The following is a 72,089-nucleotide window of genomic DNA, read 5'->3' on the forward strand; positions in this document are numbered from 1 at the left end:
CATAAATATGTATACAGTAATTTTTTTTGGGAAGGGGTGGTACTTTTAATACAGGATAACCGTGCCCCCTCCCCCAGACTTGAAAATTTTGAACACTTTGATCATATCTCCTCGACACCTGCGTTCATCCAATGTAAACATATTCGAAAAATGAAGTCTTTCTTCATAACTCAAGCCCCGTGTGCCAATAAGGACACGCGTAGCTCTTCTCTGCACCCCTTCAACCAAGTCTATGTCCCTCTGTAGGTATGGTCTCCAAAACCTTACTGCATACTCCAGTCCCGGACGAACTAAACCTCGAAAAAGCGGAAGAATGACTTTAGGGATGTCTACCAGATGCTTGGATTCACGGAGCACATTGAAGTAGTGCCCACTTGATGACGGTCATAAAATCAAAAACACTGAATGATTTTTACAATCATCTGGTGATTTTGCATCTTCTACACTCGACAATATTTTTCACGATCAGTCAATCGACTTGCTAATGGTTTCGCACAGTAGATGGCAGTACATGCGTTCGTTTTACACGAAATCAGTATACGCATTACCCTACTGAGCCTAAGAGGGCGGAGATCTGGGGGAATTTTTTCATTTTTACTTTTTGTCAACTTTGTAATGTTGGTGACTACCTGGCCGTTGTATTTGTTTTATTGGAGAGGACAGAACATGTAACAAAAAATACAAAAGAAAAACATACGACAAGACAAAAATGCATGAAAAATAAACAAAGATAAACAAAAATGGACTTACATATAAACCACTTTGTGACCCTCAAGGGTCTGCTTGTCTTTCCAGAAGGTCGAAATAATGAGATTAGAAGCAGGGCCGCAACTAGGTGGGAGCAGAAGTTTCTCGCGCCCCGGGCGCTGGACCAGAGAGGGCACAAATTTCATTCTCAAACCTACCTTCAACATTGTAAGGGGGCGCCAAAATGCTCACTTGCCCCAAATGACCAAGCATCTAGTTGCGGCCCTCATTAGAAGTAGTACTAGAATAATGAGATTAGAAGAAAGAGAGGAGAGTACTACTTATTTAGAAGTAGTTATAAAAATCATTAAAGAAATAAGTCGTATCTCAAAAAAAACTGTTAAAATCTGAGGAAATTGGAAGTATCTCCCACATCCTGGAGTAGGGTCCCTAGGCCAGAATCTTTTGCGGCCCCCCGGACTTTCACGGACCCCTTTATGATGGATTTATAGCGGGAAAAAACAAAAAAAATAATGAAAATCGTCCCGGACCTCAGGGCTGGAGCCTTGCCAGCCCACCCTTGGGGGAGGCCATGAGTATAGTACTTCTATATTAGTTAGAGAGAGTATGTGTGGTCTTTAACTGTTTTCCACCCGATTCATGTATGTATAGCCGCTGCATAATTTCAGATTTAAAATTATGAATAAGTAAATACCCTTTCTCTTTGTTAAAAATTAGCGGATAGAGGTTCTGGGAATTAAGATGTTTTTCTGCGGTTTTCCAGCTTCGAGGTGCCAATGCGAGCCGGTCTCCTATTTGAAAAAATCTTTCCGCAGAGAGCAGGCAGACGTACAACAGGGTACTGACGAAACATGAAAATTCAAACATTTCCATCTTTATACGTCAAAAAATGGAAGCCAGATGGCAGCAGGAACACGAAACAAGCGCAACTCGACAACATAAATGCGTTAGGGTCAAGCACTAAACTCAGAGCACACATTCCAGCATGTGCCGATTCGTTAGAAATTCCAAAGAGGAATGCGTACGAAGCGCATGTTCAGTAAAGTAGTAGTAGTAGTAGTAGTTAGTTCTGGGAATTATTCATTCCTTTTCCACTGATCCGTGAAATTGTTTTCATCGGTCCGCGGGTGAAAGACTACCATGAAGCTGGGCTGGAGCAGAACTCAGCAATGAGATTAGTCTGACGGCCTTCGTTGTAGGTGTAAAAAGGTTAAAGAAAACAGATGTAACCAACGAAAATGGCAAATAAAACTTTTCACCCCGACACACAATGGGCGCCGTCTTCAGTGCAAGAGATAGATAGCTATACTGACAATATTTTAATCCATTAACGATCAGGAACGAGATATCTCGGCCCTGTACCAATGGAAAAAAAGATATTCATGCTCGCTCTCCCTCTTTCTCTCTCCCTCCCCCCCCCCTCCTTCTGTAATATTAATTTTTGTATCCCTGTGAAAGAAACTTGTCTCTTTTTTTTCATTTTCATTACCTCATCAGCATTATCTTTTTTATCTTTCTATCTCCCTCGCTACAGTTTGACGATCGAAAGATATATTCTGCAGAGAATAACATACATTTTATAGGGAAAGGGAAGCTGGGAGAGAGAGAGAGAGAGAGAAAGAACGGAAACCACACGACTTTCCTCGCATCTGTTTTTCTTGAGATTTATCTGAGCTAGTTCAACTGCTCGTTATCCAAATTTGTTGGCAAAAGCCTATACGTTACCAGGTAAATTATTAATTTTTTTGAAGGGAAAAAAAGTTATCCCCCCCCCCCAGCTTCAAAGGTGGAGTCGACTGATCTAATGTATAAAGGTATATATGAATTGACATCATGATCATCGTGCTTCCCCCCCCCCCCAGACTTCCAAGTCTAACTCCACCTATGACTTCTGTTAATGATTTATTTATTTACAATAATCCCAGAAATCATGAACTGCACTTACACTGCAAAAGTAATAATAATATAAAATAATAAACAATAAAAAAATAATTACAAATAATAGTCAGAAGGGAAAGCACTTCCCATACGGAGCCAAGTCGAAATCCTTAATAGCGGAAGCAAATCTTGCGTAGTAGACGCATACGAGTTCTGATGGCAGGCTGTTACATTTTCTCGCCACACTGAATCTGAATAATCTTTCGGAGAATATTCTTGAGAATATTCTCCGAAAGATTATTCTCTAGTAAGACTACTATTATAAATAACTTGAGAGAGAATATTCTTACAAGTTCTTGATGAGAATATTCTTATAAGTTCTTGATGAGAATATTCTTATAAGTTCTTGATGAGAATATTCTCCTGTTATTTATATAGTTACATGTAATATCCTTGAGAATATTCCCTGGAAGGACTACTTTCATAAATTACTGGGGAATATTTTTATAGAAAATAATACGAATTATTCTGAAGTTATTAATAATAGTCCTTCCAGAGATTATTCTTGAATTTTTTCCTAGATGAGAATATTCTTCAGTTACCGCGAAATCTTTCCAAAGAGTATTATCAAGAATATGTGTAATAACATGTATTATATAAATAGGCTAATTTCGATAAATAACTTGAGAATAATTATTATTTTCGAAAAAGAATATTCTCTATTAATTTGTAATAGTAGTCCTTTGAAAGAATATTCTCTGTCCCCCGTCTCTCTTCCCGTCAAGAAGATGGGAACATTGAAGTTTGTAGACCTCAATATTAAAGTTTGAAAGCAAGAAAATTAAACCAACAGGGCTGAATTACACAACTTTTAAAGAAATGTGTGATACAGAATTTGAACGTATTTGCCTTGAAAAAAACAACAGTACCTTCTTATAATGAAAGTGATTTTATATATAAGAATAGCTTCCTTTATCAATCAACTTTGGTTTAATTTCTTTTGATGTGAACTTATTTCTGAAAATTTATCTAATTTTAAAATAATTTTTTAAGATTTTAATCCAAAGGTTTCTAAAATCTTAATAACCAAACTTTTAACCACTCACCATGACCTGCAGAATATTCTGAGAATATTCTCGAACTAAAAGTTGCCATTGGGGGTGATTATAATAAAAATTATTTTGTTGTAAATGTTTCAGGCAATGAAAACTGATTTATATTTCACAATATAAACAAAATTAGTAAAAAAAATTTAGATTATTTAAAAGAAAAATGAATATTCTCGATTATTCTCCAATTTTTACTTCCTCACCTCACATCTCTAGATAAACCATTTGGTGGATTAGTTTGTAGCACATCTTCAGATCTGCAGTGATTGTACGCATTGGCGTACGCAGGGGGGGGGGAAGAGGTTTGGGGGTTCTAATCCCCTTCAAGCCGAGATTATTGTGTTATTTTACAGGAAAAAACTTAAATCTCCCCTTGAGAAGGAAAAAAAATTGACCCCCCCCCCGAGAAAATTCTGCGTACGCCTCTATGATTGTACGCCATTTCAGTGAGTGCAAACCCAGAAATTGTTTGGTAAAGGATCTCTGCGGCTGTTCGGGGAGCTTTATATCCTTAATTTTGTAAGGACTCCCTACGAACCGTGAACAGAACTCCAGAGTCGGGCGAATATTTCTGTGTACACACAGAAAGCATATGACAACGTATGCGCATCACTTGCTGTATGCCGTACATAACATTTATGAAATTTTGTTAGCTTTGCAGACTATGCCATGATAATGATCGGTAAAATCCGGATGCGGCTCATTACAGCACCTAAACCCACTAACGAAATTGCTGTAATGTTTCATTGCCTAGTTGATAATATTCAGGATCGGTGCGTCTACCTAAATGCATTGATCCGTTTCTTGATCTTGAAATAGGGAGTTTATACTGACGACAACTGAAAAGTTGTATATAGTGTTGTATCCCCATATAATGTATGGGGTCATTTAAGTATTACGTCAGCATCGATGGGGGGAGAGGGTTTCGGATTTGCTGACTTTTTATGACGGGGGGGGGGGGGTGGAAGGTCGTTTACGTCATCAACCACCCCTTTTTGAAAATATGAAATATTCTAAGCTGCTGACGAAATTTTGCTGACGGGGGAGGAGGGGTCAGTGCTGACGTTTGCTGACAAGAGGGGGGGGGGGTCAAAAATGGCTGAAAATTGTGATTTTAACAAAACTTGGCAACATTGCTTACGTTTGGCGATATTAGCGATTTCCCGTATTTTTCCGTGTATGTGGGATCCCGATTTCCCGTACTTTTAATCGAGGTAGTATGCTAGAACAACGTACTTATAGGTGTCTATCACTCCGTTACCCATCAGTACCAGAGGCCCTTGTGCATAGAAATCTCCAAAAAATAGTGATTTGTGTTTATATCGGGAATAAATCTCTTTGAATGCTTTTTATCACAATTTATCAGAAGTGATATGAGCGCTCAACTCCGATGATTATAGTGATGAAGATCACATCACATTTCTCAGCTTCAGTCGCGACAACAGATCCTCTTGGCCGATGATGCCATCAAATGTTTTTATATCGAAATGGATCAAAACAACAATAATAATTAATCCATGCTTTGGAGGCCATTCGGAACAACGCAGATGCAGGAACAGAAAAAAACACCAGTATGATTATGGTCTGACCTCCACCTCGGTTCACAATGACCTTCACATTGTAAAATAGGCCAATTGAGCGGGTAAAAAAAACTAAAAATATTGTATGGAAAAGAAGCAAAAATTCGCCCGTGGGTCAAGGACAAAGGGGAGGAAGGTAGTCAGTCTGGTCACTTTCTTCTCGTGTTTCTCCAAACAACTTGTAGAACATCATATGCAGATGCAGTAGAAGTAGTGCGTTGTAACAGGCCATAATCATCGAACACACGTCCTGTTATCATGCTGCAGAGAAATCCATATTTCCAAGATGTCATTCAAAGGGAAGTCTCAGAAATCGTAAGTAATTTCATGAAATTTGTAGAAGGATTTAAAATATCATAATTGAGATCGTAGCATATACAGTATTTCCCGCTTATAACATTTCAACCTGGAACGTTTCCCGCTTGGTACGATTTATTTTCGTGGTCTATATTCTGATACTCATCGAATTTTCACGGTTAAAGCGTTTTCCTGCTCACAACGTTTTTTCCACGCCGGTTTTTTTGAAAATCGTTATAAGCAGGATCCATTATATACAGGGCCGAAACAAGGATTTTTACCGCTCGGAGAAAACTTGGTTCTGCTGCCTCCTACAACTTTAAAATTCGATAACTTTATAACGTTGTTCTTTATTTCTACCTAAAACTGCCGCCCGTGGCAGTTGCCTATCTGCAGTTCCGGCCCTGAATGTATGTACCGTATTTTAACATGTATACGCAACCCCATTTTGACAAAAATTGGGTCCTAAGGCAGCGACGTCGGAGCCGGGGGTGCAGTGGGTGCTCGAGCACCCACAGTATTTTGTAGCACCAGTCTGAGCACCCCCAAAATGAATTCAGAAGTCAAAATCTCTTTATTTTGTTATCAAATCGAGCATCCACATGTCTCAAAACACTTCCGACGCTTTTGTCCTGGGGGGGGGGGGTAAAATATGTATAGGAGGGATTTCTTATACATAGATGTAGTATTATAGATAGCCTACAGGGTGGTTATAAATAAACTGACACTATTCAGACGTATGTAGTGCCCAGCTCATGGAGGTACAGTATACGCTTGATTTAACGCCCCCTTTCGTCTCTTCGAGAACGGGTTATATTGGGAGAGTCGTAATATCAAAAGTAATATATATATATATATATATATATATATATATATATATATATATATATATATGCATGTATATGATAGTCGCTCCATGATGAAAACATTTGAGACCTATCCCAGCGGTCGCTGTAATGGAATGGTCGCTATAACGTGAGGCTGTTATAACGAGCACTGATTTTCTTTCTTTCTTTCTTTCAAACTGAGCACAACTCAGGTCTATCGTCATGGGCAATTTGCTGCCGAGTAAGTTGGCCCGGAAGTGTGTGTGTACCTAACAGTCTAAGCTCGCATCTAGTGTAGTGTCTGATTTTTTAGTTCTGCCATCTATATTTCAGAAGTGAAGTGTAATGATTAATTATTTGCATCGTTTGTAGGTCTGTTGCTCTCTGTGGCGAGACTTTTTAACGGGGAGATCGGCTTGCATTCGCGCCTCGAAGTTGGGAACCACAGAAAACCAACTTTAGACGACCACCACTGTGGCGCCAGTGGGGTTCGAACCCAGAAGCGTCGACTGTATTTTGATGAAACTTCGTAGCATAGAATATGCGTACCATGGCGAAAAGAAAGATTAAATTAAAAAAAAAAGTTCAATTTTGACCACCAGGTGAAAAAGTGGCACTTTTTTTTAAAATCTCTTTCCCATGGTCCAAATAACGTAGGTAAAGGCGCGTGTAGCAACGCACGACCCCCTGCAGCGGTTCGAATCCGCTTGTGGATGCATAAACTTCCTTTGTGTTCGTTGAAAAAACCGATTCCAGGTGGGTCCAGTTGAAAACAGCTTGGTTCCAGCATGGCCCAACCTCTCGGGGTAACTGGCTTATATCCCCTAAGGGACAGAGCCTGGGCCATGTCTGGTCTTAAAGTTGAAAACAGCTCAAGAATCGTTCGCAACACCGTACAAATTACTGAACAACCAATTGCGAACGCTTTCATTGCACGATCCGCGCGCTAATGTATACGCACCTTAACAAGTTTTGACAATGAAATGCGTCACCACGACGGGTGCTACATGGGTCGGAGTAGTGTCAGTTTAATTCAACCGACACTACTCAATTATACTGATACTACTCCGACCTATGAAACGCATTTCATTGAAACTTAGTAAAAACGTCATTTGGACCATGGGCAAAGATAACTGCGATAAAAAAAAAAAAAGCGCCACTTTTTCACCTTGTGCTCAAAATTGAATTTTTTTTAAAAAATTGAATCTTTCTTTTCCTCATGGTTCATATATTCTATACATATATAGCGAGTTTCATAAAAAATGCCTTCATCACAATGGGCACTACATACGTTCGAGTAGTGTCAGTTTACTTATAAGCACCCTCATATCTCTTCAGCATTTTTCCAAATTTTAAGCCCAAAAAATCACTGGGTTCCATAATTCACGTTAAAATATGGTAACTATTTATGTCTCATATGACTCAAATTACACGGTGTTTTTTTTCGTGAATTGGATTTCAATCCACACAACGACATGTATCACTGCGATTGCGCTTCATTTCCCGCCAGTTGCGTTATTTTTAGCGATAAATAACTGATTTGTTTACCTTCGACAACTTTTTTTGTCCCGTATTTTTCTACGGGGATTTCTTTTTCCCCCATTTCACGATTGTTATCGAGGAAATATGGTCAGCCTAAGTATACACAGGACCGTCTTAATAGCATCATGGGCCCCCGGGCCAAGTGGTTTTTCTGAGGCCCTACGGTAAATTCTAGAAAATGTTTACCAGATCTCATTTTTGTCAGGCCCCTTTACTCTGGAGGGGCCCCCTGGCCGTGCCCGGGCGGGCTCCATGCGTTAAGACAGCACTGAGTATACATCGTATTCCAGGGCTGGACAAATCCTAGGCATCAGGTCGCCACGGCGACTTAAAAATTAATACTGGCGCCTAAAATTTGCATTGTGTAGTTACTGAATTGCAGATTGTAAGGGATATTGTATAATATGCTTATAAGTTACATTCAAATCTGGTAATAAACGTGTGAATTTTTGGAAATTTCACTTCACGTCTCGTCTGTAAAACACTGTAATTAGACAAATGTGGTAGACATTCGATCTTGGTTCATAACCTCGGCAATATGAAGCAGTAAACTATGTTTCCCAAATGACGTTTTCAACGTAATCAGATACCTTAAGCGAGGAAATTTAACATTGTCTCTATGAGAGAAATTTTGGTGACGGAGGATTTTATCAGTTTAAGCACGGTTTCCGTTTATCCGTTATCCGATTAAGCGAGGCCCACTACATTTACCTTCATCCAAATTTCGTAGGGAAACGGCCTTTTAGTTGCCAATAGCCCTACACATATCTTAAGGTTGATATTGTTGGTTTTATTGCTTTCTGTCGAAAAAGTTACTTTCCTTCTGGAAAAACCTTCTAGTGGGCAGGTTGGAACCCCCTAGAGCGGTGTTTCTCAACCGCTGGGCCGCGAATGATCAACCGTTTCATTTTTCCTCATTGATTTTCCGTTAGTCTTGTTTTTGACCGGGCCTTCTACTCACAAAAATGAACGAAACCGGGCCGCGGGCTTGCCAAGGTTGAGAATCACTGCCTTAGAGGGCCTCATTCAACCCGTTTGCTGGGGGTTTCGTACCCATGTTTTATATATATATACCGTATATATCGTATCTATAACTTCTTTCCTTCCTCAGGTCCGCTTCAGCGCTCCCTAGTTGTCAACTAGAGAACACTATGCCAGGCTTTGCCTCGTTTTGTGGAGTTTAAAAAAATATATACATATATATCATCTTTAAAAATTTCTATACAGATAAATATGGAGAGCGGGAAATATTTCTATGTGTCGTAAAAGTTTTTTTGAAAAATTATGACTTATGAACTCATGATGACCTCTCATATACCTAATTTCTAATCAATATCCGGAAGTCCAATACTGTACCTGGATTTAGATCCATCGCACACCGTGTTAATGATTATAAGTATAATAATCATGATACTATAAATATTTTTCCCGTATTTAATAATGTTGTCCTTGTCATAACCGATTCGTACCGCGAAGCCAACGCATGTTAGTCTCTAGAACGTGACTGCAATGCCCAATCGAAAATATACATAAAAATTTCTTATATGAATATTCTAGTTGTAAGTCACTCTCTCTCTCTCTCCAAAAACATAGTTCGAAACTGGTTTTTCCTCTATGGAGGATTCTGGGTGTTTTTACATGATGATGATAATGATTTAAAAAAAAAAATTGTCGTTGGATTATTTTCCTCCAGAGGATCGTACGATTCGCTTAGCACTGGTCGTCCAACAGAGATTGACTAATTAATATCAACGGAAGAATTTTTCGGTGAGTATTTTTCACTAAGTTTTGCATGGGGACGGCTCTTCTGTGAGTGTTGTAGATACTGCCATGAAAATTCATTTCTATTTTGTCTTGTGCGCACAACCTTCACCCCCGGGTTACCTACAGCCCGGCTTCCATCACTACCTCCTATATACAGGAGGTAGTGCTTCCATCCGGCTGATGGAAGGTGTTCCGGTAAAAAAGTATCAATATACAACACGTTTTGACTAGGATTACCATATTTCCTTCATAAAAATACGGGAAATCGGGATCCATACGTGATATCGCCAATAATCACGAAAAAAAAATTCTCTTAAATAAACTTGTCAATTAAAGCCAAAAAAATTATCTAACGTAAGTAAAGCTGCCAATTAAAGCCAAAAAATTGTCAAATGCAAGTAAAGTCAGTAATTAAAGTCGAAAGAATTTCCAAAGGCAGGTAAAGTTGCAAATTATAGCCGAAAAATTGTCAAAGGTGTTGCATGAAAATGATTGAACTCTTGATTTCAAAAGATCAATTAAGCGTCGTGGAAAATGGGGCAAAAAAACGTGACATTTTATGGAAAAACTGTGGCAACTAAAATTAAAGGAATGTTTAGTAAAATACCGGTTATATATTCACCCTATAGACCAGGGGTGGCCAACAGCTGGCCCGTGAAATGATTTTGTGCGGCCCGCGACAAGACAAAAGCACCGTGAAAAAATTAAATTTGCGATCATTATTGGAATTATCAGTTCCAACAGCAGATTTCTTGATTAACAAACTTGTTATTTCTAGTGACGAAATCAATTTAATAACTAACTAATTAATTCAATTAATAATGGAAGCGGCTCATAAACCGAATTTGCACCACTGATGCGGCCCGCGACGCTGTACCTAACCATTATGTTGGCCCGCGAAGAGAAAGAAGTTGTCCACCCTTTGCTATAGATCTCTATAAAAACCAATCCGGCCGTAGACGGCTCTACATGCAAACAGCCAAACCGCTCGTAGCCGGCCGAGATGGGGGGTATGGGTATATAAGACATTTTTGTGAAAGGGCAGGGAGGGAAGATTGACAGCTGTCGTCAGAGGCGGGAACGAGAAAGACAAGCGTATACGCCCCATCAGTTGGATTCCGGAAGCTCCACTTCGATAAAGCTGACTGTTGTTTGCAACAATACAACAAAACGAGAGGTTACACTATCATGTTGTTACCCACGACGTTGGCGAAATAATTTTTGGAAAATAATTTTAAAATTATCAAGATGTGTTAAATTTTATTGCTTATAATAGATTATATTGTTTAGATATTTAGAATTTATGGTATCTTGTACTTTTGCGATTGTTGCGTTTTCCTGGAACTTGACTTACAATTAGAGCCAGCTTATGTGCAAAAAAAAGGACACGCAGCATCAAATAATTTTGTTTTATTAGTTGCGTACCAACACAATTTATTGAGCCTGTCATAACAGGTGTTCTATCCGAACAAAATCCTGGCAATTTATTAATTGGAACATTGCTAGATTTCCGAAAGTTCGGTGTCATTTGTGTAATGTTATCCGTACTGAACTTCTGAAAGCCTCCATCTTCTGAAATTTTCAGAAAATGTTTTATTCTTTTTTATTACAATTATGGCGATACTCTCATGAAAAGAACTTTCCTTTACCCAAAATTCGGGGAAGTATTTTACTCCTAATAAGATTTTTAGAAGTGAAAATGAATTTTAATGTACTATTGTGAAAATTATTGTTATGGGGATGATGCCCCTCGTATCGAATGAAAAACATGAAAAGATTCTCTACATAAGCTGAAATGAATTTTTACTGTGAAACTGGGAACGGTCCTGCTTGAAAACGTTCACAACCTTGAGACTCCTTTCCTAACGGCCATATGCTTCGCAAGTTCTGTTACTTTCTCTAATGGTTATATATTTGGATCATGAGTTAGGGAGGGACAGCTGCCCCGTACGGAAAATTGGAGGGGGATGGCAATTTTAGTGACAAAAATGTATAAAAGCACTTTGTTGTGATTCTGGGAGTTGGAAAATCAAGCCGAAAAAATTAGCGCCCACTTCTCCGGGGCACCATGTCCGCCTGTCCCCCCCCCCCCCTAGTTGCGGCCCTGGTCATCAATACGCATATTTTCAGTTCACACAAAGAAAACCTTCTATGTTTGGATAAACATGACTAATCGCCGACCGATATTATTTCCTAGGACTGTAAAAGCAATAAAGAAAAATTTGTAAAAAGCAAAAAAATTACGGTATGTTTTTTTGTGTAAAAAAACATAAGGGCATGTTGCAAAGGGACATGCCCTTGAACATGCACATGAACTGAGCCCGTGATAGTAGTACAATACTAAGTAGTATATTTCATTTTGTGCACAATTTTGCAAGTGTTGTTTTATTTCTTTAGCGTATTACTAAGGTTTTTGATTGTTAGTTGAGAGGTTAGTACACAAACCTCTAGCAATACGATTTGACTTCCTTCTGGGACGGCTGCCTTTAGGATTTGGCACCAGACTGCACAGGCTCAATTATGTCCATTTTCGTGCATAAAATGGCCGTGCAATGATAAAAAAAACCACCTAAATAAAGAATGTGGGGGGGGGAACACATTGTTACAGGGGGAGCCTAGCGAGCTATAGCAAAGGGCGGCAGGTTTGAGGAATGAGTGGCCGAGAAAATTAGTGGAATGTGAAAAGAGTGGCAAAATCATAAATCAGTTTCAGCCTAGAGAGTGAGTGACCTAGAGCAGGGCTTGACAAATCAAAAAATAATTTAAGCACCAACCAAAATTTCATAGGAGCCAAGCATTTTTTATTAAAATAATGGCTTTATTTTGAAAATAATGCTTTTTTTTTCAGCTTATCTAGGACTCAGCAACCCTTCTCCATGTTGGTAGACACACTGACATAATTACCAAAAACTTTGTTATCCTAACACTTCAATTTAGCAATCAAACATATAATATTTTAGGCACCAATGCCAAATTTCTATATTCGTCATAGTGACCTGGTGCCTGGGAATTGTGAAACCCTGACTTAGAGCGTGTGCAAGTACGTGGATGACCAAAAAAGAAAGCGAGTGACCCCAGGTCGGTGAACGATCAAAAGCGTGACCTAGAATTGTTGCAAGCGTGTTAATGACCAAGCAAAGAACTACAGAGCCAGGGACCTGGTTAATGAGCGATCAAAATCGTGACCTTGATCGGGTGCAAGCAATGACCAAAACGTATGATCAAATTTATGATCAAACAATGACCAAAATTACGATGACCAAAACGTAACCTAAAGAGCGACTATGCCAGGTCAGTGAGCGATCAAAATCGTGGCATAGAGCGTATGCTATCATGTGAGTGACCAAAAGGGGGGAACGTAGAGATTGTGTGAGCACGTGAATGACCGAAGCAGTATGCCAGCATGCGAGTGGCCCAAAGCGTGATTTACTGATTTACAGACACAGGCGTTTTCACAGGAGCGGGAGTCCAAGACGGGTATTTCCCAGGGTGGTGAATTCTAGGAATAAGTGGTCAAGAATATTAGAATAGAATGGAAGAAGGGAGGCAAAACAGTAAATACGCCTCTGATTGTTGCCCGATTGTAGTAGTATCTGAGCATGAGACTTCCTCATTTTCTACGGATCTAGCGTTTTGATAAACATCTGCTGTTACTACCAACTGGGGTTAGAATTATTGATAAGAAGACAGTCAACGTGAGCAAAGAAGGCACGGCTGTAATTTGTTCAGGGGATTTATGTCCTTTCATTGTCAAGTTTGAAAAACTCATTTTCGCAAAAGGGACACTTCCACATAGTGATTTTACCTCTCTTTTTCTTACGAAGCAGATAATACCTTATAAGTGGGCTGTTTTTATGGGAGTGTTCCAAATAAAGTACGCTGGCACCGGATTAGTACGTGAATACATTCAACAAAATTGTTTGTAAAGTTTTCGTATTGCTCCCAAATCGAGTTTTCTATCGCTTCTAGGTAGTGCATTCAGAAAATGGCCAGCCCCTTTTCTTCCCCACAGATACGATCTTATCCAAAGGTCAACGTTGGTTTTACTAATAGATATTTTTCTTCAAAACTCACATTCCATTTCTATCCAAACGTGAATAGGTTGACCTTTTTCCTTACTCTTGAGAGTTTTAAATATTTATCATTTCTATGTTTAAGTTGTCAATTATCGATTTGAAGCATCACTTTCGATTTGGAAAATGCCTAAAGAAAGTCTCGTGTATGAAGAAATTCGTCGTATTTTGTTTCATGAGGATTCAGGTGATTCCAATTGAAAGTTCCGACAGCGAGTATATAGTCACGAACAAGAGACCACAAGTACACGTATATCATAGCTATAAGGAGATAGGATAGTGGATAATATATCGTCATAAGCAGAGGCGTAAGCAGGGAGGTGCATAGAGGGTCCGTATCCCCTCCTCCAAGTCAACCAAAAATTAGAAAAAAATTATTTCGGTAAAAAAATGCTATATCGAAACTAAATACCTTTCGTATGTTATGTTAACCAATAAGAAGGGGATTCCCTCTTTGATTACTTTTTATCACAAGCATAAGCGTGGACAAAGATCATTGGCGAACGAGGGGGGGGGGGGGATATTGAGGTTCTAATCCCTCCCCTCAAACAGAGATTATAGTGTTATTTTGCAGGAAAAAACGTAACCTCCCCCCCAGAAGGAAAAAATTTTGAACCCCTACCCCCCTCGAGAAAATTCTGCAGACACCTATGACGGAGATATACTGAAAATGCAAGAGGGCCACAGTTGGGAGGAGGGAGGTTGAATTACGATTGAAGGTTTATCCGTATATTTGTGAATATCATGTCGCTTCTGTATGCATGGGTAAACATAATGCCCTTAAATATCACCCCCCCCCCCCCCAATCACAAGAAGAGTTGGAGGAAGTTCAATATGGCTGGAACTAGAGGCACAGTAGCAGGGTGAAGTTTTTCAAGGAGATATACTGTGCATAAGCACTTTTTGCAACTTTGAAAGCGGAAAAATTAAGTTTATCCCCTCACCTCCAATACGTTGCGATCATGTTCCTAGTTGTACGTATCACCAGCAACAAGTGTGCGAAAATATTTCGTTACATCTTCACTTTTTGTTTTCTAATGGAGGAGGCGAACCAGAGCCGTAACTAGGGGGGGGGGGGGGACAGACGAATCTCGTGCCCCGCGCGCTGGACCAGAGGGGGCGCAAATTTCATTCTCAAACCTTACCTTCAACATTACAAAGGGGTGCCAAAATGCGTACTTGCCCCAGGTGACCAAGCATCTGGTTGCGGCCCTGGGGAGAACGTCAGTTATTCGTAATTTCTCTGACAGAACCAAAAATAAATTAGATTCCTCTTTTGTCGGCAGAATTTTGCCAATATTTTTACTCCTCTGTCTTTGTCAAAAGTCGGCATAGCACAGACACTCCACTCAAAAAAATGACACCAGGCTAAACCCAATTTCATGTTTTTACAAGCTTCGTACTGTCGCCCTTCTCGTAATCAAAAATCAACGAATACACCCCCTCCCCCTCCTGATGCTAACGTAAAATTGGAATGGGGCCTGAATTTTTTTTGGTAAAGCTTATTTGTTTTCATATCGAGATACACGAAAGTTTATATCTGGACGCACTTGTCTTTTCTAATTTTTGAAGTTGTCTTTTGAATTAAAAATTCATATATTAATAGTTCACTTCTACAAAATTATAAAAATCGAGAAAAGGAAAAAATAATTGGCAAAGTTGGCGAGAATATCTTGAAGAGAAAGGGCGATATACCGCCGCTCACGATTAAATAACTAACCGGACCTTCAGCTGGACCCGTATACGCGTACAGGGATAAAATGAACTCGTATGCATATATACATGTCTTTCATGAAGAAAAAAGAGTTGGGTGCCTACTCCTTTACATAAAAGAAAAATGCTGTATAAAGAAGGGTGATTTCAGTTTACAATTTGTCTCCACAGGGTATCTTGAAACGAAAAAATGAACAGCAACGCTGTGGCCGGCATGAATAGGAACTGAATGGAAGGAAGGACGGGGGAATAGGTGAGAGGTGAAAGTTTGGACGAGTCCATTTCAGAAAGCAAAAATAGGTTATTTTCACGAACCTCCCAGTACCCTTCAAGAATCGGTAAAGGGATAGACAAGTTTCTGACCCGCGAACTCAAAAAACTGTGCCTCCCTGGTACAACCGCTTGCCTTGAAAAGACGAATTTCATCACTATTTTGGATTTTTTTATTTATCCTGTTCATTTGCAAAAATGCAGATATTCTAGAATCTAAAACCTTTTCATTTCCATCTTTATAATAACTAGAAGCGGATGTTATTATCAATTGAATAAAACGAATCCAATGATCTTTGATAATGAAATCTTTTGAATGCGTTTCTTGAAGTTTTGTGGGTTTTTTTACTTCACATAAAACTTGATTTCTCAAGCATTTTTCAAAATATCTCTACGAAACTTTCTCACTGCATTCACAAGACAAATCTTGCTGTACAATGGTTTAAAAAAAACTAAGCAATATGTTCGTCACTTTTTGATTTACATGATTTTGAATTAATAATGACAAGTATTTTTTGCAAAAAATGAGTATGTGTTTTCAATATACAATCATATTTCAAAAAGTTTTCACTGTATTCTAAACTTTTGATTCTACAATGTTATGGGAATAATCTGTATGGAAGAACATGTTGATACAAATAGTAGCTTTTAGTGTAGAAGGTCTACGGTTCTCAACCGGTGCTCCGCGGAGTCCTTGGGGCTCCGTGTGCGATTCCCAGGGGCTCCGCGGCGACTCGAGGAAAATAAAGTAAATCAGTAAATTTGGTAGATGAATAAAAAAAAAAAAAAAAAGAGATCTACAAGGGTCCGCCATAAAAATTACATGCAAAAAGGGCTCCTGGAGTCAAACAGGGCTCCGCCACAGAAATTATATACTGAAAAGGGCTCCGCGAGTCAAAAAAGGTTGAGAACCGCTGGTGTAGCTCAATCTTTACGAAAGTGCGTGCCACTTCGCTGATTTGAAAACGTCGCGGGCCACTTGGTTAAGCGATCTGGATCATCACCGCAAGTTACTTAAATGATCTGTAAACGTGTCGCGGGCCGCTTGTCTAATCTAGATCTGTGCCGCTAGTTACTTAAGTGATCTGTTAATGTGTCACGAGTCACTTTAGTGCTCTGGAACTGTGTCGCAGGTAGCGGAATTGATATGTAAATGTGCTGCGGGTCACTCAAATGATCTGTAAATGTGCTGCGGGTCACTCAAATGATCTGTAAATGTGTCGTCGGCCACTCAAGTGCTGTGGAATCACACCACGAGCCACTTAAATGATCTGGAAATGTGCCGCTTAGAACAGCAAACCTAATTTTGCAAAATTGGGTTTGAGGTTGTGGGCCACATCAGATGACTCGGTGGGCCATTGGTTGAGCACGTATGGTCTAGCTAGCAGAAGTACAGAAAATATGCTGATCTTACATATACAAAGTGCATAGCTAACAGCTGGCATCACAATTTTCTAGTGAACCGTTGATCCTAGTGGCATACTTCTAATTTGAAAACGTATCCAAATAAGGTGTAGTACTCAGATATATGCTCTGTTCAGGTTGCTAGAGGTTTTTATATAGTTATAAAAAGTTTTTGCTTTTATTTTATTTTAATATGAACACACTGTTATGGGCGCGGTAGCCCAGGTCGATAAGATACTCGCCTAAGGTACCGAAGGAAGTTTAGAGGTGTCGAGAGTTCGATACCTGGTTCGTCCTTGTCAGAAACTTTCCTGACACAGGAGTACAACAGAAACGGTGACATGACCACAGAAAAAATTGCTACCGCAGGGAGTCCCACATCGAGGGGTTAGCGCACCATCCTCTCGATGAGTATAAAAAAAAACAGGTTGCCGTTCGGAATCGGCAATAAATTGTAGGTCTCGGTCTAATTAGCCCTCGTGTGCAGTAAATGACCATGATGCGACAAAAATTATCGCACTGTTCTCGAAAGCCCAATTAAAAAGTTGTTGTCCTGATGCCTACAAAAAAAAAAAAAATTCCATGTTTCCAAGTACAATATTCGCGAGATATTTGAATTCGAACATCGGTGAAAAATTCGAAATGTAGAATTTCTTTTGTTGGCCTCAGGAGAGAGACAACAACTCTCTGACTGGGTTTTTGAGGACAGGGTGTCCGTGTAGAAAGTCACTTTTAAAAAAAAAAATCTTAATAACTATACAACCCCCTTGCGGCATGAATGGCGTGAGAGTTCTACACGTTATTTGGATACTGTTTGTAATTGAGTATGCCTCTATTATAAACGGTTCAACAGTAATTCGAAGTGCGTGCTGTTAGCTCTATGCACCTTATATACTATAATTGGCAATATGAACCTTTTTTGACAAAATATTCATTTCAATTTTTTCTCAATTCATTTCTGTAGAAATTAATAAAAAATAGAAATGAATATCTTTCAGGGACACGACAGTATCTGCAAGACTAAAATTATACAGAGCGAAGGTATTTATTTCTGCAATTGCCTGCCTTCGGACAAATTGTTTTTAAAAAAAGGTCATTTTGGATAAAACGCATGAGGTTTTGGTTTGGATATGGTAAAAAATGAAGAAAATAAATGTTTCACATGAATATTTTGTCAAAAAAGGTAGATATTGCCCATTATAGTATACAAGGTGCTTAGCTAACACAGCACGTACTTCGAATCAACTGTAGAAATGAAAAATTATGTATAACAAAACCAACCAGACCCATTGTCAGAGGGGCCCTGCACTCATCGTAATGGATATGAAAATAAAGAACATTTTTTTTTAATTTGTAATAAGTGAAGCAAGTGGTCTTGATAGATTCTAAATTCTCATCAATTTTAGAATTTCTTTCATTAATCCTCAGTTTTCATCAATATTTTAGAATTTCTTTCATTAATTTTGAATTTACATAATTGTACAGAATTAATGTACTCATTTAGGGGCCATTAAAGTATTACGTCAGCATCGGGGGGGGGGGAGGGGTTTCGGATTTGCTTGCTGACTTTTGTTGACAAGGGTAGGGGGGGGGGTTTGAAGGTTGCTTACGTCATCAACCACCCTTTTTGAAGATATGAAATATTCTAAGCTGTTGACGAAATTTTGCTGACAGGGGGGGGGGGGTCAAAAATGGCTAAAAATGTACTTACGTACTACTTGAATGGCCCCTTACTCTGAGTTTTCATCCATATCCGACCTGTAGCAATCGTGCATGCTGTGTCGCGCGTAACTAAGTTGCAGGATCATTTTTTTATTTACTAATACAAATCAGAGGCCCAACACAGTCAAATTACTCAATATTTAAAAACCCAATTTTAAAGACTTCTATCATATCTTCAAGACACCTGTTATGTTACAAAGAAAACATCCAATCAATCAGGTCTCTCTTCGTAGCTCGTACCCGATAGTGTTTTAGTTGCTCTTCTTTAGTTGCTTAGGAGAATCGGGGCAAACGCAAATTCTGTGCTCAGATGGCAAAATGCTGAAAGTTTACACTATTAGTCACTTTTTCAAAATTTCACAATGGAAAATTTGTGAACAATATTTTGCCAAAATGCAACATATGGGTTTTTTTTTTGAGTAATTACAATTTGCCTCCGTTGTTTCCCCATAAACCGCAAAGAGAGAAAGACGAAATTTTTCCACCTTCCAAAATTTTGACGCGTGAGACTCCGGAATGCGAACAACTACATTTTTTTGGGAAAAGTAACTTATGGCATTTGCCACCTGAGCACAGAATTTGCCTTCGTCCTCCCATGTGATATCCTATGATCTTTGATTTTATATCAATTTTTTTATATCTACTTATGCTTTTTTTGTTTCCTCCTAAAATCAAGTTTAGCGTGTCACTATGCGCAACAAGCAAGTGTTCATGTAAGGCAGATAGATATACCTTGGAGCACATTATTTTTCAAACTTTTGTTTTTCTCAGTCAATTTTTACCGCAAAATTTCACTAAATTCACGTACATTTTTAGTATCCGTATTCTGTCTGAAACATACCGTGTGGAATTTAAATTACCTACCTTTCTTACTGTAATCATGAGATACGAATTTTTGAAACGGCATAAATGTTACAAGGTACAGCAAGGGCTGTTTTACCACGAAAAATGCAATTTTGAACCTTGAAATTGTAATTTTATACTAAGACAAAAAAATACATGTATTACTGGAAAAATAATATAATGAGTATTTTTTAAATATAAATCATATATTGGAATAATAAAGAAATACCAAAATATAATCATAAATACGTACGAAGGGTGTCCTGTAAGTGCTAATGCGGTTTTTATCTCATCAACCATTCGCCGTAGAAGTATGATTCCAATTTAAAAAATGTGCAAAAAGCGTTCAAAAATGATCTCTTACCAGTTTTCAGACTGAGAATACAGTGTGTCACAAAATAAGAAATATATATGAGAGAAAGTAACAAAATAATGGAGGTAGAAAAAATTTATTTATGTAGATGAAATGCATAATTATTGAATATTTCACTTGTAGGAAGAAAATGTTTTATAAATCATTAGGTCTGGCAGTTCTTTGATGCCAGGTGACATCATTAGAGATACAATATCCGTGATGCCAACATCTGCTATATCTGGCGCGGATGATAAAATAATTTTTCGCCTCTCTCTCCATAGGAAATTCACTTTTTTGTTAAAAGTTTTTTTAGACGCATATCACACTGTATGTTTTTTCCAACAAATTTGAATACGGAATAACTGAAGGTGAATAGAGGAGAAGAAATGAGGGCTGCTGAAGTTTTTGTGGGAGAGTAGTCTCTAGAACTGAAATTTAAAACATGAATTGCATTTAAACGCAAAAGAAGAAGTATTAAAAATTGGCGAAAGTTGAATATTTCAAGGTAAACTAGGAAAACTTCAAGTTCTATAATGTTCCAAGGTACACGATATTCCAACATTTATAAAAAAAAAAAACATTAATAACTTTTCAAGTGCTTCAAGGTTTATTTTGTGGATCAAAATACAAAACTTCCAACCTACATAATAATGTTATTAGTATTCGTAGCTGTTTTAGAATAGAAAATTCTTAACATGATTGCGGTTTTCTTTTTATTTCACCATAGACTGACAAAAAGAGAGGAATGAAACCAACACACAAGGGGTTCATTTTGTGGCATGTGGCCGCCGTCATGTTGTACCTCTGCCAAAACATATGCGCAGGAGATGACATGATGGATCCCAGTGGACGGATGCTCGTCGACCTATCGCACGAATTCAATGAAGACACCATCTACTGGGTGACGACGAAACAGCTATCAATGGATGTTAAGCATAACGGCACTGCTGAAGGGAAAGACTATTGGTGAGATTTGTTGTGGATATGAAAGAATATATATAACAGTATTAATGCTTTTAAAAATATAAATTTTGGATCAAATCAGAAATTGAATGATTAGAGTTTGGATATTTCTATAATTACAGGTACCAAATCGAAGAGATATCAGCAGGAACGCACGGAGGAACGCATCTTGACGCACCTTGTCATTTCTACAAAGGGAAATGGTGCGTTTCCGACATCCCACTGGACCGACTTGTCGTTCCGGCCGTGGTCGTCGACATCAGCCACCACGTCGGTGACAATTCTTCGGTCCATCTAGAACCTAGTCACCTGATTTCCTGGGAAGAGCAGCACGGAAAGATCCCGGACGGATCCGTGCTGATGATCAGGACAGGATGGGCCAGATATTGGCCGGATCGGCTGACCTACACAGGAACGACGGAAAGAGACCCGAAGCTGTTGAAATTTCCATCAGTAAAGCCGGAGACAGCAAAATGGCTCGTAGAGAATAGAAAGATCGTCGGACTTGGCATTGACGCTATGTCGGTCGACGCACCACTCTCATCGACACCCAAAACTCACGTCACTCTGGAACAGATGAACATATACAATATCGAAAACGTCAACGATAACCTGCGACTGCTCCCACCAACGGGAACTCTACTCCACGTGATGCCAATGAAGCTGAAAGGTGCCAGTGGAGCTCCTTGCAGAGTCGTGGCGACCATCAACAATGGCGGCGGCGGCGGCAGTAATGGCGCTGTATGCAACCAGTCCACGTGCAGCATCACGGTGATATTGCTGACGTGTGCAGTGATATACGTGTTATGGCTGGAATCAGTCAGAGTGCTCTAAGTCTTAAAAGTCTTTATATATATCCAAATATATCCTCACGCAGATGGGCATGTGCCAACACAATCGTCTACATATCCTCCCATCATCTCACAGAGGTCATGCTACATGCAGATTTTTTCATCATTCAACAACTCATGACGTACCATATCAAGCGAGAGACATGTTTTAAATTCATGTGAAGCTCCAAGGACACTATGTAACACATGCTGCTGTGACCTATATTGAATATAAAGGACAGCAGTATCCTAGGTATATACATGGTTTTTATTGAGTTGCAAAAAATAATTTTTTCATTTATAAGAAAATTTCATTGGGTAGATACGTTACTGCTAAAGCTCGAAGTGGGGGACAATTCCCGAAATGGCCAGCCACTTCGCAAATTGTCCGAAAATTCTTGCCAGAGTCCGATTTGTAGACTTTGGCAGGCAAATTCATGAAGGGGCTGGAGATCCCTGACCAATACTCGATGTGCTGATGTACGGCAGTCGGTAGGTGCCAATTCCAATTTTTTTCATCGTGTGAATTTTTTTTCGCTAACGTGTGATACATGGCTATACAGGGTGTTCTGTAAGTCCCAATCGGCATTTAGCTCATCAATCGTTCGTCGTAGAGGTGTGGTTCTAATTTAAAAGATGCTCAAAATGGGTTCAGAAATCATTCCGACCAATTTCGAGAGTGAAAATACATGTGTCGTAAAATAAAAAAAAAGCTGAATTTTTGTACGGTACCCCTGTCTTCCGATCGGATAGTTGTTGCCTTGTCTCTTCTGAGGCCAATTAAAAAAAATCTATGCTCTAAGTTCAATATTCACCTTGAATTCACTTGATATTTGAATTAAAAAATTGGAGAAGAGCAGCATGAGGGGCCATTAAAGTATTACGTAAGCAGATTTTTAGCGATTTTTGACCCCCCACATCTTGTCAGCAAAATTTCGTCATCAGCTTAGAATATTTCATATCTTCAAAAATGGGTGGTTGATGACGTAAGCAACCTTCAAACCCCTTTCCCCCCTTGTCATCAAAAGTCAGCAAATCCGAACGAACCCCCCCCCCGACCCGATGCTGACGTAATACTCTATGACCCCTAACGGACAAAGCTTATTTCCCAACTTTTCTTAAATTTTTGACTCCTCATATCTCAGTAACTATTGCACTTAGAAACATTGAATTTTTTTTGTTGTTGGACTTAGAAAGTTTTTGCCCTGTCTCTCCTAATCAGATTTTTGGGGGGACAGGGAGACCGTATAAACATTTAGATATTTTTTTTTTATTTCGTGACACACTCTATTTTCACTCTCGAAACTGGTACCGGGTGATTCCTGAGCACATTATGAACATTTTTTAAACTGCAGGGTGATCAGCGAATAAGCCCTTATTTCAAAATTAAATATCTCTACAACAAAGATCAATAGAATTATGCGGTAAACGGTACGTTTATTAGCAAAACTGTAAGAATGTTGTACAGAAATTTCGAAAATTTAGTTTTTTTAAAAATTTTTCACAATTTAAAAAAAACAAAACAAAACTGGAGATTTTGGGGTTCCGAAAATCCTAATTTGTGTGAAGAGAAACCACTGCATTCGCCTAAAGTTACTGCATGGGCTGCGGTGCGCCATGTGTGCTGGCAAATTGTTCCAAAATTGTAACTTTCAGTAGTAATCGTTTCTCGCACGAAGAAGGGGCCGATAATGCCTCTGGCGCGTACCGCGGCCCATGCAGTAACTTTAGGCGAATGCAGTGGTTTCTCTGCACACAAATGAGGATTTTCGGAACCCCAAAATCTCCAGTTTTTTTTTTTTAATTTTAAAAAATTTTAAAAAAAAAATAAATTTTCGAAATTTCTGTTCAACATTTTTACAGTTTTGCTAATAAACGTACCGTTTACCGCATAATTCTATTGATCTTTGTTGTAGAGATATTTAATTTTGAAATAAGGGCTTATTCGCTGATCGCCCTGTACTTCTACGATGAAATAAAGGCCGCATTGGGACTTACAGGACACCTTGTATATTCTAATGTATTGGATTAGTTAAATTTCCGGATGCACCCATCCTCCGGGAATGATTCGATATCGAACTGAGATTAGGATTGGGGGGGGGGGTGGCTTAATTTAAAAGTTCGCAAAAAAAAGTTCGCCAACTGGCGACTAACCCGAATAATGCCTTTTCATTCCGAAGTTTGGCCAGGGATCTCCAGTCACTTCTCGAACTGGCTGGCCAAAGCTTGAAATCAGGGGCATTGGCCGATTCAATTTACAACTGAATTGGCCCGTTCTCAAACTGGCCAATTTCGGGCTTTGCAGTAACAGGGAATTTCATTATTATTGATGAGTAGAGTTCTTTTGATGATGGGTATAGACCAGTGTTTCCCAACCAGTGTGCCACGATATCAGCTAAGGGGGTGCTGGGAGATATTATGGAGATAAATCAAAAAATATTACAGTACACTTAAGGTCTTAAAATAAATCAAGTCGAATAAATTACTCTCGTGCATGACAGACATATCGGATAAGTCGCCATCTATGGTTGCAGTGTCAGCAATGTGAGCTTTTGCGAGTCTGGCTGTCCATGTACGATCCCGTTCAGAGCACACGAGCTCTAAGGAAAGATGATTCGTCGGCTTTGTAGTCTAGTGCGCTCACCCGGGCAGTGAAAGGACGTAGGTTCAATTTCCCTCAAAGACAGTTGGATTTTCTTTCTTGGTTTTATCTTCGCATCAGCCAGCTGTCGAAACCTTCGCAATAATAGCGGAGGGTGACATCATCTTCGGATAAGCTGAAAGACTTCATTTTTCAACACTTATCAAGATTGCAAGATACACACACACACGCAATAGATATGTACTTTCCATCTCTTTCCACTGAGAATCTCGACTGGGTTCTCACCCAGACAGTGCGGAGAACATAGATTCTAGAACATACACTGCTTGCCGAACCAGATGAATTTATTGGTCTTTGCGCTAATTTTTTTTTTTTTTTTTTAATAACGTGATCCTCACGTATTCCCAAGGGATCAGCATAATCCGTCCAGGGAATTTGTTAGTGTTAGTAAACATCCATGCCCAAACCGGGATTCGAACCCAGACCTGCACAGTGAGAAGCTAGTTTCCTAACCACTCGACTGCCAGGGGGCAATTCCACTCTCAAAGGTAAGTTCACCAAAAGTGAGGTGTCGGTGGCGGGTTTTTTGGCTTGGATTGAGAGAGTAGTAACTTAATCTAAATGAAGAAAGCAATTAACGCACTTTCCACCCTTTTCAACATCACATCATAATATGCGAGCAGGCCTTTTCTGGTTATAGAGACAATAGTTTTTACATTTCTCGTCATACAAAGCAATAAATACACTGCAAGGCCTTGAGGACGATATGGGTGTTTCGTTGCCAACTGTGAGGCCTGATTTCAAGTATCTGTTCTCTAAGCATCGATCACAAGTTTCATATTAATGATTAATCGAACAAAACTCTATTGATGTATTTTCACTCAGTGATTTTTGTTGCAGTAAACTCTGTATTCCCAAATTTTGACGTTATTCCCAAGGGTACCGCGAACTTCAAAAGGTTGGGAAACACTAGTATAGACAGTGCTCGCCACTACAAAAAAAAAGGTTGAGGGCCTCTCTGGCATACAAGTTCAAGGTGCTCTACCTGAACAGTTTGGTGCGTTTACATCATTCATTAAGATACACCTGTACTAGCAACGTCGAATGAAGATACCAATCCTTTAGATATAAAAAAATCTATCTCTATTTATATATAAAATAACATAGTCTCTCTCTCTATGACTGACTGATTCATCATCGCCGAGCTGAAACAGCACCTCCTAGAGATAGGTAGGTCATTCCGACTACCTAGCAAGTTTCCCACATTTGGAAACACAGCATCCTATTTCGTTTCTTCTTATTTTGGCGTAGAAACTTCCTGATTGGCTCACAAATACCGCATAGTGATTGGATGTGGGGGCATAGATATCGCCAATTCTGAGCCCGAGATAATTTCTTTTCCGCACAACGATGATACTGGCATGAGCAGGGAACTTTTTTTCCCTGAATATTCTGAGGGAAAATGGGCTATTTACTGACGTCACAAGCAGCGTGCGGCGACTTTCTATCTATAGGAGGTGCTGGCTGAAACCGCTGAAGCTATAATTATCAAATTTGGTCAAAATTTTTTTTCTATGACGTAAAGACTCACTTAGAAGGGTTTTTTCGAAATTCGACCCCTAAAGGGATCAAAAGGGGGATTCGAAGGTAACATAGATGAATCGAGCCAAGCTGAAACTGCTGAATCTATAGTCATGAAATTTGGTCAGAAGTTTCATTTCATGACGTAAAGACTAAGTCAGCGGAGCGCACAAGGATCCCCAACGGCTCCGCGGAGCACCAGTTGAGAACTTCTGCAGTAGTGTGTAAAAGTAATCCGTGGACAATTTTAAAGATGTCTGTTTGTTTGTGTTGATACTCGCGAATTTTTTTTTTTTAAACGGTGATGGATAACAGAAACTGACGGTTGAGCGAGTGACGGTTAATGAGAAATAAGAATAAGTGATGGAGTGCTGAGCTAGTGAGTGGAAAAATAAGTAGGTGAGTGAGTGAGAGTTGGTGGGTGGGTGAGTGAGAGTTGGTGGGTGGGTGAGCAAGTAAGTAAATAGATGAGCGTGTGAAAGAGTAGGTGAGCAAGTGTGTGGGCAGGTGAGCGAGTGAGTGAGCTGGTGAGCACATGAACACTTTAGTGACTTACTAGCTTGTTCACTGGCTGATTCACCAACTCTCATTCGGTCCCTCACTCGCTCACATATTCACTTACTTGCTCAATCACACATTCACTCGCTCGCTCAATCACTCACTCACTCGTGACGAACTGTTTGTCCGTGAAATTTTCATATTGGTGAATTGCGTGGCGAGATGAATTGCTGTCGGCGAATTTTCGCATGAATCGAGGATATAAGATATTCTTCAATAATGACTGATTTGCATAATTTTTCAATATTACTTCCAATATTTTCGCTCAATAAAAAATCAATGATGCGCTGATTGCTAATCTCTCACGTGATTAACTTTCGGCTTAGCAGTGTTGATAAGTTTCGGTTTTACTCCACGTTGGAGAGAATGTAGTTATGGTTAATATGTACAGGTCCTCTTCGTAAAACAGGTCCTCGGTTAACGAACGCTTCGACTTAAGAATTTTTCGGCTAACGAACATTTCTTTCCGACTTTTTTCCTACCTTGGCTAATACGCTGAAACCTCTCTTTCGCGGACGCCGATGGGACAAAAAAAAATTTGTCCGTAAAAGAAGGGTGATGAATCAGCTGTTTAAAAAGCATAGTTTTATTATACAAGGGGGAAATTATTATTTGGTCGTAAAAGAGGGCTGTCCGTTATAAGGGGTTTTACTGCAAATGCGGATTTGACTAACGAACATTCTAATGCAGGGGTGCACAACCGTGTATATATATATGTTACTGACAAAGCCTGAACCCGACCAGGTCGCGCGAAATGGCTAGAGATCCCTGGCCAAAGTCCGAAAAGATAAATGGTGATGACCCCGAATCACCTTAGCATATTTCTTCGTGATAATCATGTCCTCGTTCGCTAATAGCAATCCACCATATCACAGTCACAATGCGGTAATCTTTGTTTTTCTTCAAAATTTTAGTCAGATATGACCGCTGACAGGTTACTGCTGTCAAAATTTGACAGAAAACCATGTGTTTATATAATTATATATAGACACATAATAAATATAAAAGACACATAAGACAAATATAAAAAGACACATACACACAGGGCACTAATAATAAATTATAGAAAGTTGTGTAAAATCATATCACAGGAGCAATCAAAAGTTTGATCGATCAAGGATTACATGACAGAGGGGTGGAGCACCCCATTCCGCTCAGACGGTTCAAACGGTACTAGTGTTCTCTTGTCGAAACAGTCGACTGACGGTGTATTGATAACTCATGTAAATCTTATCCATCCCGATGAAAATTTTACGGGAACCACAGAAAACCAACTTCACCACCACTGTATAGTGACGGTAGAGTTCGAACCCGGGCTCTCGCATTCGACCACCACAGTGGTTTAGTGTACATACCTACGTTTGACTGCAGTAGTCTTGAATGAAACGGTTTCTGCTCAGCTCTGCGAACCCTTAGCCCACCACCTCAAAACCCGGCACCATTGGCACAGTGACTCGAAACAACGAGCCAGTGATACCATTGCCACGACGATGTTCAGTGTAAGTGGCTGAGCAACTGACCTCCAAATGCAGAGAGGACGAACGCAAAGGGTTCGCTCACTCAAACTGCCGGGGGTCACGATGCCCGGTACCTCTTCGGTCCACAGAGCTAAGCCAAACTAACAGGGGAAGAAAAAACAACGAACCACAAAAACATCAAACGAAAACATTGGGAACCCTTCCCAGAGTTACCTAACCGTGTCAATGCCCACGACCGAAGCCCTAAAAACTGATTCTTACCTGAATCTAGATTAAGCCTCATACAGAGGCCTCTTCCTTCGAGGTTAGACACAAACCACGTCTTACCGGGATGGAATCTCCAACACGAATGATTTTCAACAGACGTTTCAACACCTCCAAAATGTATTTTTAAGAGATTCCGTTGATCAATAATGAGCGAGAAAGTAATTCATTTGTTGAAACACATTGTTATTCAACTATGGTAAGACAGACCTATGGAAGCTATTTTCCTCTAAGATGTTTTGTAACGTGTGCTTCAAAAGGGATACACATCCGCGTTTGAGGAACAACTTAGATGGTATAGATCAGCGGTTCTTAACCATTTTTTGACTCGCGGAGCCCTTTTTAGTACATAACTTTTATATCGGAGCCCTGTTTGACTCGAGGAGCCCTTTTTGTATATAATTTTTATAGTGGAACCCTGTAGGCCTCTTTTTTTTCATTTTATATATATCTATCAAATTTACTTATTTATTTTATTTTCCTTAAGTCACCACGGGGCCCCTAAGAAGTGCACACGGAGCACCGGTTCAGAACCGCTGGACTAAGTAAAGCGGGTCTTTTCGAAACTCGACCCCTGGGGAGGGGAGTCGGTTCAAGGGCAATACGGAAACCACGCCGAGTCTAAACCACTGAAGTTGATATTCATGAAATTTATCAGCAGTTTTATTCCATGGACTCGAAGACCCTAAGGTGGTGTTTTTTTTCCAAATTCTACCCCCCATAAGGTGGTTCAAAAGTAACATTCATGAAATTTGGTCAGCAGTTCTATTTTATGGGATCGAAATTTTGTATTCATCGACTAAAAAAGATCGGGTTTTTCAAAATTCGGCCTTTAAGTGGATCAAAAGGGAGTTTCGATCCTCTTATAAGGGCCGTCACCGGGGGGGGGGGGTGACATTTGGGGAAATGACGCCGAGCCGAAACCACTGAAGCTATATTCACGAAGGTTGGTCAGAAATTTTGTTTCATGAAGAAAAGACTAATTAAGAACGTGTTTTTTTTCGAAATTCGACTCCTAAAGCCTCGTTTACGTAAGAAATATAATATTCCGGAAAGTTAACAGGGTAACGGGGATTAACAGGGATTTTTTTCGCTACAACATGGTGTTTGGTAAATATGCCGGTAATTCCCTCCCCCTCCCCCCCTTTCCGGAAGTCATCACTGGTCACGTGGGTTGAACGGAAGTGGGTGGCTCATGATGGCTGACGAAGGAGCTAGCAGTAGTTTCCGCGGCAGCTCATGATGGCTGACGAAGTTTTCGCGGCACAAAGGATTATGGGAGAGGAATATCGAGGTTAACCACCATTATTCCCCAAAAAAAAATATGGGATTATTTTGACAAATCTCCGTCCCTTTTTTCCCCCGACGAGGAAAAAAAGTTGTCGTGCAGGTAATAATCACGATGCAGTCCAGTCCAGTCACTGGAACTATCAACATATACGTTGGTGGTACTCCCCAGTAAATAGTTTTTTTTAATATGCTCCAGTAATTGATAGGTGTTGTGCGATATATCCGCGTATTTCTGAGTGCAAGCTGAACACATAGGGCGTTACTACGTGTGAATTGAGCTGGTGGTTCACAAGCTATGTCCACTAGAAGATTTGTAAATATGACAGCACGTGGCGCTGCTAATGCTAAGCGTATGGATGGTCGGCGGGAACGGCGAACTGACATCCTGGTGAGTGAATTCCAAACAAGTCACCACAGTAACCCCCGCAACCTTGCACATGTAAACGGGACTTGGGGGTATAATAGCTCACGCCGAGCCGAAACCGCTAAATTTCTGGAAATTTGGTCAGAAGTTTTATTTAATGACCTATAGACTAACTAAGGAAGGCTTTTCAAAATTCGACCCCTGTGTGGGGGGGGGGGATAAGACAGGGCCGTCATTTCAACTTTTTCCAGGGCGGGGGGGGGGGCAAAGCACATGTACTCAATGTATTAATGTATATACTTTATATTTGTATATACATATACCATTTTTAGTGTATTTTCAAAAGCCGTCCTAAAATGCCCTCCCCTAAATGACGGGCCTTACATAAGAGTGTTAAAAGGCAACAGAGAAATCACGCCGAGCCGAATCGGCTGTAGCTAATATTCATGAAATTTATCAAAAGCTTTATTTCATTATATGTCTCATTATAGTCTTTGATATAGACTAACTACGAAGGGGTTTGGGGGTTTCGAAATTTGACCCCCGGTGGTCATAAGGGGGTTGAAAGTTAGCATTCATGAAACTTGGCCAGTTTATATTCATGACGTAAAGACTAACTAAAAGGTTGGTTTTTGAAATTCCACCTTTAAGGGGGGATCATAAGGAGGGTTCAATGGGGGGGGGGTGTCATATCGAGAAATCACGCCGAGCCGAAACCAATGAAGCTATAAATATGAAATTTGATCAGTATATTGTAATGTAGGGACTCACTAAGAAAAAATTTTCGAAAACTGAACCCCTAAGGAGGGGGGGGGGGTTGAAATGTTATGTGGAGCAATAATCACTGAACCGAAATCACTCAATCCATAAACATGAAATTTAGTCAGTGTTTTAGACCTATATTTTATAAAGTAGATATCCACTAAGACGGGATTTCTGAAATTTCATCCCCTAAGAGGAGTCACGAGGGGTTCAAATATTATATGGGGAACCATCGACGAGTAATTTTCAGATTACCGAATCCACGCGAGTGAAGCCGCTGGTAACAGTTAGTTAACTATACACGTATTGGATAGTCTCTAAACGCGTTCAGGTCTGCCTGTAACGGTATACCTGCACAAGCAAACCTTCTTGTGGGGGGGGGGGGGGGGTTAAGTAAAAAATACTGTGCCATATCACCGACCTACCAAACCCTTGCAGTGGTGTCTCCAATTTGAAGACAGACAGATCTTCAACACGGCACTCAAATGCTGGAATTTTCATGTGTCATCCTCACTTCAAAATTTCAAAGACAGATGGCAGTAAGAACGCGAAACAATAACAGCACTAACAACATAAATACGTAAGGGGACGAAGCATATATTTACAGCATCGCCCTGTTAATAAAGTCTCTCAACAGATTCCACAACCCATGTCGAAAACAAACATTGTCACTGTCGGCCGGGGCAAGTATCCATTTTGGCCCCCCCTCCTCGTAATTTTTAATGAATAAAAAACAAAATTGGCGCCCTTCTTGATCCAGTGCCAGGAACACTAGATCCCTCTTCCCCGTCCTCCCCTAGTTCCATTTTCGCCCACAACTGCATAATTATTCAAGCATTGCACTTCACTCACGATTCAAAATACAGATGGCAGCACCAACTTCGGGGAAACATTCGCTCACTATATAAAAACGCTAGGATTTCCAAACGAATCGGTATTGTACCAAATAAAATTCCTCTTCAGATCCAGACTCTCGTTGAATGGGGAGCCCATTATACGTCGGTACAACTGCATTATTATTATTTTTTAAATATACAATCAAACTTGGTTATAGCGGCATCTAGCATTCCACGAAATTTTATCGCTATAACTGAGTTGCAGCCAAGGCTGATGGATTTCGAGAACTTCTAAGAATGAAAACTATATAATTAGACGCAATCAATACTTGGCATGGGGGTGTTATTTCATTATTGAGATTCTATCGATATAAAAAAATTCGGGAATTAAGATTATATTATACTTCGAGACATCGCCAGTTTTCTCGCCAAAAATGCCACGAGTTGTCAACTGAATTGCCAATTCCACAGACAAGTCACAACATTTTGTTTACAAAAAAAAAAAAAAGATCACAGTTATGGGAAAATACGAAAATGGCTCGCATATATACATATACTACATGTTAATGTGAACAAGTGCGGAATGCGACAATTTTTTCCCCGAGTTCTGCCCTGAGCAAGTCGTAAATATGACATAGGAACCTACGGGTTGCGACTGAAATTGGCAAACAGTACATACCCCCCTGAGTCATTTCTTAGCCATCCTGGACTAGTAGTGCGATTGTTGTATGCCATAACCAAGCCATGGTTGTATATTTTTTTATTTTTAAACTACAGTCGGATCTCGTTATAACGAACTCCAATAGACCGGAGAAATCACTTCGTTATAACGAAATTTCGTTATAAAGGAATTCCAGGTTTTTCGCATTGTTTCTATGTACAATGATTTGGGGGGATTATAAAAGTGTTCGTTAAAACGAGATTTTTGCTACAACGGGATTCGACTGTACTAGAGTTTATAATATTACCCATATTGGTCCATCTAGGGTTAAGAGAAAGCTTACGTAGGCAGGAGGAGTAATGAAAATAGAAAGGCACTTAAAAGGGCAGTGACAGAATGTCACTTCGTCACAGCCTGTTAGGGCGTCATTAAGTTGTAATTAACGTTGTTTTCTTAACATTAGTTATTCATCATATTGCGTATATTATGCACCCTCATTTTTAAATCTAGAATCAACTGTATATCATATTAGTAAATGCGATTATATGTTATTAATAGCGGTTAATTATGATTATTCGATTAAATATATACTACAGTCGACTCCCGTTTTAACGAATACTGTTATAGCGAAAATTTCGTTTTAACGAACGCTATTCCTCCAGATAAGTTTTCATAAGAACAATGCAAGAACCCGGAATTCCTTCATAACGAAATTTCGTTATAGCGAAGTGATTTTTCCGGTCTCTTGGAGTTTGTTATAACGGGATTCGACTGAATCTACAATAATTTGATATTTTGTCCTGAGCAAGTAACGGCAATCTGAAAAATTTATCGACAACCCGGGAGGTTTTTTGGGAAAAACGTGTACAGAGATAGCACCACTATGTCCCGACTAGAACATTTTTCCAACAAGTTTTAACTCGTTAGATGGCAGCAGTATGATATTATCGATTTCGATTATCAATTGCTAAAATAGAAAGTCACTTTATAGTCAACAGATGGCAGCAGCGACTCACTGTGTGATCCAATCAGGTTTGTTCATTTACTACGGCGGAAATTTCGAGAATTATACAAGGTAATTTCCTGTTGAATAATCTGCACATACGCTAATGGCTTCACGCAAACTCGCTAAGCAGGTGGCGAAGAGAGATGAAGGGGGTATGGGCCGCTATCACAGCGGCGATTGGGACCCCGGCCCACCAAGTATGGTCATGGTCAATTTCCTGTTATTTTTGAGCATGGCGAGCGGTATATTGAGATGCTGTTATCTCCATTCAAATTTAATCCCGAAATATACTGATGAACAGGCTAAATTATCCATTGAATTGAAAAATTTAGTCGATGATGAGTCTCTCTGACACAAACGAGAAGAAAAAGATTGCTCGCATAAACGGGTTGATCCTGAATTTTTCCTGAACGCATTGGCGGCGATACGGGGGGGGGGGCATGGGAGACATTGACCAGACATTTCTCACCACGCTTCCTCAGTTTCCGTGAAGTCCTTTGCTTCACTTTGGGCATGTCGAAAATTCGATTTCACAATATAATACACGAGCCATTCACAATCGATACAAAAATTATTAACAGTTGCTATGAGGCTGCCATCGCTCCCCAGAAACATATATCGTCGTACCAATCTCCGAGAAATTTAGTGTTCTTGATCCTCCTGTCCTCTCTGAGAGTCTGATGATTCTACGAAGACTGTTGAATATACTGCCATTTCTGAATTTCAACAATCTAAACGGTCAACCTAATGGTACATTTGTAAAATCAAAATTTTTGTAAAAATCAAATAAAATCCAGCATCGTCATCCCCGGAGAAACTGGAGAAACCGCGAGACACCCAGGCTCTGTCGCACACTGTGAGGTCCGATGGTCTTGGAGGCCATCGGTGTTTAACGGAATCGACAGGTCCCGTACGGCCGATCCTCGTTTAGGAATGCGATTGCTCAAAAATTCTCGAGCGTCTAAGATCCAGTGCAGTGGTGCCACTTCCTGCTGGAAAATGAAGTCATCCGATTTGGTTTCTAACTGTGGGAAAAGCCAATCTTGACAAACACTGAAGTGGCGGCCGAAGGAAGAACGTTAGCGCTACCTGTCGGCAACTGCGTGAAACTCGAGATTTCTCTCTTCCTACCTATACATTATTCGATCAAAACGGATTAAAAGCTGAATAGTTAAGATTTTTTTTAATCGGATGATTCTTTTTGAAACACCCTGTATATTCATTTCCACGTTCCTTTAAATCTAGATTTGTTCCTTTTATGAGTCGCGCAAGAAGGCGCCATGTTTGTTAACTTAGACACGGTTTGTATGTACCTCAAAGAAAGAGGTAGATATCACGTGATCCAAAAAGCCTCATTGAAGAAAACCCGGGCAGCACCGGGTATTGTAGCTAGTCATTTATATTACTGAAAAATCACCGCAAAATGTTACGACGAAGCAAACAGAAAAAAATAAGTGATTTTTTTAGAAATCGTGAAATAATCGTGATCGACCAATTCATTTTCTGGCATTTTTTAAAACCTCTCTACCATTTGCGAACTTTCGATTTTACGAACTACTTACCAAGTCCGTACGGGTTTGTAAAAACGAGCGTAACCTGTATGTATAAAAAATAATTAAAACAACACGCCCCCCCCCCCAGAGGCCTACGTGCTCCAACCCCGCCTTTTGTGAAGCATGTCGAAACAAATTTCCAATTTTTTTAATATGGGTTGCATTCATCTGAAACAATCATTCACGTCTACATCATCCGGTCGAAGCAAAGTTACTGCAGGGCAATAACCAAGCTTCCTATCTCTCAGACCACCCATTCGCTTTGCGTTTAAATGAGGCTGGAAGGGGAAGGGGGGGGGCTTTCTGATGATAATTAATACTGAGAGTTGTAAAATTGAAAAAAAAAATTTGTTCTCAATGTTGAAAATGTAGTTTTACAAATTATATGGGCTCTGAAATTCACTAAAAAATATTTTAAAATAGCCACATTTATGGCAGGAAAATTTCAAAAAAGGGCATTTTTACCAAAAAAAGTACTGAGAATAGGCAAGAAAAGACATTTATGGCATTTTGCCTGAACTTCTGGGATCTATTATATAATTATCCCACTGCCAAAGCGAGCAAGTATAATATGTAGACGCGCATTTAGATGAAAATGGCTTGTTTAGATGTTTACTATCACTTCTTGAAGTTTTCTACCCGCGAGTTCTGAATCGCCACTCTCTGTATATTAAAAGTTAAAAGAACTAAAATATGAAAATGCATATAAGCATATAATTCGGTACGTACATATACACATATTCAACCCCCCCCCCCCCCCCGTGGCTGCACAAAATTTCGTCCGTATGGTAAAATAAAATACGCCAGCTGCAGCTGAGAGACATGTGCGCCTATTAAAACAAATTCGGAAGTTTATATTTGAATATGATTACATATTACGTATCAAATATTTGTCCCAAGAACCCCCAGTCCCAGCCGGTACGACCTAGAAGCAACGTGGTTACACGGATAATCCCGGTATATTTGCTAAAGAATTCTGTTTTGGTTTCCGCCATTTCCCCTATCGAAGCTTCTGTTTTCTCAAGAACCAACTTGCGCAAGTGTTTTGTTGACCTTACAACGGAAGACGGAAAAAGAAAATTCTGGATCACGTGTAAGGCTCGCAGCTGCTCAATCATTATTGATGTAATGCGGAACGAACATAAAAATGCACAGAGGCGATAAACCTCCAGCATTTACGTCTTTACTTGAAATTTGTAAATATCTTATCGTATAGATTTTTTCTCCTCTGCACCTACCTGGAATATCGAACAGCTATATTACCATATAATTGAAAAAAAAACGATGAAGTTCGCGGTCCTCATAGGAGTTCTCGTGTTGCATTCGTGCCAGGATGCATACGCCACTGGAGATGACGTGGTAGGCACTGATGGACGAATGGTCATTGATCTCACTCACGATTTCAATAAAGACACCATCTACTGGGTGACGACGAAGTCATTATTTGTGAATGTGACCCATAACGGGACGTTTCCGGAAGCTGGATATTGGTGAGTTTCTCTGATATGTTGCGGTACGGAAAAGGAAATTTTCATTACCGCACTGTGTTTGAATCGTGATTTGTAACGCTTTAGGGCTACGTGGTAGGATCGAAAAGTTTTCCGACATTGGCGTAGAATTCCTTACTAAAGCCTCGTAGATCAGTTTTCCTCAACTCTTTTTTTGTTTCATCGCTCCACTTCTTGAAATTTTATCTTCTTATCGCCCTCCAACCAGTGGCGGATCCAGGGGGGGGGGCGATGGGTGCGATCGCCCCCCCCCCAGAGCCTTTAAACAATAGGTGAAGGGGCGATCTCCCCTCCCAAGAGCCTTCAAGCAAACATAACTCCAGTTACCTCACTTTTTTTCTTTATTGATCCTTAATTTTAAAGTTCCTTTCCCTAAAATTTGTTCCCCAAGTTCCACCTTGAGATTTCTTCTGCTGGTAAGGTCGAAAAAATAAAGAAGTCATAGCCGGAGGAGGGTTAATTGTATTCCCACCAAGGTTCTACAGGGATTCCATACGATTCAGCTGTCACGCTGCCTTTCCGCTTACCCCCTAGCGCCTAAGGGCTCGTGTAGAGAGGCAAAAAAAATGTACACCCTTCAGTTTTCTTGGTAACGCGCAATAAAGCACAACCCATCCAATAAGATGAATCATCGTTTTCTAGCCTTTGTTATCTCTTTTTTTTAAAATTCAGTCCTGAAACCCGCAAGCTTGACGTGGATCAAAAAATGGCCATGTCTTCGAAAAAAACTGTTTTCAGTAAGCAAAAATTTAAAAATTTTATAATAAATGGATGTTAAGAAAATTAATTCTATTACTTTTTGTAGCACATCTGGGGTTTTCCCAGAGAATGAAGCTGCATTCGCTTACAGATTCACTGATAATGACATTAACGGGGGGTTCCCCACAGGGTGAGGCTAACAGGGCTCAGGACGATTCTCATCATTTTTTGATTTTCACTCTACAAATTCACTACAGTGGGGCCTAAAAGTATGAAAAATCTCAGCAAAGCCCCCCCCCCCCCCTCCTCGAAAACGTAGCTCAAAAGCCCTGCGCCAGAAGGTGAGCATTTGAACACACATAGCTTCTCTATAATATCTATGAAAATATAGGCCTCGGCCCCATCTAATAATTAAAGCCTTTGTAATTTGAAATAAGTACCTGGATTAAACATTATAACTGGATCGCGCGTATAATGCTTTTCCACAAACCGCCATAAAATCGTTTTAAGCGGAAAAACGGGAAATATTAATATTTCCCGTTCAAAGCGTTTTTCCGCTTGCAACGTCTCTATAGTCTGAGCATTAGTTGAAGATGGAACCACGAAAATGAATCGCACTAAGCGGGAAAAGGTTCTAAGAGCAGTGCCGCAACCAGATGCTTGGTCAGCATCTTGGTGTCCCTTGTAATGTTAAAGGGCAGGTAAAAGGTTGAAATTCACGCCCCCCCCCCTCTCCGGTCCAGCGCCCGGGGCACCAAACCTACCTCCTCTTCCCATGTTTCGGCCTTGAGGAACGTTATAAGTGGAATCCACGATATAAAATTGATTGTGTGGGGTCGGATGTTCTGCGGGAATTAAATTTAACCACCATCTTTTCAGACAAAAAATCTGAAAATTAATATTGTGCACTTGATAATCATAATTAAATAATAATGAAAATCATTCCAATTTGCATGAAAGTAAGCTTTTGCTATTTAACGTATCTGAGGCGAAAAACTGTTTTTGAATAGGTTTTTGACAACCATATAGTCTGCACAAAATTGAATAAGAAATTTATTATTTTAAATCGCGCAATATTAGAATTTCATTAGGAAGTTTCTTTACTCTTAAATTTTTCTTAATTATGCAGACAAATTAGTACCCACATATTTTATTGAAATATGCGTCAATTATTTCTTGTTATCGAAAACAGTCTATACTTGTTTCAATAACTTTTCAATGCTATATTTTCATATTTAAAAACATTTTCATATTTTATCTTGACGTCCTATTCGAATAAGCAAGATTTACCATTTAGTATTTCGTGTATTTGTGTTTCCAAGATTTTATATTTCCTGATAAGTAATTCTCTGAAACTCCTGCTAAGGTGGTTCCAAATTAAAGTTTTCATCCTTTATGAGTTGTTTATTTGAAACCGAACCAGAGATCCAGGTTAGGAGATTGAGAGTAATTTTGATGTTCAGTCAGAAGCGCATTTACGGTTTTGCCGATTTGAAGGCTATTCAAATTTCACCGCCCTTCCACTCTAGTCTAATTTTCTCGACTACTCTATCCACGAATTTTCCATCCCATGTTATAGCCCTCCCCCCCCCCCTTCCCACTCGTGCAAGTACACCTGTATTAAAGTCACTCTTTTAAAGGTCCGTCCCGAGAGAGTTTGCTAGGTGACGCTGGATAAGATAATTAAAGTTAAAGATAATAAAAGTCTTTGTCAGGATCCGCGGTCGTCTCGGGCCTCGGGGAAGCAATAATTTTTAAGGCTTTCGATACAAAGGCAGAGGAACGAGCGTCTTCCTTTGTGAATGACCGAACAAGTATGGTTTACTTCACGCCTGCTGTTATTTTTGCGGTTTATGTCCGACAAAGACTTTTATTAACTTTAATTATCTTACCCAGCGTCCCCTAGCAAACTCTCGTGGGACGGACCTTTTAGTCATTTACATGTTTGCACCCTTTTTTGGTCACACACGTGTTTGACGCTGGTTTTGGTAATTGTTTCGTTACTTACACGCGCTCTAGACAATACCGTTTTAACGCATTCCCCGCGGGCGGGGGCCTCAAATGCAGAGGGGCCTCTGGTTTAAAATTTTAAAAGTAAACGTGTCTCGCCAGGTAGGGGGCTCAGAAAAATTACTTTTTCCGAGGGCCCAGTATACGCTTCTGACGGCTGACTCTAGGCCACTCACTGAACTGGTCCCTCACTCTTTATGTCACTCATTTGATCATTCATTACTCCCGTTTTAAGTCACGCTTTTGCTCATTCACGTGCTTGCAAACTCTCTAGGTCACTCACTGACACGGTCACTTGCTGTCTGGGAAGAGGTGGGTTTATTTGAGGGTTATAAAAATTTCACCACCCTTCTCCCATTTTGCTAATTTTCTTGGCCACTCAAATTTGCCGACCTTCTGAACTTGCCGCCCTGGGCTATAGCCCATTTAGTTCTGTAAATAGGGCATTGTCTTCAGTAACGGGGCATGAGGATGGTTAAAATCAGTGTTGCAAAAAAAAAAATTGAGGGGAAAAACTGAAAAATTACCAGCAAAAAAAAAAGGCTGATGGAATTCAATTTTTCTAGAACTAATAGACATATGAATTATTAGTACAGTAGACTCTCGCTAATCTGGCACATATCACACCAGGGTGTACTGGGTTAACTAAATCGCCGAATTACTGCAAATTGATTGAAAAAGTCCATTTAAATAACAAACTTCTGCTCATAAACATGTGCGCACTATGTTTTCTTCTTCTATGCTCGGAGAAAACCGGCCTAAAAACACCGGTTTACTGGAGGGATTATTGAAAGTCTGACTCTATGCGTAGTAGGATGGGAAACTTCATTTGAAGACAAAAATGGGTTTCAGACGCAAAATATTTTCATTAATCGGGTATACAAAGCTGGAAATTTGTAATTTTTAAAATTTTATCGTCAGGTTTGAAAATTATAAGTGATAAATGAGGAAGTTAAAGGTATTATTTGTAAATACAGACATGTCATAAATGGGTGTTTTATTGTGTGTAGTACTTATTTTCATTTTAAGAAAGGATACAAGTTTGGTGTGCTATAAAATTGTTCACAGAAAGAAAAATTAACTGTCTAGAACGTGAGTAACTGAAAGAAGACTGCTTAATGTTCTCTACATCAATCGCAAAGTCCTCGAAGCGTATACGTGAACACGAAAAGTTGCTGGAGTGAGTGTAGCTCGGCTTTGGATGCTTGAGTTTCCAGCAGCGGTTCCGAACCTTTTCAGTGCATACGCCAAGCAGATCATGAGTAAATACTAAACAAGGTATTGAGCGAAACAAGAGGGACCACCTTAGGGACCCCATGGATGGAAACAAAGTCCCTTTGGTCGGGTCCAGCACCGAGTGGGGAGTACTGAGCTGATATGAATTAGTACGAGACAAGCAGAGCCAGTTGAGAGCCCCACATGGATCTGCCGGCAAATAGATAGAATTCTCTATCGAACGAGACAGACCACAGAGGGCTCACCTGGAATCACTGATGTAAACAAAGCTCATTTGGCCGATCCCATCACCGGCATTCAAAATCTGAACAGGGAAAACATCTACCCTGTGCTGTACTGAAACCGAAACTGCCTTATCACGGACCCTACATATGAGAGGACAAAAGCTGCGCCGCATAGGTTCAGCTTTTTATCTGAAGCCATGAAGTCATTTAAAGTTTGAGCGGTCACAAGAATTTTTCGCAAGCTCAGTGCGACCCGTTACGGGTAAGGGGGCTGTCGGTGTGCGCGTAGTAGCCTACCTATTTATTTGATAACTACTTTGCTGTTGTGCGTAAAGTTCATGCTCCCAAGGGTGGAGCTGACAGGGCCGGGGACGATTCTCATCATTTTTTTTGTTTTTTTAAGCTATAAATTAACTATAAAGGGGCCCGTGAAAAGTCTGGTCTGGGGGCCCACTAGAGGCTTTAGCCTAGGGGCTCGCTCTAGGATGTGGAGGCCATGGTCAGGGCTTTATATAATTTTTTTTTCCTTCAAATGTTCAAGGATCGTCTCTCTTAAACGAGGTTTTTTGTATCCGAGTTAGCTTAGAATTCATTTCCTCTGGTTGACCGAGATCCTTATTTTATTCATATTAATTTGCCTAATTGTTATCATAACGTCACAAAGAAAAACGTTTAATACTTTCACAGGGATCAAAAAAATTAAATTTAAACGGAAAGTATCTCTCTACTTTGACTTGAAAAGCTGGAAAAAAGCATTTATCGAATACATTCGGATGAATTTTTATTTGTGCGCATTGTTTTGTCCGGTTAACTGTGAGCCTTAATTTTTAATTTTTATCAAGCGAAGGAGGAAGAAGTAGTATTCTAGGAACATTTTAAAATACCAATTCTCCATACGCTTTTCATATTATGCTCTCTTTTCATCTGCAAAGTTTTTATTTATTTGTACAATTGCTGATGATACTGTTAATAAAAAAACATTTTTAACTGGTAATGTGCATCAGAATTCCTTACAATAATTTTACAATAATAATACTTTCGCGACATGTTCAGCACTCAGACGATAAAAGCCATTATTGCTTCTCTTCCTGGTCGATCATCTCCGGGTCCTGACGGAATACCCAGTTGTTTCTACAAACGTCTTTCAGACCCGATATCTTCTCTGCTTAGCTCCATCTTCACATCCTTCTATGACTACGGGTCTATCCCATGTTCTTGGAAATCTGCAGTTATTAGTCCAATTTATAAGAATAAAGGCTCCAGGGCAGATCCGAATAATTATCGCCCGATATCGTTAACCGATATATCCTGCAAAATTTTCGAGAGATGCATCGTCAATCAGTTACTTCCATTTGCCGACGATATGGGATTAATCCCCTCAGTTCAGTTTGGCTTCATTCCTGGCCGCTCCTTACCAGTGCAGCAGTTGATTTGTCATGATATATGGGAGAGTGCTATAGACTCTGGACAAGAAATTGATGTAATTTACGTCGATTTCCAAAAGGCATTTGATAAAGTAGACAGATTGCTACTATTGAGGAAGCTAGCTTGCATGGGGATTCCGGATAAAGTTGTGAGGATAATTCAAGAACTGCTGTCAGACAGAGTTCATCAAGTTCGCGTAGCCAGCGTGATGTCTAGAGAATGTCAGGTGCCAAGCGGAGTTGTCCAGGGATCGGTGTTAGGCCCGATCTTATTTACTTTGTACACTTACGATATTACTCATGCTGTGTCACCCATCTCTCTATTGCAATTCGCTGATGACGTGAAGTTATTCTCTCCAGTGGAAAACACTAGGGGCTTAAGAATTGCATGCCAACAACTTTTCCAGTGGAGTTGTCAGTATAAGCTACCTATTTCATCATCAAAAAGTGGATCAATGCATTTAGGTAGACGCACCGATCCTGAATATTACCAACTAGGTAATGAAACGTTACAGCAATTGGATACATGCGTGGATTTAGGTATTGCAATGAACCGCATTCTGGATTTCACTGATCATTATCATGGCATAGTCTGCAAAGCTAATAGAATTTCATATATGTTACGTACGGCATACCGTAAGTGTGATGCGCATACGTTGTCATATGCTTTCTGTGTGTACGTTCGCCCGACTCTGGAGTTCTGTTCGCAAGTATGGAGCCCTTACAAAATCAAGGACATAAAGCTCCTCGAAAAGCCACAGAGGTCGTTTACTAAACGAATACCTGGCATGAGCGGTCTATCTTATTGCCAGAGACTTAAATTTCTGGGTTTACACTCACTGGAATGGCGTAGAATCGCTGCAGATCTGAAGATGTGCTACAAACTAGTCCACCAAATTGTTTATCTACCATCGAGAGAGCCTTTCTTTGAGATCATAGACAGGCAAGTTAACCTTCGTAGGCATCGCTTCCAAATAAGAATACCAATGGCTAGAAGGGATTGTTTTTTCCAAGGATATAGATGCCGTGTGGCAAGAATATGGAACAGTCTTCCATCAGAACTTGTATGTGCCTCCTACGCAAGATTTGCTTCCACTATTGGGGATTTCGACCTGGCTCCGTATGCGAAGTGCTTCCCGTACTGACTATTATTTTTTTTTCTTCCAGTATAAGTGCATTTCATGCCTTCTGGGGTTATTGTAAATAAATAAAAATAAAAAACAATGTTTATAAATATAACACACATTATTCAGTCTGCACCTCAAACTTTTTTTTCGTACGGTATTTTTTGCGAGGGTAGCCGGCACAAACGTTCAAATTTATTATCAAAAACAGCTTATTCATTAATTGTAACACCAGTTGCTGCAAGCAAGTTTTTAAATAAGTATGCTGCATATTGAAAAAATATAATTTTTATAAATATAAATTTCAATTTAGATTTAATTTTTAACTGCCTTCAATTTTTAATTAATTTTTATTTTCAATTAAAATGTAATCGTAATTAATTTTAATGTTAATGTTAATTTTAATTAATTTTTTAAATGAAAATTAATTGAAAGTTTTAAATAATTTTAATTCTTAATTAATTTTTTATTAGTTTTTTTTATTTTAAGTACGTTTGGCCCCTGCGGACACTAGGTTGGGTCTCACCGATCGACATCTTCATTGTGAAAAATCGCCCCCCCCCCAACACATCACCCTGGATCCTCGCCTGCCTCCAACTGAAGCCAACCATCACCACCTAGAGATAGAAGGCCTCTGCAGTGTTTGCCATAAACGTCATTCAGACTACCTAGCAAGTTTGCCACATTTTGAAACACAGCATCCTATTTTGTTTCTTCGTATTTTAGCGTAGAATATACCTGATTGACTCACAAATATTGCATAGTGATTGGATGTGGGGCATAGAAATCGCCAATTCTGAGCCCGATCATTTCTTTTCCTCGCAGGGAATTTTTTTCTTCCCTAAATATTCTGAGGGGAAAATGGACTACTTACTTGACGTCACAAGCAGAATGCGAGGGCCTTCTATCTCTAGGTGGTGATGAGCCAATCCACAGGATCCTATATTATACCAGTAGAGCTCCTACCGCCGCCCTTGGACCATTCTATCCCCCCCCCCCAAGGGTGATTGATATTCACTACTTTGGGAAATATTGTCATAGATACAATTGCTGTGGGCGCGGTAGCCCAGGTCGATAAGATATTCGCCTAAAGTACCAAAGGGTATTTAGCGGTGTCGCGAGTTCGATACCCGGTTTGTTCTTGTCAGGAAACTTTCCTGACACAGAGGTACAGCAGAAACGGCGACATGACCGCAGAAAAAAAATTGCTACCGCAAGTAGTCTCCTCCATCGAGGGTTTAGCGCACCAACCTCTTGGTGAGTATAAAAAAAGAACGAGCCTGCCGTTCGGAATCGACAATAAATTGTAGGTTCCGGTCTAATTAGCCCTCGAGTACAGAAAATAACCGTGGTGCGGCAAAATCGATCAAATGATACAATTGCTGTATATACTCTTTATCTAGGGAGGATATATGTTATCACCCGGGTTATGACGTCACAGCCTCGGCGGAGTGATACTTTACAGACTTGTATCTATCTAGCAGGCTTTGTCACGACCCATGACCATAAATCCTGGAAACGAGCCTCATAAACTGGGATTTTGGTGGACCTTTCTACAATGAATTTGTAAATCAAGAAACAATCGATGAGATTTATCTCAGTCTGGAGCCCTGATTAGCCCCCAGGACCCGCTGCTAAAACACTTAAGTGGGATTCGCCAAATAACTTTGGTTGTGTGCTTTCTCAAAAGGTTGAACACCAGTGGTTCAAAACAATCTCGCATAATAAGATTCAAAATTAAAGTTACGCATTTTCCGGTTCTTTTATACACTGCTCGACAAATGCTAAGGAAAAGTGTTATTTCTCATCATACCATAAGTAATAGTATGTCTATATAATGCAAAATGAAACGAATATCGTCATTTCTTGGCAAAAAAATAAGCAAAAGAAGAAAATATTTTTCTTACGGCAATTGTAAACAGTTACGAAAAAATGTTCGTTCTCTCTGCTGGGAATTGGGACAGGTATGAGTTCGTCAGTAGGAAATGGCATCACATTTGGCATCGGTTGTGCACACATGATATCCACAAAATTGTTAAGGAGAACTAGATAGGGATTTTGTCTCTCTCAAGCTCTCGTCCTCCAAGGCGATTTTAGGTTCCTGTATGGTTCGGGGGGGGGGGATGTTATGATTGTGAGTAATACGTCTGCTGGATGCTTGGAACTGGGGGAGGACCAACAGGTTCTCTGTCGAATCACGCTTTCCAGCACCTACAGTGATTCTGGACACCAGCTACTGTGGAGAGAGAGCAGGGAACTCGCTACCATCAGCAGAATGTACACAATCAGGTCTACAACATTTAAAAATTCACGTATGACAACAACAGGCAAAACTTAACCTGACCAGTTGTCTGCTTCCTAATTGGCAAGACAGATGGCAACACCACTTGATAGAAATTCCGTATAGGCATGTGGGCGCGATGCATTTTGTGATCCGGTAGAGGCTCGAAGTACATGCCAACCGATTTCCTCACTTGCTCTTGAAAATCGTAGTGCCAAATCTGATTATGACAAGACCCTTAATGAACTAGAGGCTCTCGGCAGTGTCGTGCATTAAGACTGCCTTGGTGTATCGGTATTTCAACTTTTAGGGTGCTCCATCATCTCAGAATGATGTGGATTTTTTTAAAAAAGAATTTTTTAACATGAAGTTTTTAAAATGACGTATAGATGGCGTACGCATACTTATACCAGTTTTTTCTCCCTCATTTCTCTATTTTCTAACCGATTTGCTTGAACTATGCGGGGTGACTGTGTATCGTTCAGTGGTGGTGGGAGGGTGCCTGACTGCTCCCGATCAGTCATTTGTTGGTGATTGTGAGTTCGAACCCGTTTGTATCACACCTTTTTTTCGATTATATTATACAATGAAACCTGTACGAAACGGAACGTGAAGAGACTGAAATATTATTCCATTTTAGACAAGTTTCCACTTTATATAAGTGCACATCAAAGTATCAATCAATGAAGGGACTACTTTTTGATTCCGTCTCAAAAATTGTCAGTCTTAGATAAGTTTAGCTGCACAGTGATACCTTGATTTACGAATGTTTTGGCTAACGAACGTGATTCCGAACGAATTATCTTCGTTAGCCGAGGTATCACTGTATTTGTTACGTTTCAGTACCACCTGTCTTTCACAAAAGACAAGCAAAATAAAAGCCAGTTTACTCAGCCGCTTTGAGAGCAGCATTTTTGCAACTATTCCCGCAGCCCTGGGGGAGGGTGGGTTAAATTATTGAAGGTAAGGAATTCGACGCCAAGTCCCTGATTTTTTGCATCTTTCCACACACAAATGAATTTGGATGTCATTGTGATTTCAGGTACCAAATGGAAGACATATCTGCTGGGACCCACGGGGGAACGCATATCGACGCCCCTTGCCATTACTACCAAGGAAGGTGGTGCGTCTCCGACATCCCACTGAAGCAACTGATAGCCCCTGCCGTCGTCGTCGACATCAGCCACCACGTCGGCTTAAATTCTTCAGTCCATCTCGAACCTAGTCACCTGATTTCCTGGGAACAGCAGTACGGAAAGATCCCAGACGGATCGGTTCTCATGATAAGGACAGGATGGGCCCGATTCTGGCCCAATAGATCGACGTATACCGGGACGGAAACACGGGATCCGAATCTAGTCAATTACCCAGCACTGAGGCCTGAAACTGCAGAATGGCTCGCCAAGAACCGCAACATTGTCGGACTAGGAATCGACAGCTTGTCCGTTGAGATGCCCAGAAGTAAAACCCAGAGCGTGCACGTGACCATGGGAAACAGAAACGTCTACAACATCGAGAACGTCAACGACAACCTGAAGCTGCTGCCACCGACGGGAACCATTCTTTATGTGATGCCAATGAAGCTGACCGATGCTAGCGGGGCTCCAAGCAGAATAGTGGCGGTCGTTGACAATGCTGGCAGCAAGGGTGCCGATCTTGCTCGATCTAGCACCGTGCTGATTATTGTTTTAACATTTATAGTGTTGGTATTTAAATCCATACAAATGTCGTAATTCACACCCATTACGCGACATATTTTCGCGGTACGAGGTTTCGTGCTCGGTTTTTGCATAGATATTGTTCTTAAGGTCACACATTGTCATTATGTTCCTTTTTGCGTCGTTACAATTATTAACTTGGAGAGTTGTGATGCAGATGTGTCAATTGAGCCAGTGCTCTTCAACCACTGGTCCGTGGGAATTTTAGGATGGTCTACGAAAAATTTCACCAAATTCTTAAAGTCATTGGTGTCATTCAAGTATTACGTCAGCATCGAGGGGGGGGGGAGGGGTTTCGGATTTGTTGACTTTTGATCACCAGGGGGGGGGGTTTGAAAGTTGCTTACATCATCAACCACCCCTTTTTGAAGATATGAAATATTCTAAGCTGCTGACGAAATTTTGCTGACGGGGGGGGGGGAAAGGAAAGGGGGGGTCAGTTTTTTGCTGAAGTTTGCTGACAGGGGGGGGGGGGGGGTCAAAAATGGCTGAAAATTTGCTTACGTAATACTTGAATGGCCCCATTATATGATTGAGAGATTGCATTGTTGCGGGGTTAGATGGGTGCTTTTAAAAAAACTAATATTTGTGAGGAAAAAAATAGTTTAGTATGTAATAAAAACCGGAGAAATTCAATGGAAGTCATTACAGTTCTTTATACACCAGAAACAACGCTGAAGCCATGCTATATGAAATTAATAAAAATTAATAATAATTAAAATTTTTACAGCGTAACGACCAACTAATACATACTAAGAAGTTGTAATTTGTCCCACCTTAGGTTGCTGAGTTTCTAAAAATGAGCAATGAATATACAGTATAGGTTGAAAATGAGAAAAGTATATTATCATATCATATTCACATGCTGCATACGGTTTTTTAGGTATCCGACTACCTTTATTGTCAATTTTCTTTGAAATGGCACAGGTGGGAACTTCAGTAACATTTTTTTTGATAGAAAGTGTCTCGAAATGAAGAAAACAATAATAAATTTTGGATTACCTAAAATGTCATTTTCTAGGAAAAATAATTTTTTTTTTGTCAAAGTTTAAGCAAAATTGTAAAGCATTATGAAACATCAAAAGAAAACATCATTTAGACGTCGGAGACACGTTCTCGCAGTATTGATTATTCACCACGCCACAGCCCCCAATCAATCCTGAGACAGTCAACGCGAGTTCACAGTGAACCTGGAAGTCAAGAGATAGATCCCCCGAGAAGTAAAAAAACATCTCTTGAACTCTCACTCCTCCACAAACACACAGGCCATTGTCTACATTCCATCCGACGTCTCTGCGGCATCTGAAACGTCCAAAGACGACGTATGTCTACGGTGCCGGTGCCACGTTATCCCAAAAAAAAAATATCCAGACCTCTTCCTCTTCCTCATCCATTCAGTTTGAGTCCCGTGAGTGAACCTTGGACTTGCCGTTACCTCTATGAGCAGGCCCGCAACTAGATACTTGGTCAGCTGTGAGCAAAGCACGTATTTTGGCACCCCCTCTTCCCCGGAGAGGTTAAAGGGTGAAATTTGTACCCTCTCCGGTCCGGCGCACGGGGCACCCGACCCGCCAACTCATTTCTAGTTGCGGCCCTGTCTATGTGAAATAACAGCTAACCTCCACCACTGCTTTTGTTGATAGCATTTACAATAAATGCTATACACATAGCCCTAGTCACCATTGGAACCCACCCGCCTCTCCCTAGTGCTTCGGTTAAGAACTTAGAAGGTCCGTCCCACGAGAGTTTGCTAGGGGACGCTGGATAAGTTAATTAAAGTTAAAGATAATAAAGTCTTTGTCAGGGTCCGCGGTCGTCCCGGGCCTCGGGGAAGTAATAATTTTTATGGCTTTCAATACAAAGGCAGCGGAACGAGCGTCTTCCTTTGTGAATGACCGAACAAGTACGGATTACTTCACGCCGGCTGTGGTTTTTTGCGGCTTACGTCCAACAAAGACTTTTATTAACTTTAATTATCTTACCCAGCGTCCCCTAGCAAACTCTCGTGGGACGGGCCTTTAAAAAGAAGTCTCAACTTTAGCGACTGTAACTTATACGAGATTTCTCAGCTCTTTTTTATAGATTGACAGCGGTTTGTTGCATTGTTGGGAAGTTGGGATTGTTGGGTGTTGTAATGTTGAAATCCAGAGTATCCACACGCTTCAACAAATGAGATTTCGAAAATATCCTTTGTTGTGCAACAGTTGCTGGTCGTGATCAAAATCCCATGAGAAATCTGGGGTAGGGGATAAGCTGTTTAAGATCGGTCGTGTCCATTAAAAGCGACTTGAAGCGGTAAAAAGAATAGCTTTTTTTTTCACTTGGTTGCGTTTTTTTGCCTCTCTCCTTCGTTTATCCAAAAAATTGCCTACTTTTACAATTACTTCATTGTTAGGAAGAACCTTCAGGTTGGGAGATTGGGACAAGAAAATAGATATATTTCAAGTCCTCATTCCTGGACACCAACAGGGTCACCTGAATGTGACGAGTCATTAGAAATTTTTAATTCTACAAGTTGTTCCGAAAAAGGCTGTATTGTTAATTTTTCTGGGGAACAACCGCGAACGACTCGAATTGTTTAACATGTGAGCATGTGTTGACTCTCAGTGCTGACACAAAAAGTTGAAACCCAAAATAATTTGTTAATTATCAGAAATAATCTTGGGCAATGCATAAAAACTTGTGGTGAAACTAGTATCTTTAAATTAGACGTAGGGAGTCACTGTTTCAAAGATGAGCATGAAGTCTTTGCTTATACAGGTATTACGTGCCTATCAACTCTCTCATTTTCTTAGTACGAATTTTCACTTCGATTACTGGGAGTTGGTCTGACAAATTTTCAATCGATATAGGCACTAATCTTTTAGACACTAGATATAGCAGGCCGACACATGCGCCATCTCTACCCCTTTTTTTTTTGTAGTACATCCAATGACTATAGGTGAGATTATAGTCACTGGAAAAATTCATTATTCCAGTCTCCTTATGACCTTCTTCAGTGACGTCACGAGCTTCGCGCTCAAGGCCTTCTGCTATAGATGGTGTTGCCACAACCCAGCATTACAAAAGCTTGTGTCCCTCGAGTCTTACGCCTTGACAGCTAATGAGGAGGAATACGGTAAATGTATTAGCCAAATTATAATTGCATACAGCAGAGTTTCTCATCCTTTCGGAACCCAAAGGACCAGTAAAACGCCTGAAACAATTCGATGAACCACTAACCTTACAGCAAGAGTGGTGTGACCATATGTTCTGTAAATACGGGACATTTAAATTTAGGAATAAAATATATACACAATATTAAACAGGAATGTCCCGTATTTCAAGTAATATTCCAGTACTTATAGCTGTTCCCGACTTTCTTTTTCACTTGTATCGTGTTTTCTTTCAAATAAAGCATATTTGAATTTGCAATCTTTATTAAAATTGTGAATGAAAATTATTATCATCACTTATAAATTATACTGACAATAATTATGATTATTAATATAATTATTACTGAAACAACATATTTGTCATGTTTCAAGGGTTTTTTTTTTTTTTTCGTGAAATACTTTTCGATTCATTATTCACTAGTTGATAATGTTTTAGCAATAATTGACGATTTTGCCAACTTAATGGCAACGTTTTTTCTGGCAAAAATGGCCGATACTCCGTATTTTGTGGTATATTTTAAGCTCACAATTTCCCCTACTTTTTTGAATGAATATGGTCATCCAAGTCATGATGAATGGTTTCATTGAAACGAACATTCTTGTGTTTACTTGTAATACAATTAATCAAGATCAGAAGTAATGTGCTACTTCTAATCTGCAGCACTCTTTCATTTTATGTTCTTCAACAATTTCAGCAATGATTTCGTCGTAGAAACTTCATTTTGTCACCAAATAGTCAATTTTTTTTTTTTGGCTACAATTGCTATTATTACAATTACTAAGTCTGCATTCGGTCCACTTGTGCCATCTTCGCGGACCGCACAGGTTGAGAGAAACGCTGGTGTATAGGGCCTACTGTGTTACTACTAATTTATAGAAATCATGAATTATGCAAATAATCTTCATAATGATTATGGATTACAGTAAAATTCGTTAACACTTTTGCAAAGCATAAAAATGAAAAGATTGAAATTGTGAGAAAATACAAAAAAAATACCCGGAAAAATTTCGTCCTTCACACGAAAAGTATCGGAAAATACATGTATAGATGGCGCCACTAGCATGTCAAGATCAGCATATTATTTGAGCCACCTTTGACTCAGTAGATGGCAGCACTATAAAGTTATCGATTCCGATTGTCATGTGCTAAAGCGAAAAATTACTTTATTGTCAACAGATGGCAGCAGCGACCCACTGTGCGATCCAATCACGTTTATTCATTTTTCTTACACAGATACGATTTCAAAACTTACCAATTGCAATAGCTCCCACGTGGAATCCAAAGTGCTTATTCTTCCGATATCATAGCCAGCGCCGTCTTAACGCATGGCCACCCCATGTCTTACATCCGGGCACGGCCCGGAGACCCCACAAAAATGAGATCCGATTGGAATTTTCTAGAATTTACCAGGTAGCGGCCCGGTGCAAAACATAGGCGGAGATAGACTTGGTAGTCTTGGGGGGGGGCACGGTCATTATTGCTGGGGGCAAGATGCTGATGATGTCGATTCATCTATACATATATGCATTAGGTCAGTCGACTTAACCTTTGATGCTGGGGGGGGGGGGGGTGTGCATTCCCCCCGCCCCCCATGCCCCCCCCCCTTAACACCGCCCACGGTGCAAAAACAGTTTTGGAGAGATATAATAGGGGCTAGGCCGAGAGATTAATTCATTTTTGCTTTATACATGCATCGAAATTCAATTTGGGGGATAAAAATAACTTTCAGAGGAGGGGTTCCAAAAAAGAACGGATTAACACGGATTAACCCGAATTAACACTTGGGTGTACTGGATAGTGCAGGGGTGGTTAAGGAGCCTCACGTAACGAGAAATAATGTAAAACAAAATAATGTCTAATACATGAAATACGATTTTGAATCATAGTGAGGCTGATACTTCAAGTCTAATACAGGGTGATGTGCCCAGGGAGTCTTTTTCTCCCGTGGATTCATGGCGCTGTTAAGACCATGGCCTCTTCATCGGAAAGGCTGACAGGACTATGGGGGTCTTATGTATGGGTCTTATATTATGCGAAATGTCACATGTGTCTGTAAATAAATCAACATATTTTTCACGACTAGAACAATAGAATTTCAAGTTCTGGCTTTTTAAAACAGTTTTAGTGCAACATTATTCGCGATCAATGCAATAGAATCCATTTTTACGGCCCCTAATATGTTGCGGCCCAGTGCGATCACACCCTTCGCATCTGCCTAATTCCGGCCCTGGTAGAGGGCTATGATCATATCTTACTCAGCACATTGAATACGATTTTTTTCATCTGTTTATAGATAACTATAAAGGCATATTGTATATTTCTTAGCCTGTATTACCCCTTTTTCAGCTAATTAAAAAAAAATCACTCCAATTAATATTATTGTTGTGTTTTAGGCAACTCTGAGACAACGTTCATACGACGATTTTTTTGAAAATTGTCAAAAATGGTTTTATAAATTTATTTGAAGGAAAATTTCACACAGAATCTAAGACTATTTTGTTCTTATAAAGGATGACGTCACTCTCCGCTACCATACGAAGGTTTTAACAACTATCAGTTGCGAAGATATGTTCTGGAAAGAGAGAAAATTCAACTGCCCCTGCTGGGAATCGAACCCACGTCCTTTCACTTTCCGGACTTACGGACGTCCCCCGTATGCGGACGTCTAGGGCGTTCACCCGTAAAGTGAAAGGATGTGGTTTCGATTCCCCGCACAGGGGCAGTTGAATTTTCTCTCTTTCCAAAATATATCTTCGCAACAGCCAGTTGTTAAAACCTTCGTATTTTGTTCTTGTTCATGCGATAAGTATAAATAAAATTCAAAGAAACACTTATTCAACTTTTCTGAGTGTTTCTTGGAAATTTCCCTCAATTAAGTGCGTGTTTACGCACTTAATTGAGGGAGTCGGATTTAATTTACGTAAAATTTTAGCAGCTCTCAAAAAAAATGACACCGACAAGGAATCAACACTTTTTAGGAAAAACGTTATTGTATTTACAAAGTTGTATTTTGTGCTGAAATGTCACTAAAAGATTATTTTTTTAAATGCCAGAAAAAATTGATATATTGTATTTTTTTTTTTACCTTTTATATTCAAATATACACTGGGCCATAGAGGGTTATATACCAGCACTTCCTAGAGATAGAAGGCCTCCTCACTCTGCTTGTGATGTCAGTAAGTTGTCCATTTTCCCTCAGAATATTTAGGGAAAAAAATTCCCTTCTCATGCCAGTATAATCGTTGTGAGGAAAAAGAAATGATCGAGCTCAGAATTGGCGATTTTTATGCCACCACATCCAATCACTATGCGGTATTTGTGAGCCAATCAGGAAGACTCTACGCCAAAATAAGAAGAAACGAAATAGGATGCTGTGTTTCAAAATGTGGCAAACTTGCTAGGCAGTCTGAATGACGTTTATGGCAAACACTGCACACACAGAAGCCTTCTATCTCTAGGAAGTGCTGGGTTAGCCCCTTTTATGTTAGTCTCTATTACGTTAGTCTGATATTAAATCTTTTCTGCCAACAATCATTTTAAATTGCTAGAAATGTCATCACAATGTGTACGAAACTGATCCAATGTCCAGAATGTAATTTGACACGATTCAACGATGGACCAAACCATTAAGGGGAAAAGTGAGTCAAAGCCGTTAATATCTAGCGGGCAACAATACCTTCAAACCGAAACTAAAATTCGATCCTCTACCACTAAGTCCACCGGATCATTTCCGCGTCTGGATCAGATGGTACGATCACACAATTGATAATTTCCAACTTTCAGTCGATACTCGAAAATAATTGCAGTCAATTATCCTGATCTAGAATATTTATGGCATACAGTCATTATTCTAATTCCAGTACAACTACGCTTAAACTCTCATTTATAAATAATGATAACAACCGCTCATGAATAACTCATTTGGAAAAAAGATGGCTCGGCGAAACTGAAATTCTTGACCCATGGCCTTTCGTGTTCTTGAAAGGAATCATCTTTTTTTTACCTTCGGTATCGGAATTCGAGAAAAAAGAAGAGAAACAGACATTTGTACCACCAAATGGTGGAAAATACAACAAAATGGCGCGTCGCTGGTGATGGGTTGACAGTTAAAGGTCGGACACGTTACAGTTTAGGAAAAAAAAAGAGATGTCATCCCTAGGTAATCTCCGAAGAGAAATCATATCGTTGGCTAGAAAAGAAGGGGGGAAAAAACAACAGAAAAAAATAAAATATTACGATGGCCTAAATTTTATAGAACCATATGTTTTGGCCTCGAAAAATTGACTCCGTGTTGGGTGTTATTTGTCTCGTTTCGATCCAGTTGCGAAATTTTTCTGTTCGAATTTCCAAGGTCTCGTGTTTTGCTTTGTGATATAAGAACATGAAGAATTTTTCTGGTCAATTAGTTGAGCCAATAGTTGAACGATATTTTTAGTTGCGAGCTCCGAAACATACAGGGTGTCTCGTGAGGAACTCTGCAATAGAATTTTCTTTGCGTGGATTAGATATAAAAAATTCATACCTAGGGATACGTATGTTTTATATTTACGAAGTAGATGCGATAAATGCGAAACTCGCGAAATATATGCGGTAATTGCGAAAAAAAAACTTTATTTTTTTTTTCTAATACTTTTCCACGAAATCTCGATGATTTGCAGTTTTAAAATCGAAAACTGGTCATAATTGTTCTCAATACTTGTGCCTTGCGTCCTGTAATGTTCTGAAAAGCCAATATTCTCATACATGAGAGAGATCACTCATGCCAATATTCTCTTACAATGAGAAAGATCACTCATGCCGATATTCTCTTACTTATGAGAAATATCATTCTCATGCCGATATTCTCTTACATGAGGAAGATCACTCATGCCAATATTCTCTTACATGAGAAAGATCACTCTCACGCCAATATTCTCTTACATGAGGAAGATCACTCTCACGCCAATATTCTCTCACATGAGAAAGATCACTCATGCCAATATTCTATTACATGAGAAAGATCACTCATGCCAATATTCTCTTACATGAGAAAGATCACTCATGCCAATATTCTCTTACATGAGAAAGATCATCACTCATGCCAATATTCTCTTATATGAGAAAGATCACTCTCACGCGAATATTCTCTTACATGAGAAAGATCATCACTCATGCCAATATTCTCTTACATGAGAAAGATCACTCATGCCAATATTCTCTTACATGAGAAAGATCACTCATGCCAATATTCTCTTACATGAAAAAGATCACTCTCACGCCAATATTCTATTACATGAGAAAGATCACTCTCACGCCAATATTCTCTTATATGAGAAAGATCACTCTCACGCGAATATTCTCTTACATGAGAAAGATCATCACTCATGCCAATATTCTCTTATATGAGAAAGATCACTCTCACGCGAATATTCTCTTACATGAGAAAGATCATCACTCATGCCAATATTCTCTTACATGAGAAAGATCACTCATGCCAATATTCTCTTACATGAGAAAGATCACTCATGCCAATATTCTCTTACATGAAAAAGATCACTCTCACGCCAATATTCTATTACATGAGAAAGATCACTCTCACGTCAATATTCTCTTACATGAGAAAGATCATTCTCACGCCAATATTCTATTACATGAGAAAGATCACTCTCACGCCAATATTCTCTTACATGAGAAAGATCATTCTCACGCCAATATTCTATTACATGAGGAAGATCATTCATGCCAATATTCTCTTACGAAGGGGGATTTTTTAGAGCAGGGAAAAAAATAATTCAAATTTTGTAGGTAGACGGCACTGCACAAAACGAAATTACTGGCAAATCAGAGTTCTATATATCTCAGTCAGGAGTCGCCGGCTGAAAGTTTACGAACGTTTCGAACACAGAAGAGATTGAAGAAATTTTCAGTTCCATAATTTTGTGATTTACTTTTTTCGCAGTGCCTTCTATTGACGAACATTTGAACAAAAAAAAATTTTTCTGCACCAAAAATAAAAATTCTCCCTTCGTGAGAATAACTTTTTTCAAACCGCATTCAAATACAACATTTCCATTCAATACACATTCGGTGAATACGGCCCAGACGCATCCGTACTGTATACCCTTCCTTCACTCAATAATTTTGCCAGACATAAATTTCCCTAAATTTAATGTTTAAAATAATATTCAATATATGTGCAGTCGACACGCTTATAACATTCTCACAGAAACCGTCGTAAAACATTGTTGCGCGACCACGAAAATAAGTCGTACTAAACGGGAAAACTTTCATAATGTGAACGTTATAAGCGGGATCCAGTGTATTGTAATATTTTTCTGTGAAAGGTCAGAAACTATTACTAGGTCGTGATATAGTTCACACAGGTCGAACTTGTCAGTAAATTCTACACGCTTCTTCTCGTCGTTATAAAGATGTACAATGGTATTTTTTTTCGTATATTTCGAAACGCAACAACCTCTCTCTCTCTCTTGAATGGTGGGTGGTACGCGGAGAAATGTTATCGAAAATATGATGAGCAAGATTTCATCATTTTCATTGTCATTTTTCTCTCTTTCGTTGGCAGCAGAGAACAATATGACGATGAACTATCGTATGTCTATATGAAAAAATCTTCACGCCCTTAGGAAAATTCGCATCTGACCCATTTTTTCATCAAGACAATAATAATAATAACATTCGACTCCCCACGGGGACTCACCTTTCTCGAGAACTTTACATAAACCCTGCTGCAATGCATCATGTAGACAGTACAAAAATAATGACGGAGAATAGAAACGTGTATTGTGAACATTTCGGCACCTATATTAGAAGAATATAGATGTGTGAAAAAGCTCACTCTATCCCAGCGGGGTTAGACGCGTCTACGGCTGTCCCAGATTCGATCACTGTCGTACTGCCATCTAACGGAATAAACACTAGAATTTCATAAATTTCAAATACACACAATATCTACAAATAATTCTTGAAGTGATTTTTTTCATTTTTTTATTGTACTGAAGGTGTATTTTTTGACATTGCGATTATTTGGATTTTTTTTTTCTTTCAGCATAAACTAAGCTCCTCTAAGCAGTCGCGGTCCGTGTCCGGAAACGTATAAAGAACCCTTACATTCCTAGGAACATTATAAGGAATTAGCATCGTGATTGGTCGCAATGAGTGATGAACCGGGGGCGTAGCGGGGTGGGGAGACTTGGAGGTCTGGTCCATCCCCCGAGAAAATGACTGAAATAAGGGAAAAAAGATGGCCAAATCTATTGTTGGTTCCCCCGAACGAAATTTCTGGCTACACCCCTGTGAAGAACTATTACGCCAGTGTTTATCAACCTGTTTGAAACAATTCGGCGGACCACTTGCGTCTCGTATTACAAGGACATTTCTGTATTTTTAGTGGTACTGAATTTCTTTTTATATTCTTGTTTTTGTCCCGTTTTTTCAATGTGTGATGTTTGCTTATTTTTGCTTAAATTTATATAATGTTCATCATAAACGTCAATAAACAGCGTTTTTATAACTTATGATTATTTTGGGTATAAATACAAATATTCATCTCGCATTGTCAAGTCAAACTGTTTTTTCTCAATTTTACAGCAATTTTAACTGCAACTAGCGATTTTGCGGACTTATAGGAACGTTTTTGAAGACAATTGGTGACGTCCCGTATTTCACAGTACTCGGATCATTTGAAAGTTTTCTCCCCGTCAAAGTTTTGTTTGTAGCAACATTTTTATTTCCCCCACCCTTCACCCCGCTTTTTACTGCAATTAACAAATTTGCCATAAATTGCATTTTTGGGCTACAAATTAATTATATTCCGTATTTATGATCGCAATTTCCCGCTTTTTCCTTGACGAGGTATAATGAACCTAAGTATGAAGGTATAATTTTCATTTGTGGATCCCCATATGGATATTATTATAATATCAATCACAACAATTGATTAATTTTCCATCCAGTTAAAACTGAATTATCAAGTCTGCCTGCGACCACCTACGCCATCGTCGCGGGCCATAGGTTGAGAAACGCTGACTTATTTTAGTAAAATATTTGGTTGAAGTTGAGTGGTTTTTTTTCTCTCTATCGTTTTATTTTCTCACGTGGTTTTCCTGGTGGTTTTCTCGATTCTTGTTTAAATTTCATTGTTTTATTTTATTAATTTCAAAAATTTCATTTAAGGGCCGAATTAATTTTTTCAATGTAGTTGTGCCATCAAATTTTGTTAATGAAATCGTGGAAGAGAAAGATAAGATTTTTTCGTAATTCAACTAAAGAGAGTGTCTCTATGGCGAGTTATTTGGCAAAATTCGGTATTGCCAAAAGCTTCGCTCCTCGTGACGTCTCGCTATCTTTCTTGCTCGTAGCAACTAATCACTGTGTGCACTGTGTGCCTCTTATGTTACTGAGAATGTAAGGAATTTTCTAATTATATACTCGGTCTCGGGAGAAAATCCTGAATCAAACCAGGGGCTCAAGATTATTGAAATATTTTACTAATTATAAATCAGACACCTATTACTATTTGCGGGCACAAAAAAATTAAATGAACGATTTCTCTCGCGGACCGGCAACTGCAGAGGGGGGGGGGGCAGGTGGATCTGGTGCCCCGGGCTAGAAAGGGCGTGAATTTGTGAATTTCACTTTCTAACCTCTCTTTCAACATTACAGAGGGGAGTCAAAATTCGCGTTTGCCCCGGCTGGCTAAGCACATGAGCGGAGATACTGGGGGGGGGGGGCACGTGGGGGGTACTGCCCCCCCCCCCCCCGAGCGTCAAATGTGGAGTCGACTAATCTAATGTATATATGAATTGACATCATCATCATCATCGTGCTCCTCCAACAATAATGGCCGTGCCCCCCCCCAGACTTCTCCCCCTATGACTAAGCAACTAGTTCAGTGTTTCCCAAAGTGAGATATCGCCTTCTGGTGGGCGATGGAATTGTTCGGGGGGGGGGGCAATAGAAGGTACGTTTATAACATAGGATCCTATGGATTCGATTAAGTTGGGGTGATGAGAGAAAAAAATTTCTGAAGAAGGGGGGGGGGGACGTCTGGGAAACCTTGATCTAGTTGCTGCCTTGTCTTGCCATATTATTTGCAAACCTACGAAAAAATAAAAAATAAAATTATACAGTGTACGCCGCTTAATATGATAAGGTTTCCGATAGCAATAACCTATCGATAACTATATCAGAAAACAATCCTGGTGGTAAGTGCGATGACCATGTATCCCGTTTGTTCGTGCAGAACGTATGAAAACGGGACACAACTCCGTTTTTCTTTCTCAAAAGATTTCAAAATGTTAACTCATGCCTTTTTTTTTTTCTTCTTTTTCATGTGGTTGCAAAAAGAATTTTTTTCACCTTTAAGCAAAAATACTTTTATTTTTCAATTCAAAACTTGTGATAAGTTATGACGGAAGTGTCTCATGCGCTTATGAATTATGATGCTTTATTTAATAAACGGTACGTTCCATAGACCCCTTATGAAAGTCATGAATAAAAGTAACTCGTAGCATAATAGGAATATGTAATGCGCTCATTTTTGTGCTGCATTCCTAGTGTTAACTTCATTCGCCATATTAGCGGTTACTATGTTTTTTGGTACTTACACGAAAGATTTTGTGGCAATCGTTCTAACATATCAACCGGCATTTATAGCGCATAAGATTTACACCGATATAGAGCATAGAAATGAAAAATATACAGTATCATGCTGCACACCAGATCAAAAACAATAGTCAGTTTTAGTTAAATTATAACAAATAGTTTTATTTTTATTCTATAGGTGGCAGTAGGTGCCTTAGTGTTCTTGTCCAAGCGTACTTTTCCATTAAGCAATATATTTAATCGCATTCCTTCCTCTTCCACACAAAGATATCGGAACAGCAGAATCAATCGAATTCGAATTAACTTATCTCTCAATGTTCAAGGCAATATACAGTCAAATCCCGTTATAACGAACTCCAAGATACCGGGGAAATCAAATTGTAACTTCGTTACAACGAAATTTCTTTATAAAGGAATTCCAGATTTTTGCATTGTTCCTATGAAAACTTATCTGAGGAATTGTAAAAGTGTTCGTTTGAACGAGATTTTCGCTATAACGGTATTCGTTAAAACGGAACTCGACTGAAATACATTCTTCTGGCACATGCAAATATTCAGGAATAATAATAGGGCCGTATTCACCGACATGGTTTAAACTGTAGTCACAATTTTTAGATACGAGATCAACAGATTGGTTAAAAACCTGAATTTCAAATTATTATTAATTTTTGTTTAGTTCATATTTTTGAAAAAAAAAATACTTTTCCGTCTTCCCAATGTACAAATACAAATACAAATACAACGCCACAACAGGCAAATTGCCCAACGAGGTGGCTGACTTAAGAACATCATGGATCCCCGAGCCATTTTTTGGAGGCCCTACCTACTACTGCTACACCTCACATGTACCCCGCCCACACCCCCCCCCGCGCGGAACTCCCAACGAATCGGTACATGCGGGAATGTGCGTGTACGTGTAGTGAAACCTGACGTGAAGTTTTTTGTTTCTCTGTAATGCTTGTTATGTGTAGTGCTGCCATCTGCCACCAGTTTTTCTAACTATGAGTGAAGTGTTATGATTGAATGATTTATCATTGTAGGACTGTTGCTGCCTGTGGCGAGACTTTTTAACGGGGAGATCGGCTCGCATTTGCGCCTTGAAGTTTGGAACCACAGAAAACCAACTTCAGCCGACCACAATTGCATTAGTGCAATCATTAATGCATTCACTAATGATGAATTACGTTTACACGATTTCCCAGTCCTTCAACAAATTATCAACCCTTTCAAGTGGCACTGACGAGATATCTCGTCTCTTCAAAAAGCCTCTTATTTTAGCATCGACAAGTCTAGATATTTGTAAAGTTGATATCTCATTGAAACACCTTTTCCTTATACACCTTATTTTGCACCTGCTAAAGATCGGAAGGTTGCCTTCTTAAATAAAACAAGATAAGGAGTTTTAAAGGAGGGTTTGGTGTATTTTCTACTCCTCTGTTCAAAAGGTTAATATTAAATTTTTATAAAAATTTATACATTTCTCAAACGACATTTTCCCACATATTAGCATCAGAAAACAACTCGCACGTTTACGAATATCTTCAGTTTTCGTGACCATCCGAATGATCATTGGATGTCTCCCTTTAGAATAAAAATACAACCCTATAAATTATTATTGCCTGGAATTTCCTAATGACTCTATCCAAGAGCAATAAATTACAGCATTAAAGACAATAAAAATCAGGTCCTTAACCTCGCAACAAAACATGACCGCAGAAATCAAATCTCTTAAATTATGTCAATGATGAATGCTAATGTGTGTGGCAAGAAAAAGTAAAAGCCGGTATCGCTGCAAATAATCGTTTTGCCCATTTGCCATTTTTCTTATTTCGTTTATATATTTTAAACATATACATCTATTTTTAAAATAGCATTTTGCGGAGGATGATAATAGTACGGTACCGTCTAAGAATAAGAGCTGTTTATTACAACGTAGGCCGCCTAGAGAATGAGCTATTATAACGAGGAGGACCTTATCGCGCCAACCGATCTTGACTATTAACATACATAATTATACAGTGGATGCGAATGCTCAGGAAGCCTCTTACCTCCGATCTCATGAGTTTTTGATTTCATGCTGCTCTCCAGGTTCGGCAAAGGATGCCGGAAAATACTGTAATTGCAGATTATATAGGGGATTATCACCTTTGGGTATCATCTAATCTGGTAACATTTTGCTTTCATGGTGATTTGCGTTGACCGATGTCTATTATCGATCTTCGCACTTCCTCGAAACAGATGACAATCAATTCTTGTACAATTCTCTAAAAGATATCTATTCTTGACCAACTAACTGTGCATGGAAGGAAAAGCTTCTTTCTGAGGTGAACTCGGAAAAAGAAGTCTAAATGGCTCCTAGGTGGTGCATTCTGGGTATTATGCCAAGTTACCTCAGCATAATTATCCGGAAATAAAGTCTTTTCTTCATACATTCAGGGCTGAGGAAAAAAATCAAAAATCATCTCGATTTGGCTAACTGTGTATATGGTATGGCAATTAATCAAAATCCGGCTAGTTCGAAAAGTGCCTCAAACCAGGTGTTCAGGAGGGGGGGGGGGGCATATAGTTCTCGTGCCCTTACCCCAAACCAACTAAAGATTTTAAAAAAAATGAATATTTTCGTTAAGAAATTGAAATATATCGAAAGAAAAAAACGTTTTTTGGCAATTTCAATAAATTTCTGCTAATTTGAATGCTTTTTGAGGGTTGGTAAAAGTCAACACTTTTCCTTGGAAGAAATTCCTCGCGTCCTCCCCTCCACCTCACATACACACACAAGCCACATTGCCCGAAGCTCGATCCTGCCTACGCCCCTGCCTCAGACTTCAAGTGAGTCCCCTTAGCTCAAAATACTGGCGAACCATTGATTCTAGAGGAATACTTCCAATTAGAAGAGCATCAAAATAATGTGCAGATTTCAAAAAAGTCATTCATATTGCAAGGGATTGTATAATTACTGAAATAAAAAGAAATATTTTTATTTGTCCACCTATATATAGGTGGAGTAGAAATAGGTGAAATATTTTTTTATCCTGTCCTCAAAAACACAGTTAGAAAGTTGTTGCCCTGCCTCTTCTGCGGCTGAATATTATCTGAGATATTTGAATTCCAAAATTGGAGGAAAGAAGAACCAAAAACTAACGGACAATGCTTCTTTCCCAACTTTTCTACGTTTTGTGAATTCCGATATCTCTGCTAATATTGCACTTAAAACGAGGAATTTTTTTTGTTGTTGGCATCAGGAGAGACATAGCAACAACTTTCTAATTGGGTTTTTGAGCACAGGATGTCCATATCAAAAGTAATTTTATTAACTATACAACCAATTGCTACATGAATGATGTAGAGCAATTTCCTGACTTCGCACATTTATATTTCGCAAGAATGACTTTAATATCTGTCACCGTTTTCTTGTTATCCCATTTGGAGAATCGCCAGTCGATTGTGGGACTCAATGTAGCTATGCATCCTGTATATCTAGGCCTTGTGTTGTATAAACTGAGAGAAAATTCATATTTGTTCAGGGCCTGAACTTATGAGAAACAAAATCCTGCACTTTTGTCCGTGGGAACGTTTTCATTCACTACCTTTGCATAAGTGACGCGTGTTGTGCTGTGAAATCGTAGTTTATTCAGTTTTTTTTATTTTTTTTATTTGCGAAATTGTAAAAACAATGCATTTTGGCATTTATTGGAGAGTAACATTGCAATTGACCATCTGACGCTACGTGGGGTCTGATCTCGATGAAATATGGTCATCCTTGTCACCATGAAATTTCAACTTGATATGCAGTCGATATTGGATATTGCGTCGAATTATTTATTATGTTTAAAATATCTTGGGGAAAAAGTTAACCTCGACCGACACCTCGGTTATAACGATAAAATGTTAAATTTAAAGGTTTAACAAAATGTTAAACTTCAATGTCGTCACAATCGATAACACAATTTTACGCGTATTTAAACGTATTCACGAGATTCACATTGTGAATACGTGTTTTAAATCCTCTGACGATACTGTTTAGGATTCGCAAAAAATTGCGTGATGAAATTTTTTAAACGCTCATATTTCAAAAAAAAAGTACGCAACGCAAGTCGAAAGCAATGATATCATCAGATGCACATTGCAAAGATGCATTCAGTGATATCACTCCGGTTTTATTATCTCATCCCGTCTGGACACCAGGACCGCTGCCCTGATTCGTAACAAATTGTTTTCCCCTATATCTCCAAAAGTGCGCAACGTAAGTTGAGAGCAAAAAAGCAAAGGTATCGCTAGGTGCATATTGCATTCAATATCTCTTCCCGTCTGGTCACCTGGCCAACACCTTCTAGAAATAGAATCCCTCCAAGGTTGGCAAGTTCATCTGTACGTCATGAGAGTAGTCCGGTAAGACTACCTAGCAAGTTTGCCACATTCAGCTGTTTGCCATACCATCCTATTTCGTTTCTTTTTATTTTGGCGTGGAATCTTTCGTGTTGGCTCACAAATACCGCATGGTGATTGGTTGTGGAGCATGTAAATCGCCAACTCGTTCGTTTCTTTTCCGCACAACGATGATACTTGCACATGCAGCGGATATTTTTTCTCTGAATATTGCAAGTGAGGATGGACTACTTGAGCGACGTCACGAGCAGCTTGCGGAGGCCTCTATCTCTAGGAGGTGCTGACCTGATTCTTCACATTGTTTTCGGCTATATCTCAAGAAGTTCACAACGAAAATTGACGGCATTGGTATGGTTTGTTCGCAATTATAATTACAAAGCCGATGACATATTTCCATTATGTCAGTACCTTCAATGTCAGTACAATCAAGGCACAAAAAAACGTATTCACGTAAAAACTTGCGGCCGTGTCTATGACACAGCCCCTAACCCCGATTTTTCTGAACCTGAACTTTGCAACCCTGAGCACATTTGTACATCATTAAATACGGCGATGATATAATGTGACATAACTTCCTGAACAATTTCGTGATAATTCTGAAAATGTATTGATTATCAATGACATTCACCGAACCAAAACATACAATTTAGAAACTGAAATATTTATTCTGATTTCATGGTAGTACAAGAGATAAGAGTCAGGGAGTCAGGGATGTACGTGAGAATATTTACATTTTCCCGTATCGTCTTGATGATAGGCTTCAACACCATCCGTAAATCAGTCTAGCAGTTTCGCACGGATCGGATATACGATATAGGATGGCTGAAAAATAAAAGGTTGAAATGTTTTCCAACACCAGTCATGTCAAGTAACCTTGAACCCCGTATTTGTCTTACGAGTTTTCTTTTGAAGAAGAGCATTCAACCAACTGACACTCATGCTAATTCGGGATTTTCCCCCCGTTTGCTTCTTTTTGACCGCCCATCTGTATCATATGTAAATAGATGGAACAAACTCTCTGTTGTGGGCGTTTCGAGTGGGTGAAACGATAACACAAAAAGACTCCGGACACGATCGTTTCTACTATTTTGATGCATTCAGGCCAATGACGTTTAGGGTAAAACAAAAATAATCATCGTGAAAAATTCTGTTCATTGTGTTATGTATTTTGATAGGTATTCAGTTTCGATCATTCTGGAATTCACGGGTGCAGCTTTGATGGATTCAAGAGATTCTTGACCATTCGATCAAACATGAAAACGCCTTCATTGACTATCAGTATAGTTAGGATAGGTACGGTGGAGAACCGCAGCATGGTTTTGAGGCCGTTAACATAAACAATGATGACATTAACACGCCTCGGCATGTCTTTCAAAGAATGGATGATGTCTTTCACAGGTCCGATAATACAGTATCCCATAAATTCGTGAATAGTTTAAAAATTCATAAAAATTGAAATAATTGGCATAGGCGTCAGAAGTGGCTTCAGGCCTCAGCCAGCACCTCCTAGAGATAGAAGGCCTCCTCAGTCTGCTTGTGACGTCAATAAGTAGTCCATTTTCCCTCAGAAATATTCAGGGGGAAAAAAATTCCCTGCTCTTGTTGTGAGGGAAAAAAGTGATCGGATTCAGAATTGGCGATTTCTATGCCCCACATCCAATCACTATGCGGTATTTGTGAGCCAATCAGGAAGATTCTACGCCAAAATAAGAAGAAACGAAATAGGATGATGTGTTTCAAAATGTGGCAAACTTGCTAGGTAGTCTGGATGACGTTTATGGCAAACACTGCAGAGGCCTTCTATCTCTAGGAGGTGCTGCCTCAGCACCCCTGGCTCTGGCGCCACTGGAGTGCGGTTTGCAAAAAAAGTTATTCTCACAAACGGGGATTCTTTTGGCTTCAGTATGATTAATCATTATTGCTTGTTCTATGACAATTAAAATTCCTTTCTAAAATTTGTAACCAAGATATTCTTTGGTCTTAGCAGTGCTAATTTCTGTTCAGCTGGGTAGTTGGATGCTGAGCTGATAACATCCACTTCGTTATGTGGCCTATCAGTATAGATATTTTAATCTAATATAATTGTCAGATGTTCAAAAGTTACATCAAAATATTTTGATGGGATTGTGTGGAGTTTATTGAGAGAGATGTTCTGCAAATTCTAATTCATTTGTAACCTTCCACTCTATTTTTCTATTATTATTATTATTTTAATATGTTTGTCAAATGTGTAAAAATCACATTGAATGGTTTTAGTGACATTGTTGGTGTTTTTCATGTATATACACATATCACATTTTTTCTCTAAATGGAAATATATTGTAAACTTATGTTGTAAAACATTGGTAATTTTTGCAATTTGTGGCAAAGTGTGTCACTTTAGTGAAATTGAATTGTAAGATATTGAGAATATTTGTAATCTTCGAGATTTATTTTTGAAAGTATGTGTAATCGGATGTGGTAAAAGATGTTATAACCCCTGAAAATTGTTGACAATGTAAATCAGTATAGTGATATTGTTTTGTAGTAGTGAGAATATTTTATGTATAAAGGGCTAATGTATATAATTTAAAAAAAAAAAAAATCACCGATGGTTGTTTTTAAGCAACCATTTTGCCATTGACTGATCAATATCCTCTACCTAAGTAGAGAAACCAAGACGGAGAAGACGAGAGCTGAGTGCTCGGTACTTCGCACGGTACTAGCAACGGTGATTCTTTTTGGTACGGGAAAAAAACATGTACTAAATTTTTGTCAATAAAGGGCACTGCACGAAATCAAATCATCAGTGATTGAACCCGAACCTTTCTTCAATCTCGTGTCTGAAACATTTTAAAGCTTCAGCCGGTGATTTCGTGGTTGAGGTAAGACAACTTCACCGATGGTGCTTTGTCCACCAGTGTCAATAAACCTACCGTACATGACGGCACCCAAATAAATGACTATGCAGAAATATCTGGCAAGCCGAATCCGATGCTGACCACCCAACTTTGTGGAAATTCAATGATAATTTTTTAATTTTAGTATTACTACATTGTAAATGATCGATTGCGAATTGATCAATTGTAATGATCCTGGCGATCCAGCTCCGGAATTTGAGGAATGAATAGGCAAGAAAATTAGACCAGAATGCGAAAAGGGCGGTGAAACTTGTGTAGCTCAAAGGCGAAAAAACCATGAAAGCCCCTACGTGTACTAAAAATGTCTAATTTAAAATAAATTCAATTTTTTACACACATCTATTGCAATATTCTCGATCAAAAAAAATAAATAAGATCCTTGACATTTCAGGCTCTGGAGACACAAATCAAGTTAAATTCATGGATTTCATTAAAAACTTTAATGAAGTGCATTTTCTTCTCCCCTTTACGAGGCTAACAACCTGGTTAAAAGAAGAGACACAGATAGATAATAAAAATGAATTGTGGGTTCAGGGTCAGCTTTCTCCATGATGAGATTTCAACTTAAATGCTTTTTAAACCATATATCTATCCATGATTATATTTCAACATGTCCGTCTACTTGAATTCAGCCAAGACAAGTGTGTGTGCTCAAGTTGACTTATCATGTGTTAACAGCGTTTGAATAATGATTCGGAAAAATATTCCAAGCCCTTGACCAACGTGAACTTTCTCCATTAAGATACCACATGGGTCTTTGTAAATGTGCAAATACGTATAACGGAGCCACATGTGTAGTTGTAATTGTAATTGAAATTAAATTTGTACTTGAGGACGCTGAACACACACCGCGCCATATATAGAACGTAATTAAAGCATGTTGATTACCGAGTGAAAAAATGCGCACGGAATTAAACTGCATCGAATTAAGCATTGAAACTTATAGTGAAACAGTCGACGTTCGTTATAACGACTCCAGTTACGGCGATCATTTCATTGCAACGACCCGTAGGATAAGTCCAAAATATTTTCGTATATCAGTTATATATCTAAAGTCGACAAATTACTGTATAATAAAGAAATAATGTTGGGTAAAAAGCCAATGAGAAAATATGGCCCATATATATATCAAAGCGTAACAGTCGACGCTCGTTATAACACCACCCCATGTTATAGCGAACATTCCATTACAACGACTGATGGGATGACTTCCAAATGTTTTCATAGAACGACTATCATATATATTTTATTTTCGATATAGCAACCCCCCAATATACTTTATATATACCCCAATATACCCAATATACGTCAACTTTTTGACGGGACGAAGGCGGTCGTTATATCCAGCGTCGACCGTAATATGATACCTTAAAATCCAAATGCTAGTACAACTATATCCTAAACACAGCAACCCAAAGTTAGGAATGATTAGCGTAACAACAAAACTGGAATAACTAAAAGTATGATACACAGCTCATTAAAAATATGGTAGCCCTGCATTTCAAGTATGGATAGCCTTTCCTACCAGGTTTGTAATATTTAATATTTGTCTATCGTGAGAAAATTCACGACCACGGCACACTATTCTGATGTTCAAAACCATACGGCATACTCTAGGCCAGGAAGACCTAAGCCTCGGAAAGGCGGAAGGGTGACTCGTCTAGAAGAACGCGAAGAGACCTTTTTTAAGAATTAAACAAAGTATAGGGGCTATTATATTTCCTTTTCTCACCACCGCTGAAAAATGATCCGAAAACCTAGGTCTGCACGTGGGAATTCCAAAGTCGGTGAGTTTAGTTGCATTGGGAGCACTTTGTTGAATAGAATGCAATCGTGGTTGCAGAATACCTCACAGAAGGTTATGGTGAACGGATAATTTTCTGATTCGACAGTTCCTCAAAGAAGTGTCCTAGGTTGTCTATTTTTTAATATGAGAAACTCGATGAGGTTGTTAATGAGATTGTTAGCAAATTCGCAGATGAAGTGAAATTAATGGATGTAGTTTGGAATCCAAGCGATAGGGAGCTACTTCAGACAAACTTGAACATAATTGCAGAGCATGGGCAAATGAACATGACTTTCAGTGTTGACAAGTCCGGTCTCTAATTTTGGTTTCTCATCATGGTATTCAACTAGTAAGTGGGTTGTTCGAACTAAAATGAGAGACTATGCACTTGTCAGCACTGAAAGTCATGTTCATTTGCCCATGCTGCAATTATGTTCAAGTTTGTCTGAAGTAGCTTCCTATCACTTGGATTCCCGACTACACCCATTAATTTCACTTCATCTGCAAATTTGCGAACAATCTCATTAACAATCTCATCGAGTTTATCTAGGTTAAAAAATACATAACCTAGGACACTTCTTTGAGGGACTCCTTCGTGACATCTGTCGAATCAGAAAATTCCCCACACATTCACCATAACCTTCTGTGGGATATTCTCCAACCACGATTGCATTCTATTCAACAAAATGGTCCCAATTCCAATTTCATGTAAAAATGCTTCAAGAATTTACCATGTCAGACCCGATCAAATGCATTTTGGAATCCAAGACATATAAAGTACACGTTTTTGCCTTTTTCTTTCGCCCTTATACAATGATGGGCAAACTTTTTTTAGCCGTGAGCTATAAGGTAAAAAGAAAAAAATTTCGTGGGCAGAATCGTTTTCCGATTCATAATTGGAATTTTCATGCTTAGAAATGAGGTAGCGGAACGTGTTGTATTCTTTGGAGACTGCCGCGGTTTCATTGCAAATGAAACACAATAGTTTACCCTTTAAAACTACGAAAATAAATAAGTATATTTTAATAATTTCAATGCATGTTTATTTTGGGTGTGTTCCATTTTTTTGCATTCAAAAAATTTTTAATCCACTTCTATGGCAATTCCCACAGCTATATTTTGTATATGCAAAAAATTGAACACCCCGTTAAATGATTTTTTTTTTTGGAACACCGAAAGTGAAAATTTTTATACTAATGTTTTAAAATTTGCGGTGGGTCGGATAGAACCTATAAGCGGTCTGTAGTTTGCCCATCACTGTCCTACGACATGGTCACATGATCATAGAAACAAAAGAGGTTGGTTACACATTACTTTCTCTTCCTGAGCCCAAGCCGGTTTTCCGTCGGTATATTATTATGTATTAAATGTGTTTCACATCTATGTATTAGAGGCCATTCAAGTATTATACGTAAGCAGATTTCCAGCCATTTTTGACCCCCTTCCCCCCCATGTCAGCAAAATTTCGTCAGCAGCTTAGAATATTTCATATCTTCAAAAAGGGGGGGGGGGGGGTTGATGACGTAAGCAACCTTCAACCCCCCCCCCACCCCCTTGACATCAAAAGTCAGCAAATCCGAAACCCCCTTCAATTATGACGTAATACTTGAATGACCCCTTATTATGTATTAAATGTGATTCATCTATGTATTATTATGTATTAAATGTGATTCATCTATGTATTATTATGTATTAAATGTGATTCATCTATGTATTATTATGTATTAAATGTGATTCATCTATGTATTATTATGTATTAAATGTGATTCATCTATGTATTATTATGTATTAAATGTGATTCGTCTATGTATTATTATGTATTAAATATGATTCGTCTATGTATTATTATGTATTAAATATGATTCGTCTATGTATTATTATGTATTAAGTGTGTGTATTCATCTCACATATTTGTCATGTGCTGTGCTTTCGACTCCCAGCGCTTTACAGTTACCCTTTATTTCCAACGACAGGCAACTTCTTTTAGCAATTTTAGCCATGAGTCTGCCACGTTTTCTGCCTTTGGAAACATTTTTGGTGAAAGGTGACGATGATACTCTATTATTCTCGAAGAAATATGGTCAGTCGAAGTGATTCAGTAACTGGTGAATAAAAAAATACTATCAGTTTAGTATCTTGCAAAAAATAGCATACGAGTTTAGAATTTGCTAATCGATTCCTTGAATATTTTCTGTCTTTATAAAATGTCTGACATTGAATTAACACAAAAACTGCCAAAGCTTTTATTAAGAAAAAGAGAAAACAAGAAGCCACCGTTGTGTGTTGGGCTTTTTTTTTTCGTGACGTGAGGCGGCGCCGGTTCTTGACATTAATGGCCCCGAAGAATCTGATGGACAAACCCATATTGGAAAAAGCACACCCACGCCGCCTATTCAATTTATAAGAACTGGGCCCTTGGCCTAATGCTCCTGAAAATTCTTTTCTTAATAGAAAATAAAAATAATGATAGATTTTCCATTTTTCATCTCTTATTTCTGTATGAGAATGAAAGCGATTTCGAAATGAGATCAGCACAAAAAAATGTGGCCCTTGCAAAATATTTTTGCATGTAGAGTCTTTTCTTGAAATTGAACTTGAAGGCCTTGCCCAATGTCCAGTGTCCGTCCGCATTCCATTGGGGATGATTGATTTTTTTTCTTCTCTCGTTCTTGATCTAATTTGATTGATGAATCGAATCGAAATTGAACGATGATTGATTGCTACGATGTTAAAATATTTTGTATATTTTCTTGGTATATTTTGTATTGCCAGGGCTATTTTGTGTTGCAATTTTTAAATTCCAGTTCACTCTATCTATCCGGGCCACATTTGGCCCTCAATGTTTTTTTTGCAGTGGCCCACCGACGGAAAAGGTTGTACTTACAGAATTAAAGGACTTGCTCGGAAAACAAAATTTAATGAAAAAAATATATTCCAGAATTGTGGTGAAAAAAAGAATTATTGCGAAATTTCAGATTTTTAATCTATATATATAAAATTGATTTTCTGTGTGTGTGTATGTTCTCTATACAAATCTACAATTTTAGATCGATCGTCGCCAAATTTTGCATATATACCAAATGGGACCCGACTTGAACGACAGGCTACTTTGAAGTTTCGTCAGAGCAGGGCAAATGCCCCAAATGGGCAAAAAAACTGTCCGGCAGCAATGGTTTTTGGGCCTCAACAATCACTTTCCGA

At 39.2% G+C, this 72,089-nt stretch overlaps 2 protein-coding genes across 3 annotated transcripts; both read left to right on the forward strand.

Moving 5' to 3' along the window:
- The first annotated feature begins 5,435 nt into the window (after window positions 1-5,435).
- On the forward strand, window positions 5,436-22,134 carry LOC149079433 (uncharacterized). Of its 2 annotated transcripts, none has more exons than XM_089240153.1 (3): window positions 5,436-5,590; window positions 20,813-21,051; window positions 21,171-22,134. In XM_089240153.1, exons 1-3 carry the CDS (start codon window positions 5,534-5,536, stop codon window positions 21,880-21,882), a joined length of 1,008 nt encoding a protein of 335 aa, XP_089096279.1. In that variant the 5' UTR covers window positions 5,436-5,533; the 3' UTR covers window positions 21,883-22,134. The 2 variants fall into 2 exon arrangements, with proteins under 2 accessions (XP_089096279.1, XP_089096280.1); XM_089240154.1 differs by lacking the exon at window positions 5,436-5,590 and adding an exon at window positions 9,605-9,708.
- Window positions 22,135-35,981: 13,847 nt separating this feature from the next.
- On the forward strand, window positions 35,982-47,335 carry LOC149079434 (uncharacterized). Its single transcript, XM_089240155.1, has 2 exons — window positions 35,982-36,323; window positions 46,382-47,335. Exons 1-2 carry the CDS (start codon window positions 36,118-36,120, stop codon window positions 47,070-47,072), a joined length of 897 nt encoding a protein of 298 aa, XP_089096281.1. The 5' UTR covers window positions 35,982-36,117; the 3' UTR covers window positions 47,073-47,335.
- The last annotated feature ends 24,754 nt before the right edge of the window (window positions 47,336-72,089 follow it).

The sequence above is a fragment of the Pholcus phalangioides genome, unplaced genomic scaffold, assembly GCF_987345545.1.
Source record: "Pholcus phalangioides strain wild (caught in Gottingen) unplaced genomic scaffold, Ppha-v1.0 ptg000012l_1, whole genome shotgun sequence".
Taxonomy (NCBI): Eukaryota; Metazoa; Arthropoda; class Arachnida; order Araneae; family Pholcidae; genus Pholcus; species Pholcus phalangioides.

Coding starts and splice junctions, on each gene's coding strand:
- LOC149079433 (XM_089240153.1), top strand. CDS start 5,534: ATGCTGCAGAGAAATCCATATTTCCAAGATGTCATTCAAAGGGAAGTC. Junction 5,591..20,812: donor AAAGGGAAGTCTCAGAAATC/GTAAGTAATTTC, acceptor ATTTCACCATAG/ACTGACAAAAAGAGAGGAAT. Junction 21,052..21,170: donor GCTGAAGGGAAAGACTATTG/GTGAGATTTGTT, acceptor CTATAATTACAG/GTACCAAATCGAAGAGATAT.
- LOC149079434 (XM_089240155.1), top strand. CDS start 36,118: ATGAAGTTCGCGGTCCTCATAGGAGTTCTCGTGTTGCATTCGTGCCAG. Junction 36,324..46,381: donor TTTCCGGAAGCTGGATATTG/GTGAGTTTCTCT, acceptor TTGTGATTTCAG/GTACCAAATGGAAGACATAT.